General features: G+C 40.6%; 2 protein-coding genes and 1 non-coding gene across 4 annotated transcripts; all 3 read right to left on the bottom strand.

The window, feature by feature from the left end:
* Positions 1-28549: 28549 nt before the first annotated feature.
* On the bottom strand, positions 28550-28681 carry LOC116904713. The gene has a single exon (XR_004388407.1). It is a non-coding gene; the product is annotated as a small nucleolar RNA SNORA17 (small nucleolar RNA).
* Positions 28682-43830: 15149 nt separating this feature from the next.
* Magohb (mago homolog B, exon junction complex subunit) lies at positions 43831-51669 on the bottom strand. Of its 2 annotated transcripts, XM_032905555.1 has the most exons (6): positions 51498-51588; positions 48683-48836; positions 48472-48530; positions 47478-47588; positions 45072-45154; positions 43831-44177 (listed from the first exon to the last, which is right to left on the bottom strand). In XM_032905555.1, exons 3-6 carry the CDS (start codon positions 48484-48486, stop codon positions 44078-44080), a joined length of 309 nt encoding a protein of 102 aa, XP_032761446.1. In that variant the 5' UTR covers positions 48487-48530; positions 48683-48836; positions 51498-51588; the 3' UTR covers positions 43831-44077. The 2 variants fall into 2 exon arrangements, with proteins under 2 accessions (XP_032761446.1, XP_032761445.1); XM_032905554.1 differs by lacking the exon at positions 48683-48836 and having other exon boundaries at positions 51498-51669.
* A 6855-nt stretch (positions 51670-58524) lies between these two features.
* Styk1 (serine/threonine/tyrosine kinase 1) lies at positions 58525-71137 on the bottom strand. The gene is made up of 9 exons (XM_032905552.1): positions 71022-71137; positions 70548-70682; positions 69020-69286; positions 67973-68154; positions 65085-65168; positions 62610-62824; positions 60379-60419; positions 59671-59767; positions 58525-58742 (listed from the first exon to the last, which is right to left on the bottom strand). Exons 1-9 carry the CDS (start codon positions 71083-71085, stop codon positions 58538-58540), a joined length of 1290 nt encoding a protein of 429 aa, XP_032761443.1. The 5' UTR covers positions 71086-71137; the 3' UTR covers positions 58525-58537.
* Positions 71138-72089: the final 952 nt, after the last annotated feature.

The raw sequence follows: 72089 nt of genomic DNA, 5'->3' as shown, positions 1-72089 counted from the left end.
TGTTTTTAAATTATGCTTATTGTACCTGTGGGTTTTACAAATACCTTTCAAAGACATTTGCACTGTAAAACTCTTCTCTTTTATAGATAACGTTTACTGTGAATGCTGATGTCATTCCATACATAGTGGTCTTATTGCTGATATTTTTATGATACTGGCATATCAAATCTAAAGACACTGGCCACGCTCAGCAAATATTCTTCCACTGAGTCACAGACTCTGGACTTGTTTTTGTTTTGGTTAGGTTGAAGATTTTTTGGTTTTCTTTCTTCTTCTTTTCTTAGACAATTGTTACATCATGGTTACTATGTAACCCAGGATGGCCTCAAACTCACAATGTGTTTGAGTTAGCCTCTTAGGTGCTGGAATTACAGCTTTACACTACTGAAAAGGCCAAAGCAGCAGGGCAGACTCCATATTGTCCTCCAAACTCCATTTGAGCTGCTGTCCTTAGTGAGGCATGGCCTCCAACCTTGGGCTCTGGGAAAGAGACTAGAAAATGTTCCCAGCAGTTGAAAACAAACATAACATCTGTGGCCAGCTTGCAATAACAGGAACATGGTCACAACAACAGGATGACTTAAGAAAACATGAATCATTTCAAGGTCAAGATGCTGCTTTTAGATGTGTAGTTTCTCCTTGAGGCCTGAACAGATACTAGGCCAAAATCAGTTTAAAGGTAAACATTAGTTTACCCATTTACTCAATCACATAATGCCAAGGTGTGAAAGCCGCTGCTTTCAATTTTTCCCTATATAAACCCTAAGTTCATAGACTCGGGCATCACTTTCCTAACCTTTTGCATCAGGGAGGTTTCTGACCTGAGTCTGAACTTAAATATTCTCAGTGCTTACATTGGACTTGTCTTTGGTGGTCTGTTGGGAGCCTGGGGAACTGGGCATAACGCTTCAACGATTTACACGGTGCTTGTTGTTGCTGTTGTTGTTGTTGATGTTGTTGTTTTTATCTTTATTAACTTGAGTATTTATTTACATTTCGATAGTTATTCCCCTTCCTGGTTTCTGGGCCAACATCTCCCTAACCCCTCCCCCTCCCTTCTATATGGGCTTCCCCTCCCCATCCTCCTCCCATTACCACCCTCCCCCCAACCATCACGTTCACTGGGGGTTCAGTCTTGGCAGGACTAAGTGCTTCCCCTTCCACTGGTGCTCTTACTAGGCTATTCATTGCTACCTATGAGGTTGGAGCACAGGGTCAGTCCATGTATAGTCTTTGGGTAGTGGCTTAGTCCCTGGAAGCTCTGGTTGCTTGGCATTGTTGTTCATATGGGGTCTCGAGCCCCTTCAAGCTCTTCCAGTCCTTTCTCTGATTCCTTCAACGGGGTCCCTTTCTCAGTTCAGTGGATTTCTGCTGAAATTCTCCTATGTATTTGCTGTATTCTGGCTGTGTCTCTCAGGAGAGATCTACATCCGGTTCCTGTTGGCCTGCACTTCTTTGCTTCATCCATCTTATCTAGTTTGGTGGCTGTATATGTATGGGCCATATGTGGGGCAGGTTCTGAATGGGTGTTCCTTCTGCCTCTGTTTTAAACTTTGCCTCCCTATTCCCTGCCAAAAGTATTCTTGTTCCCCTTTTAAAGAAGGAGTGAAGCATCGTGATTTTGGTCATCTTTCTTTTTTTTTTTTTTACTTATTCATTTATTTATTTGTTCATTTATTTATTTAATTTTGAGACAGGAATTTCTCCTGTATAGCCTTGGCTGTCCTAGAACTTAATTTGTAGACCAGGCTGACCTTGAACTTGGAGATCCAACTGCCTCTGCCTCCATAATACTGGGATTAAAGGCATATCATACCATACCAAGCTTTTAAAAGTTTTTTCTCTCTCTTTTTTTTTTAATTCACTTGTGTATTACTTATTTACATTTCAAGTGTTATTCCCTTTCACGGTTTACGGGAAAACAACCCCCTAATCCGTCCCCCTCCCCTTCTTTATAGGTGTACCCCTCCCCATCCTCCCCCCATTCCCACCCTCCCCCCTACAATCACAATCACTGGGGGTTCAGTCTTAGCAGGACCAAGGGCTTCCCCTTCCACTGGTGATCTTACTAGAATATTCATTGCTACATATGAGGTCAGAGTCCAGGGTCAGTCCATGTATAGTCTTTAGGTAGTGGCTTAGTCCCTGGAAGCTCTGGTTGCTTGGCATTGTTGTTCATAAAGGGTCTCGAGCTCCTTCAAGCTCTTCCAGTTCTTTCTCTGATTCCTTCAACGGGGGTCCCGTTCTCAGTTCAGTGGTTTGCTGCTAGCATTCGCCTCTGTATTTGCTGTATTCTGGCAGTCTCTCAGGAGCGATCTACATCCAGCCCCTGTCAGCCTGCACTTCTTTGCTTCATCCATCTTGTCTAATTGGATGGCTGTATATGTATGGGCCACATGTGGGGCAGGCTCTGAATGGGTGTTTTTTCTGTGTCTGTTTTAATCTTTGCCTCTCTATTCCCTGCCAAGGGTATTCTTGTTCCCCATTTAAAGAAGGAGTGAAGCATCCACATTTTGATCATCCTTCTTGAGTTTCATTTGTTCTAGGCATCTAGGGTAATTCAAGCATTTCGGCTAATAGCCACTTATCAATGAGTGCATACCATGTGTGTTTTTCTGTGATTGGGTTACCTCACTCAGGATGATATTTTCCAGTTCCAACCATTTGCCTACGAATTTCATAAAGTCGTTGTTTTTGATATCTGAGTAATATTCCATTGTGTAGATGTACAACATTTTCTGTATCCATTCCTCTGTTGAAGGGCATCTGGGTTCTTTCCAGCTTCTGGGTATTATAAATAAGGCTGCTATGAACATAGTGGAGCACGTGTCTTTTTTATATGTTGGGGCATCTTGTGGGTATATGCCCAAGAGAGGTATAGCTGGATCCTCAGGCAGTTCAATGTCCAATTTTCTGAGGAACCTCCAGACTGATTTCCAGAATGGTTGTACCAGTCTGCAAGCCCACCAACAATGGAGGAGTGTTCCTCTTTCTCCGCATCCTCGCCAGCATTTGCTCTCACCTGAGTTTTTGATCTTAGCCATTCTCATTGGTGTGAGGTGAAATCTCAGGGTTGTTTTGATTTGCATTTCCCTTATGACTAAAGATGTTGAACATTTCTTTAGGTGTTTCTCAGCCATTCGGCATTCCTCAGCTGTGAATTCTTTGTTTAGCTCTGAACCCCATTTTTAATAGGGTTATTTGTCTCCCTGCGGTCTAACTTCTTGAGTTCTTTGTATATTTTGGATACAAGGCCTCTATCTGTTGTAGGATTGGTAAAGATCTTTTCCCAATCTGTCGTTTGCCGTTTTGTCCTAACCACAGTGTCCTTTGCCTTACAGAAGCTTTGCAGTTTTATGAGATCCCATTTATCGATTCTTGGTCTTAGAGCATAAGCCATTGGTGTTTTGTTCAGGAAATTTTTTTCCAGTGCCCATGTGTTCCAGATGCTTCCCTAGCTTTTCTTCTATTAGTTTGAGTGTATCTGGTTTGATGTGGAGGTCCTTGATCCACTTGGACTTAAGCTTTGTACAGGGTGATAAGCATGGATCGATCTGCATTCTTCTACATGTTGACCTCCAGTTGAACCAGCACCATTTGCTGAAAATGTTATCTTTTTTCCATTTGATGGGTTTGGCTCCTTTGTCAAAAATCAAGTGCCCATAGGTGTGTGGGTTCACTTCTAGGTCTTCAATTCTGTTCCATTGGTCTATCTGTCTGTCTCTGTACCAATACCATGCAGTTTTTATCACTATTGCTCTGTAATACAGCTTGAGTTCAGGGATAGTGATTCCCCCTGAAGTCCTTTTATTGTTGAGGATAGTTTTAGCGATCCTGGGATTTTTGTTATCCCAGATGAATTTGCAAATTGTTCTGTCTAACTCTTTGAAGAATTGGATTGGTATTTTGATGGGGATTGCATTGAATCTGTAGATCGCTTTTTGGTAAAATGGCCATTTTTACTATATTAATCCTGCCAATCCATGAGCATGGGAGATCTTTCCATCTTCTGAGGACTTCTTCAATATCTTTCTTCAGAGTCTTGAAGTTCCTATTGTACAGATCTTTTACTTGCTTGGTTAAAGTCACACCGAGGTACTTTATATTATTTGGGTCTATTATGAAGGGTGTCATTTCTCTAATTTCTTTCTCGGCTTGTTTGTCTTTTGTGTAGAGGAAGGCTACTGATTTATTTGAGTTAATTTTATACCCAGCCACTTTGCTGAAATTGTTCATCAGCTTTAGTAGTTCTCTGGTGGAACTTTTGGGATCACTTAAATATACTATCATATCATCTGCGAATAGTGATATTTTGACTTCCTCTTTTCCGATCTGTATCCCCTTGACCTCCTTTTGTTGTCTGATTGCTCTGGCTAGAACTTCAAGAACTATATTGAATAAGTAGGGAGAGAGTGGGCAGCCTTGTCTAGTCCCTGATTTTAGTGGGATGGCTTCAAGTTTCTCTCCATTTAGTTTAATGTTAGCCACTGGTTTGCTGTATATGGCTTTTACTATGTTTAGGTATGGGCCCTGAATTCCTATTCTTTCGAGGACTTTTATCATGAAGGGGTGTTGAATTTTGTCAAATGCTTTCTCAGCATCTAATGAAATGATCATGTGGTTTGGTTCTTTCAGTTTGTTTATATAATGGATCACGTTGATGGTTTTCCGTATATTAAACCATCCTTGCATGCCTGGGATGAAGCCTACTTGATCATGGTGGATGATTGTTTTGATGTGCTCTCGGATTCGGTTTGCCAGAATTTTATTGAGTATTTTTTGCGTCGATATTCATAAGGGAAATTGGTCTGAAGTTCTCTTTCTTTGTTGGGTCTTTGTGTGGTTTAGGTATAAGAGTAATTGTGGCTTCATAGAAGGAATTGGTAGTGCTCCATCTGTTTCAATTTTGTGGAATAGTTTGGATAATATTGGTATGAGGTCTTCTATGAAGGTCTGATAGAATTCTGCACTAAACCCGTCTGGACCTGCTCTCTTTTTGGTTGGGAGACCTTTAATGACTGCTTCTATTTCCTTAGGAGTTATGGGGTTGTTTAACTGGTTTATCTGTTCCTGATTTACATTCAGTACCTGGTGTCTGTATAGGAAATTGTCCATTTCCTGCAGATTTTCAAGTTTTGTTGAACATAGGCTTTGATAGTAAGATCTGATGATTTTTTGAATTTCCTCCGAATCTGTAGTTATGTCTCCCTTTTCATTTCTGATTTTGTTAATTTGGACACACTCGTTGTGTCCTCTCATTAGTCTGGCTAAGGGTTTATCTATCTTGTTGATTTTCTCAAAGAACCAACTTTTGGTTCTGTTGATTCTTTCTATGGTCCTTTTTGTTTCTACTTGGTTGATTTCAGCTCTGAGTTTGATTATTTCCTGCCTTCTACTCCTCCTGGGTGTATTTTTCTTTTTTTGTTCTAGAGCTTTTAGGTGTGCTGTCAAGCTGCTGACATATGCTCTTTCTTGTTTCTTTCTGTAGGCTCCAGCGCTATGAGTTTTCCTCTTAGCACAGCTTTCATTGTGTCCCATAAGTTTGGGTATGTTGTACCTTCATTTTCATTAAATTCTAAAAAGTCTTTAATTTCTTTCTTTATTTCTTCCTTGACCAGGTAATCATTGGGTAGAGCATTGTTCAATTTCAATGTATATGGGTGCATTCTTCCCTTATTGTTATTGAAGACCAGTTTCAGGCCGTGGTGGTCCGATAGCACGCATGGGATTATTTCTATCTTTCTGTACCTGTTGAGGCCCGTTTTTTGACCAATTATATGGTCAATTTTGGAGAAAGTACCATGAGGAGCTGAGAAGAACGTATATCCTTTTGCTTTAGGATAGAATGTTCTATAAATATCTGTTAAGTCCATTTGGCTCATGACTTCTCTTAGTCGGTCTACGTCTCTGTTTAATTTCTGTTTCCATGATCTGTCCATTGATGAGAGTGGGGTGTTGAAATCTCCTACTATTATTGTGTGAGGTGCAATGTGTGTTTTGAGCTTTAGTAAGGTTTCTTTTACGTACATAGGTGCCCTTTTATTTGGGGCATAGATATTTAGGATTGAGATTTCATCTTGGTGGATTTTTCCTTTGATGAATATGAAATGTCCTTCCTTATCTTTTTTGATGACTTTTAGTTGAAAATTGATTTTATTTGATATTAGAATGGCTACTCCAGCTTGCTTCTTCTGACCATTTGCTTGGAAAGTTGTTTTCCAGCCTTTCACTCTGAGGTAGTGTCTGTCTTTGTCTCTGAGGTGTGTTTCCTGTAGGCAGCAGAATGCAGGGTCCTCGTTGCGTATCCAGTTTGTTAATCTATGTCTTTTTATTGGGGAGTTGAGGCCATTGATGTTGAGAGATATTAAAGAATAGTGATTATTGCTTCCTGTTATATTCATATTTGGATGTGAGATTATGTTTGTGTGCTTTTCTTTTCTTTGTTTTGTTGCCAAGACGATTAGTTTCTTGCTTCTTCTAGGGTATAGCTTGCCTCCTAAGTTGGGCTTTACCATTTATTATCCTTTGTAGTGCTGGATTTGTAGAAAGATATGGTGTAAATTTGGTTTTGTCATGGAATATCTTGGTTTCTCCATCTATGTTAATTGAGAGTTTTGCAGGATACAGTAACCTGGGCTGGCATTTGTGTTCTCTTAGGTCTGTATGACATCTGTCCAGGATCTTCTGGCTTTCATAGTTTCTGGCAAAAAGTCTGGTGTGATTCTGATAGGTCTGCCTTTATATGTTACTTGACCTTTTTCCCTTACTGCGTTTAATAGTCTTTCTTTATTTTGTGTGTTTGGTGTTTTGACTATTATGTGACGGGAGGTGTTTCTTTTCTGGTCCAATCTATTTGGAGTTCTGTAGGCTTCTTGTATGCCTATGGGTATCTCTTTTTTTAGGTTAGGGAAGTTTTCTTCTATGATTTTGTTGAAGATATTTACTGGTCCTTTGAGCTGGGAGTCTTCACTCTCTTCTATACCTATTATCCTTAGGTTTGATCTTCTCATTGAGTCCTGGATTTCCTGTATGTTTTGGACCAGTAGCTTTTTCCGCTTTACATTATCTTTGACAGTTGAGTTGATGATTTCTATGGAATCTTCTGCTCCTGAGATTCTCTCTTCCATCTCTTGTATTCTGTTGGTGAAGCTCATATCTACAGCTCCTTGACTCTTCTTTTGGTTTTCTATATCCAGGGTTGTTTCCATGTGTTCTTTCTTGATTTCTTCTATTTCCATTTTTAATTCCTTCAACTGTTTGATTGTGTTTTCCTGGAATTCTTTCAGGGATTTTTGTGACTCCTCTCTATGGGCTTCTACTTGTTTATTTATGATTTCCTGGAATTCTTTCAGGGATTTTTGTGACTCCTCTCTATGGGCTTCTACTTATTTATGATTTCCTGGAATTCTTTCAGGGATTTTTGAGATTCCTCTCTGTAGGCTTCTACTTGTTCTCTAAGGGAGTTCTTCACGTCTTTCTTGAAGTCCTCCAGCATCATGATCAAATATGATTTTGAAACTAGATCTTGCTTTTCTGGTGTGTTTGGATATTCCCTGTTTGCTTTGTTGGGAGAATTGGGCTCTGATGATGCCATGTAGTCTTGGTTTCTGTTGCTTGGGTTCCTGTGCTTGCCTCTCGCCATCAGATTATCTCTAGGGTTACTTTGTTCTGCTATTTCTGACAGTCGCTAGACTGTCCTATAAGCCTGTGTGTCAGGAGTGCTGTAGACCTGTTTTCCTGTTTTCTCTCAGCCAGTTATGGGACCAGAGTGTTCTGCTTTCGGGCGTGTAGTTTTTCCTATCTACAAGTCTTCAGCTGTTCCTGTGGGCCTGTGTCTGAGTTCACCAGGCGGTCACTTGCAGCAGAAAAGTTGGTTTTACCTGTGATTCCGAGGCTCAAGTTTGCCCGTGGGGTGTTGCTTATGAGCTCTCCGCAGCGGCAGCAACCAGGAAGATCTGCGCTGCCCTTTCCGGGAGCTTCCATGCACCAGGGTTCCAGATGGCCTTTGGTGTTTTCCTCTGGAATCAGTAATGTGTGCAGAGTGTAGTCTCTTCTGGTTTCCCAGGCATGTCTGCCTCTCTGAAGGTTTAGCTCTCCCTCCCACGGGATTTGGGTGCAGAGAACTGTTTATCTGGTAGGTCTCTTCAGGTTCTGGCGGTGTCTCAGACGCAGCGGTACTGCTGCTCCTGGGTCCTCCTCTACGGGAACCCAGAGGCCATATACAGTTTCCTCTTGGGCCAGGGATGTGGGCAGGGGTGGGCAGTGTTGGTGGTCTCTTCCGCTCTGCAGTCTCAGGAGTGCCCACCTGACCAGGCGGTGAGGGCTCTCTCCCACGGGGTTTGGGAGCAGAGAGCTGCTGCAGGCAGGGATCCACCGGTTTGGGACTCCCGCTAAATACCTTGGTCATCCTTCTTGAGTGTCATGTGTTCTGTGCATCTAGGGTAATTCAAGCATTTGGGCTAATAGCCACTTATCAATGAATTCATACCATGTGTGTTTGAATCATCTTTTATAATAACTAAGAATCAATTACATATTTTATAAATAATGATCGACAGATTTTTTAAGCCACATACAGTTATTAATAACTTATATATAGCATAAATTAAGTAATCAGGAAATGTTCTACATTGAACATTTAAGTTGTTTATACTATTTTCTTGTTCATTTGAAAACTACATGGGAAATACTTTAAAACACACTTAGACATTTTATGTATGAAGTCATATGATCAAAGGAGATAAGTGTTTTTTATTAAGTTTTTAATTATTATTAGATATATTTCTTTACTTTCATTTAAAATGTTATTCCTCTTCCTGGTTTCCTGTCCTGAAGTCCCCATTCCCTCCTCTCCCCCTCCCCCATGCAGGAATTCCCCCTAAACATTCCCCTTACTGCCCCCCCCATATTCCCCTGCACTGGAAGTCCAACCTTGGAAGGACCAAGGACTTCCCCTTTCACTGGTGCCCCAACAAGTCTATTCTCTGCTACATATGCATTTGGATGCCTGGGTCAGTCCATGTATATTCTTTCGGTAGTGGTTTAGTCCCTGGACGCTCTGGTTAGTTGGCATTGTTGTTCATATGGGGTTGCAAGCTCCTTTACCTCTTTCAATACTTCCTCTTATTCCTTGCAAGGGGGTCCTATTCTCAGTTGAGTGGTTTGTTACTAGCATTGACCACTGTGATGGAAATTCTCTGGATGTGTCTCTCAGGAAAGATCTATATCCGGTTCCTGTCAGCATGCATTCGTCAATCTTATCTGGTTTTGATGGCTGCATATATATGGGCCACATGTGGGGCAGGCTCTGAATGGTCATTCCTTAAGTCGCTGCTCTAAACTTTGCTTCCATATCCCCTCTTATGGATGTTTTCCCCCTTTTAAGAAGTGGGAGCATCCACATTTCGGTCATCCTTCTTTTTGAGCTTCCTGTGGTCTGTAGATTGCATCTTGGGTAATTCAAGCTTTGTGGCTAATATCCACTTATCAATGAGTGCATACCATGTGTGTTTTCCTGTGATTGGCTTACCTCACGCAAGGTGATATTTTCTACTTCAATCCATTTGCCTATGAATTTAACGAAGTCATAGTTTTTGATAGCTGTGTAGTACTCCATTGTGTAGATGTACCACATCTTTTTTTAATCCATTCCTCTGTTGAAGGGCATCTAGGTTCTTTCCAGCTTCTGGCTATTATAAACAAGGGTACTATGAACATAGTGGAACATATGTCTTTGTTGTATGTTGGAGCATTTTTGGGGTATATGCACAAGAGAGGTAGCTGGGTCCTGAGGTAGTGGAATGTCCAATTTTCTGAGGAACCTCCAGATTGATTTCCAGAGTTGTACCAGTTTGCAATTCCACCAACAATGGAGGAGTGCTCCTCTTTCTCCACATCCTCACCAGCATCTGCTGTCACCGGAGTTTTTGGTCTTGGCCATTCGGACTGGTGTGAGGTAGAATCTCAGGGTTGGTTTGATTAGCATTTCGCTAATGACTAAGGATGTTGAACATGTCTTCAGGTGCTTTTTGGCCATTCGATAATCCTCAGCTGAGAATTTTTTTTAGCTCTGTACCCAATTTTTTAATAGGGTTCTTTGGTTCTCTGGAGTCTAACTCCTTGAGTTCTTTGTATTTTTTGGATATTAGCCCTCTATTAGATGTAGGATTGGTAAAGATCCTTTCCCAATTTGTTGGTTGCTATTTTGTCCTAATGACAGTTTCATTTGCCTTATAGAAGCTTTGCAGTTTTATGAGGTCCCATTTGTTGACTCTTGATCTTTAGCGCATAAGTCATTGGTGTTTTGTTCAGGAAATTTTCCCCAGTGCCCATGTGTTTGAGACTCTTCTCCACATTTTCTTCTTTAGTTCAAGTGTATCTGGTTTGTTTTGGAGGTCCTTGATGCACTTGTACTTAAGCTTTGTACATGGTGATAAGAGTGGATCGATTTGCATTCTTCTACATGCAGACTTCCAGTTGAGCCAGCACCATTTGTTGAAAATGCTATCTTTCTTTTATTGGGTATTTTTAGCACCTTTGGCAAAGATCAAGTGACCATACATGTGTGGGTTCATTTCTGGATCTTCAATTCTGCTCCACTGATCTTTCTGCCTGTCTCTGTAACAATACCATACAGTTTTTATGACTGATGCTCTGTAATACTGCTTGAAGTCAGGAATGGTGATTCCCTATAAGTTCTTCTACTGTGGAGTATAGCTTTCGCTCTCCTGGGTTTTTTGTTATTCCAAATGAATTTGCAAGTTGCTTTTTCTCTCACTATAAAGAATTGAGTAGGAATTTTGATGGAGATTGCATTGAACCTGTAGATTGCTTTTGGCAAAATGGCCATCTTTACTATATTAATCCTGTCAATCCATGAGCATGGAATATCTTTCCATCTTCTGAGATCTTCCTAAATTTCTTTCTTCAGAGACTTGAAATTCTTGTCATACAAATCTTTCACTTGCTTGGTTAAAGTCTCACCAAGGTATTTTATATTATTTGGGACTCTTGTGAAGGGTATCATTTCCTTAATTTCTTTCTCAGCCTGTTTTTCCTTTGAGTAGAGGAAGGCTATTCATTTGTTCAAGTTAAGTTTATACCCCACAACTTTGCTGAAGTTGTTTATCAGGATAAGTAGTTCTCTGATGGAACTTTTGGGCTCACTTAAGTACACTATCATATCATCTGCAAATAGCGATATTTTGATTTCTTCCCTTCCAATTCGTATCCCTTTGACCTCCTTTCCTTGTCTGATTGCTCAGGCTAAGACTTCAAATACTGTATTGAATAAGTAGGGAGAGAGTGGGCAGCCTTGTCTAGTCCCTGATTTTAGTGAGATTGCTTCAAATTTCTCTCCATTTAGTTTGATGTTAGCTACTGGTTTGCTGTATATTGCTTTTACTATGTTTAGATATGGGCCTTGAATTCCTGATCTTTCCAGGACTTTTATCATGAAGGATGTGGAATTTTGTCAAATGCTTTCTCAGCATCTAATGAAATGATCATGTGGCTCTTATCTTTCAGTTTGATTATATAGTGGAATACATTGATGGATTTTCGTATATTAAACCATCCCTGCATCCCTGGGATGAACACTACTTGATCATGATGGATGATCATTTTGAGGTGTTCTTAGATTCGATTTGCAAGAATTTTATTGAGTATTTTTGCATCAGTATTCATAAAGGAAATTGGTCTGAAGTTTGCCTTCATTGTTGGGTCTTTGTGTGGTTTTGGTATAAGAGTAATTGTGGCTTCATAGAAGGCATTTGGTAGCTCTCAGTCTGTTTCTATTTTGTGGAATAGTTTGGACAGCATTGGTATGAGGTGTTCTATGAAATTCTGATAGAATTCTCCACTGAACTCATCTGGACCTGGGCTCTTTTTGGTTGGGAGACTTTTAATAACTGCTTCTAATTCTTTAGGAGTTATGAGGTTGTTTAGATGGTTTATTTGTTCCTGATTTAACTTTGTTACCTGGTATCTGTCTAGAAAATTGTCCATTTCCTCCGGATTTTCCAGTTTTGTTGAATATAGGCTTTTGTAGTAGCATCTGAAGGTTTTTTAACTTTCTTCAGATTCTGTGGTTATGTCTCCCTTTTCATTTCCGATTTTGTTAATTTGGATACACTTTCTGTGACCTCTGGTTTCGTCTGCCTAAGGGTTTATCTATCTTATTGATTTTCTCAAAGAACCAGCTCCTGGTTTTGTTGATTCTTTGTATGGTCCTTTTCATTTCTACTTGGTTGATTTCAGCCCTGTGTATAATTATTTTCTACCTTCTACTCCTTTTGGTTTTTTTAAATTTCTTTTTGTTCTAGAGCTTTTAAGTGTGCTGTCAAGCTGCTGACATATGTTCTCTCCTGTTTCTTTTTGCAGGCACTCAGAGCTATGATTTCCTCTTACTACCACTTTCATTGTGTCCCATAAGTTTGCAAATGTTATATCTTCACTTTCATTAAATTCTAAGAAATCTTTAATTTCTTTATTTCTTCCTTGACCAAGTTGTCATTGAGTAGAGCATTGTTCAACTTCCATGTATATATGGGCTTTCTGTCATTATTGTTGTTATTGAAGACCAGACTTAGTGCGTGATGATCTGATAGGATGCGTGGGATTATTTCTATCTTCCTGTATCTGTTGAGGTCTGTTTTGTGACCAATTATATGGTCAATATTGGAGAAGTTTCCATGAGTTGTGAGAAGAACGTATATCCTTTTCTTTTAGGATGGTATGTTCTATAAATATCTGTTAAATCCATTTGGTTCATAACTTCTGTTAGTTTCTCTACATCTCTGTTTAATTTCTGTTTCTATGATCTGTTCAGTGATGTGGGGGTGGGTTGAAATGCCCTACTATTATCATGTGAGGTGCAATGTGGGCTTTGAGCTTTAGTAAGGTTTCTTTTATGAATGTAGGTGCCCTTGAATTTGGAGCATAGATATTTAGGATTAAGAGTTCATCTTCGTGGATTTTTCCTTTGATGAATATGAAGTGTCCTTCCTTATCTTTTTTGATGACTTTTGGTTGGAAGTCAATTTTATTTGATATTAGAATGGCAACTCCAGTTTGTTTCTTCAGACCATTTGCTTGGAAACTTGTTTTCCAGCCATTTCCTCTGAGGTAGTGTCTGTCTTTGTCTCTGTGGTGTGTTTCCTACATGCAGTAAAAATGCTGGGTCCTCTTTACATATCCAGTCTGTTAGTCTATGTCTTCTTATTGAAGAATTGAGGCCATTGATGTTGAGAGATATTAAGGAATAGTGATTGTCACTTCCTGTTATTTTTGTTGGTAGAGGTGGACTTATGTTTCTTTGTCTCTCTTTTGGTTTCATTGCAAGGAAATTATATTCTTGCTTTCTGTATGGTGTAGTTTCTCTCCTTGTGTTGGAGTTTCCTATCTATTATCTTTTGTAGGGCTGGATTTGTAGAGAGATATTGTGTAAATTTGGTTTTGTCATGGAATATCTTGGTTTCTCCATTGATGTTAATTGAAAGTTTTGCTGGATTCGGTAACGTGGGCTAGCATTTGTGTTCTTTTAGGGTCTGTATAGCATCTGTCGACGATCTTCTAGCTTTCATAGTCTCTGGTGAGAACTCTGGTGTAATTCTTATGGGTCTGCCTTTATATGTTACTTGACCTTTTTGCCCTTACTGCTTTTAATATTCTTTCTTTGTTTTGTGCATTTGGTATTTTATCTATTATGCGATGGGAGGAATTTCTCTTGTGGTCCAATCTATTTGGAGTTCTGTAGGCTTCTTGTATGCTTATGGGAATCTCTTTCTTTAGGTTAGGGAAGTTTTCTTCTAAAATTTTGTTGAATATATTTACTGGCCCTTTAAATTGGGAGTCTTCACTTTCTTCTATACCTATTATGCTTAGGTTTGATCTTCTCATTGTGTCCTGGATTTCCTGTATATTTTGGGCTAGGAGCTTTTTGTGTTTTACATTATCTTCGACAGTTGTGTCGATGTTTTCTACGGTATCTTCTTCCCCTGAGATTCTCTCTTCTATCTCTTATATTCTGTTGGTGATGCTTTTATCTACAGCTCCTTGTCTCTTCCTTTGGTTTTCTATATGCAGGGTTGTCTCCCTTTGTGCTTTCTTTATTGTTTCTATTTCCATTTTCAATTCCTTCACCTGTTTGGTTGTGTTTTCCTGTAATTCTTTCAGGAATTTTGTGTTTCCTCTCTAAGGGCTTCTACTTGTTTACTTGTGTTTTCCCACATTTCTTTAAGGGAGTTCTTTATGTCTTTCTTAAAGTCCTCCATCATTATCAAAAAATGTGATTTTAAATCTAGATCTTGCTTTTCTGGTGTGTTTGGATATCTAATATTTTCTTTGGTGGGAGAACTGGACTCTGATGATGCCAGGTAGTCTTGGTGCCTGTTGCTTAGGTTCCCGCAATTTCCTCTAGCCATTTGTTTGTCTCTGGTGTTTGCTTGTCATGCTGTTTCTGAGAGTGACTTCACCCTGCTATAGGCCTCTGTGTCAGCACTCCTGTTGAACTATTTTCCTGTTTTCTTTCAGGCTTTCCTGAGAACAGGTGTTCTGACTTCCTGTGTGTTGGTGCTCCCAGAGACTGTCTTCCAGCTCTAGGAACAGGCATGAATCAAAGGGCCCTACCCCTGATTGCTCTTGTATGTCCTTGCACCCAGTGGGCTCAGTTGGCACTGTGCAATTCCCTCTTGGGTCTGGACTATGGGCAGAGGGTATTCTCCTCTGACTTCTCAGGAGTATCCACACTTCTGAGGGTACAACTGTCTGCCCCATGGGATTTTAGGTTCAGGGAGCTGTTTGGCCAGTTCTGGGCACAGACCAGAACCATGGGTACCGGTGGCTGTCTGTTCCTATATCCCTGTGTTCAGAGGCACTGTGCAGTTTCCCCTTGGACCAGGAGTGTGGGACAAAGTGTGCAGAGGTGGCAGTTTGTCCTGTGGTCCCAGGATGTCTGCACTCCTGGGTGGTCCCCTCTCTTCCCCATGGGATTTTGGTGCAGGTAACTGTGGGATGGTATCCGTCCACTTCCAGGCAAAGCCAGACACAGGAAGTGCCCTGACTCAAAGGACTTCTGCCTGTGTGTGTCCTGAATCCACCAGGCAGGTCACTTGGTAGCAGAAAAGTGGGTCTTACCTCTCCTTTCAGTTATGGCGGTGCTTCTGGAGACTGTCTTCCAGCTCTCGGCATGGGCAGGAATCACAAGGTTCTGACCCTGTTTGCTCCTGTATGTCCTTGCACACCACGGACACAGTTGGCACTAAGCGATTCTCTCTTGGGTCAGGACTGTGGGCAGAGGGTATTTTCCTCTGACTTCTCAGGAGTATCCACACGTCTGAGGGTCCAGCTGTCTCCCCATGGGATTTGGGTGCAGGGAATTGTTTTGCCGGTTCAGTTCGGTCCTGGGTACAGACCAGAACCGCATGTACCGGTGACTGTCTGTTCCTATATCCCTGTGTTCAGAGGCACCGTGCAGTTTCCCATTGGACCAGGGATGAGAACTGAGGTGTGCAGAGGTGGCAGTCTGTCCTGTGGTTCCAGGATGTCTGCCGAGATACGTGTTTTAAAAACTCTAATATAGATTATCACATGACCTCTAGTTCATTAGTATAATAGTTGGACATGAAAATATTCACAAGTATTTTTCTTTTTAGATGTTTTCTTCTGAGTCTCACTTATGGGTTAAAGCTCAAACACATTTAATGCCAATTGATTCCATAAAAATGAACATTTCAAAATTATCTACTCTATGATGCTGCTAGATGAGTCCATATTAGTATAAAATTTATCTCTGGTCATTGTGGCACATGACTTAAGTTCCAGCACTCAGGGGCCAGAGGCAGATAAATCTCCATGATTCAAGTCCAACAGCATCTACATAGAGAAATTCAGGATAGCCAGGCTACAATAGTCTCAAAACACAACAAACAAACAAAAAGAAGAGACAGAACAATAGAAAGTAAGACAAGAAAAATTAAAAATAGGCATGATTAATATGCATAAGTTATTCAATGTGATGTTAGAAATGATCAGGCAATAAATATCTACACTTTACATTGCTTCTTCCATTAATGAGTGTTTGGAGATGGCATCCAATAAACAGGTGATATGAGTAGATTGTTAATCTCTACTCATTTCTATCACCTGTTACACATTGTTAATTGATGAAATTTTCTAAAACATTTCCCTAACTCCCTATGCAAAATGTGGCTTCCTTGTTACAGAATTCTACAAAGTGCATTAGGAACTATGTAAATGCTTGAACTAATTACAAAGTAATTCTACTGAGCTCTCTTTTAGATAACACATAGCAAAGGTCATAGCATAGTTAGAGAAAATATCTTTCTTGAATGCTGAACTCCAATTTTCACATGCAGAATTAATAGAGTTCTAATTGCCTCAATTGAGTGTGCAATCTTAGTTGTGACACTGCTGTGCATGCCATTTGTAACTGAACGCCATTTCTCTAGATTAAGTATGATCATGTGGTAGAGAAATCTGACAGGATCAATGTGGCGATTGCCTGTACCCCTGCCAGGTGGTGATGCAGGTAGAGGGAAGCAATGATGAGGGACAAGTTCTCCTTTCCAGTCTTGTATCCCTTCAGATGACCCAAATGCAACATGGAAAGAGTATCCTTTCTGAAAGATAATCCAGCTCTTAAACTTCTGCCACTTCTGCTGACCAAACTGAAAAGAGGAAATTATAGGTTCAGAGCTGATACTGATAAATAGGAAACATGAGCTATTCATTCCTGCATTTGAAATTACTCCCCACTTCATGTTCCATAGGTTCACATTTCATAATGTTTGACGACTGAAAGGATAAGGGAATATATATTTACAGAAATTGTCAATTTGTCTAGCTAGAATGTAGTCTTACAAAAATAAGCCACCAATTAGGAGAGATGAGTGATACAATTTGTGTCACACACACACACACACACACACATACACACACACACCACATGTGTGTGTGTGGTTATACAAAAGAAATATGATAAGTTTAGGTTTCAATTATTATTAGTTTTCAGGAAATTTGCCTTAATATGTAAGAGGAGATTACTTTTGCTTTTGAATTGTGTTTACTGAAAGTAAATGTACATTAGGAATGCATGTTAGAAAATCACATTTCCACTGTGATTTTCTTGGTGTGTACTGAGCTACTTTTTAAGCCACACATGTTTACAATGAAAGTTCATGTCATTCCACATTAGGTGGCTTCAGTGCAGTCATTGTGTTGATGCTGATAAATCAAACCCAAGGCCTTGTGTGTGCCCTATAAGAACTGTACCATGGGCTGCATGTTCATCCTTTGAGAGTTTTGTTAGTGATTATTTGGCTGTTTAGTTGACTGGTTATCTTGATTTGATTTTTTGGTTCTGTTTCAGATGTGATTGTGTTGTATAAATAGTAGTGGCCTAAAACTCACTACGTAGCCCAAGTCGGATTCAAGCACACTGTTCTTCCACATCATGCATCATCATCCTTGGTTCTGTGTATACAGATATACATTATTGGATCAGTTTCCACTGTGTGTGAGAGAGAGGGTGTATGATGACTGGAATATTGCTTGTCTGAACCAAACCTCAAGATCAACCAAGCATGGCAACACACTCTTGTAATCCCAGGAAGCATGGGCAGGAGAATCCTCAAAAGGTAAGATCAGCTTGGTTTACTAGATATTAAGTTCCAGTCCACCTAAAGCTATTGAAGGAGACCTTATCTATAAAACAACCCCCTATATGAAAGCAGACATCATAAGGCAAGTTTTTCCATCATGTTGCTTCTCCTACAGTTGCCTAGCTAGTTAATGCCCCTTCATTTTGTGTCACTGGCAAATCTAAGGTCTTATCCTACATGATGACACATAACCTTGCAATTTCCAACCTCGAAATGTCTGAACCCAAATAAACTTTTCATTATAAATGACTCAGCCTATTATGCTAGTATGGCAACTAAAATGAAACAACATACACAGTGAGCTAGGATATCTATCCTACAATGTCAAACTGGGAGTGACAGTGTTGTGGACTTGAATGGAACAAGTCTTGGGCACACCAATGAAGGATTATAAAGTTAGATTAGGTTCTGGTCAAGCCCGTGGGGAACTGCCTTTGCTAGATCATTTGAAAAGAGAAGATTCATCCATTGTAACTGGAACTATTTTCCTGTGCTAGGATCCTAAACTGTATAGATAGAGAGAGCAAGCTGAGAACAAGCTCTTATTAATCACTCTCTGCTTCTAACTTCTGACACAATGTGAAAGCCTCAAGCTCAAAATGTTGTAAGACCCCAAAGTGGTCTTAGCTCAGGACCCACAGAACACAATATGATGACAGACTGATGCAATGGCAAGAGGTTTATTGATCCATGCACATGGGGTTGCTCATCCACTCAGGGAGAGGCAACCCTGAACTCAAAAAGCACATGTTTTATACTTTACAGAGGGCAGACCTCAGCCACAGGGCTAGCTGGCTTACTTTGATTGGTGGAACACAGGACAAAGGATCTCTTCAAGCATTGGTTGGTTCACTCAAGGGGCTGTTTTTGGCTTAATTAGTCAATTTCCTCATCCCTTTCAGCACCTGACCTCAGAAAGTCCCTGGGAAAGGGTGGGGGGGAGCTGGGAGGTCGACGGATAAGGTCAGGCTGACACATCTGGTGGTTTTTCTTGGAATTTACTACAAGGAGGGGTAAGGGGTCTTTTTCCAAGAACAGCTTTGTTTTGGCTGGTCTCAACTTAAGCCTGGTCACTCTGACCACCAAAACCTTTTTTCTTTATTCCCAGAACCTTGTTCTTACAGCCTTGTTCCTCATATCTATGAAACTTATTTCTTCACAATGACTTCCCTATGGTGAAGGACTACCCCCTTGAACCGTGAGCTAAAATAAACCCTTCATCCCCAAAGTTGCTTTTGTCAATAATTTATCATAACAGAAAAAGAACTTAAGACACTTGGAGTGGAGGTGTTTTTTTAAGAACAGGGTAGAGACAGTAAGTGAACAGGATCTAGGAAATCTACAGCAGTGAGAAACCATTGCTTTAGAAAAAGCCACTGATAACCTAAGATCTGGAGATTAGCATCAAACTGCCCACAGAATGGTTAATGCTCTTGAGATGTTTTTCTCGTTTTCATCCTGGTAGGAGGCTCTTGTTCTCATGATGAACACTGAGCAAGTTCACAGCACATGTTCACATGTTTGTGTGTAGTTTGTGCCTTCTAACTGGAGGTCTATGAGCACTTATTCTAAATCCGTTCTTTCATCTCTGTGATGGCAGAATGGACAACAGATATGGTGCCACCAATGTGATTGACAAAAAGGAGGACAATAAACTACACAGAAACCCAATTCAAAGTGCAGACTTTTCAGCTTTAGAAAGAGGCAGAATCATATCAAAAACTGGACCTCTGAATAAATCAGCAGCTGCAAATGCAATTTTCTGTTCATTGCGTAGCCCTGAGTTTCTGAAAAGAAAAAAACAGAATTTTAAATGAAGGCAGTTACATTAGAAGATTTCATCTTTTCATATGAAGGTGACTGACACTCATACTGCAGTTCTGAGAGCAAAGTGCAACAAATGAAAGGAAAAGACTGAATTGCAGCCCCATCAACTAATAGAACAGAAAAGTGAGGAGCCTGGAAAATGTTTTTTCATTTTCTTGAATTTTTTTTTCTTCTAATCTCACTTTTATTTTTTTCATAATTCACTTTTTTCACTTTATATCTCTATTATAGTCCCTCTTCCTCCTCTCTACCTGCTCCCACAAGTCCCTCCCCCTATTACTCCATTCCCTTATCCTCAGAGAAGGGAAAGCACCTCTTGGATACCACCCCACCTACCCTGAGACATCTACTCCCAGCAGGATCAAGCACATCCTCTCTTACTTTGGACAGACAAGGCAGCCCAGTTAGGGGAACAAGATCCACAGGCAGGCAACAGTCAGAGACAGACCCTTGCTACAATTGTTAGGGGACCCTAATGAAGACCAAGCTGCACATCTGTACAAATGTGCAGAGATCCTAGGTCCAGCTCTTGCACACTCTCTGGTGGGTGGTTGTCTCTGTGAGCCCCATGGGTCCAGATCAGTTTACTCTGTATGTTTTTCTGTGGTGTCTTTGACTCCTCCAGCTCATTCAATTCTATCCCTCATTCTTCCAAAAGGTTCCCCAAGCTCCAGATAATGTTTGGCTATGGGTCTCTGCATCTGTTTCCACCCATTGCTGGATGAAGCCTCTCAGGAGACTGTTATGCTATGTTTCTATCTGCAAGAATAGCAGAGTATCATTAATAGTGTCGGGAGTTGGCTCTCTCTCATGAGCTGAGTCTCAAGTTGGGCCAGTAATTAGCTGTTCCCTCAGTCTCTGCTCCATTTTTATCCCTGCACATCATGTAAAGAAGATAAATTATGGGTTGGAGGTTATGTGGGTGAGTTGATGTCCCCCTCCTTCCACTGGAAGTCCTGCCTGACTACAGGAGGGCACCACTTCAGCCTATAATCCCCACTAATAGAAATCTCAGCTAGGGATTTCTCCTTAGTCTCTCCCATCCCAGTTCTCCAGCTAGTCTGATTTGCCTCCCACCAGATATCCATTCTCACTCCCAGTCCTCCCTCCATCCCTATGCCCTTCATGACCCTTTTTCCCACCTAGTGTTCTCTCTCTCTCTCTCTCTCTCTCTCTCTCTCTCTCTCTCTCTCTCTCTCTCTCTCTCCATATACCTCCAAAGACTATTTTGTTTCCCCATCACTTTTATGCAAAAACATCCTCTTACACACAAACATGAATACATATATATATACATATATATGTATATATATGTATATATATATATATGTTCAAGTATATATTTACATTCTAGGCTGTCTTGCTGCAAAAGCCACTTTTATTTGGGAAACCACATTGTGTGCCCACTAACTTCTGATGATGCAGTTACCCAGAAGCTGTGTACATCAGTGTAGTCACACCTTTAAACCATCTGGTCACACCCTGCCCTCAGCAGTGGCTTCATCATTTAATGGTGGCAAACTGCTCTTTGTGCCCAGGCTGAGGAGGTTATCTGGAGTGGCCAACAGCCCACAGAGAAGGTTGGTTTGAATCACATCACTGGGAGGAGCTGCCAGTCTTTAGTAGCTGCCCACTGCTTGCTATTTATCTCCTGAGGTCAAACTTTCTCAACACTAAAATTCACAGCTATTAGGCCAAGAAAACCCAAAAGCTCTATTTTGAGATTTCCTGTGCCCATTGCCACTCTGTGTGTCCCAGCATTTATAATTAGAGTTATTCTAATGGCCTGTATTACCTGCCTATGTACATAGTTCTTTTAGGGCCAGAAGCATTGGAAGTGAAGAAATGAGAAAGATGCTTCAGAAACTAAGTAAGAATAAACATTTATTAAAAGGTACCCAAAGGGGGAAGGGGAATCAGACAGTTTTCTGGGATCTCCAATACCTGTGGATAAAATCCATTTAGGGCTGAAAGAGAAAGTTAAGCACTGGTTCATAAATAAATCTTTGCCTCTACAGTCCCTGTTATCTTACTATACTGCAGTTCAAAGGAGAGACTCTAACCAGTTCTCTGTCTCATTGCATCCTCTGTGGAGTCTGCAGGCTTAGCTCACCCTTCTCAAAGCACTCTTTCTTTTCATTTTGTTTATGATGCATAGTCTGATACAGTTCAGGATGGCCCACAGATGATTATAGCTGAGAAAGTCCTTGGCTCCTGATCCTTATCCCTCCAATATGTGAGTTCTTTGATTACAGAGTGTGCCACTCAACCCAGACCTTGTATTATTCTTTTAATTTTATTTCGTATCTTTTTTCTTGTTTTGATGAGATGTTTTATCCTAGCTCATTTTCCAGTAAGTCTAGGACAATAGTTATTTTAACAATCAAACAATTTTTTGGTTCAACTTAAACCTTAATCCTGTATAATAGCTCTCACATCTTTTAAGTAAAGACGAAGATGTCTAATAATTGGATATACAAATAATCTCAGCTATCATTCATATTCCTGATGAAAATAATCACATAGTGAGCTGGAGAATTGCCTAAACAGGCCTGAGGACCTAGTTTTGAGTCCCAGCAACCATAGTGTGACTAAATTTATCTGCGCATCCAATTCCATGGTTTCTGTCTTTATTTTGTGGCTCCTAGAAGCATCAGGCCCATACCTGGTACACAGACATACATACAGAAAAAACATCCATGCATATAAAACAAGATAAACTGAAAAGAAGTGTTCACATACAGACCAGCTTGGCACTGATGAAATATTTCCCTGCACACTTCACTGTACACAGAGACACAGAACCTGGAGAGTAAAAAGAAAACATGCACAAATTAGTAGGAGATTATGGGAGAGACTTCTGAACACATCATTTTCACCAGTCTTTCTTACTGTTTTCTGTTGTGGCTCTTTCTGTGCAATGGTAAAATTCTCAAGATCGTATGGGAGATATTAACATCATAGTAGAACCTCATCCAAAACACACTCATCTGTGGGTTGAAATTCATAGATCCTTGGTGTGAACAAATGTATGGTAAGATTTGTGGCAAAGTAAAGATTTCCATTAAAACACACACACACACACACACACACACACACACACACAAAACAAGGAATACTATCCACCTCAGACTAAGTTACAAAGACAATTAATACCTCAAAATGAAGGATTATGAAAAAGAAAACTGATCAACATAGGCCAGGGAAGCAGAATGTATGTAGGCAAAGCCTCCTTGGAGCTGGATCCCAAGGAAAGGGAAAAAGAAGGGAGAGAGAGCAGAATAAGCACTTGGAATGGAAGTGTGATTATTGTGTATCAACAAGACATAGCCTTACCGGGGGAGCAAAGGACAATGCTGCTTTGCCAACCTAACTACAGAAACAAAAATCTCTACACAAAACACACAGTATAGAATACTTTTTAAAGAACATTGTCTAAGCCTGGTCCAAGTCAATAAATACCAGCTCAAACAAGAAACAAGAAAATCAGAACTGAGAATTTTAAAAAAATTACCCTAATACCTTGTGAACTGAACCACCACTGGGTCATCATCATCCCCAGTGAAAGACAACCATGATGGAATCATCCCAAGTATTGAGACATGACTTCTAACTAGTCTTCCACTCTCCCTAGGGATTCAACTGTTCTACTCTTTAACACGAGGAGACCTAATAAATGTGTGTGTGTGTGTGTGTGTGTGTGTGTGTGTGTGTGTATGTGTGTGTGTTCATTTCTTGGCTCTCTCAACTAGAGTAGCATAGTACAACCATTTTCTGTAGACATGCTCAGTAATGACTGTCTTGTTCAATAAGTCTCTGGTTGGTTGTCCTTAGTAACAGCATAGAGACCTGACTAGGAGAACCGGTTTTTCTCTTTTTGCCTTGGACTGATGGTTAAGTAAAGGGAATGCTGATGATATGTCTGATGCTTTGCATTCACCAAGGTCTGTCATTTGGAAACATATATTCATTTCCACATCAGGAACCTGAAGGTGATAAGCACTTTTTCTTGCACAATGAGAGATGAGTCAGTGGATTTTATACAGCAAAATGAGAAGAACGACCACACATTTATGAGCACCAAAAGGAACCATATAGTGTTTCATGACAAACGGGCTACAAAGCCAGGACCTACAGCTACACTGATCAAAGCCACCAGCTATCTGGCTACATAAACTAAACTACATTAAACAATAAATCATAAATACAAATATAAAGTATCAACTCTATTGATATCAATTAAGTGAAATCAGCAGCACAGAGTTATTGGTAGATAGGATGCCATTGTTCACACTTGTTAGGAGATTTAATGTTTGGACTTTCTTATTTAAAATACATACATACATACATACATACATACATACATACATACATACATACATATGGAATACCATATGTGGGTCCCAATACAAATATATGGGATCATGAAAGATTCCCTGGTTCCTGGTTGAAGAAGCTTGAAACCCCAGTGACCCTGAAAGGGACAGTAGGCATTTCATCTGACTCCCAGAAAACCAGCTGCAGTCGTCCATACATTTGCAGCCATCGATAAGGGCAACGCCCTAAGCCCCTTCACTGGTAAAGGATGTGACCATGGTCACATAGGCTCAAGACATATCTCCATTATAATGAGGTACCTAAAGGTCTAGAGGCTTAGCCAATGAATTTTTCTTCCCAGACACTCCACCCTGCAAAAGATATTTAATCCCAGACCCACCCTGAGAAGTGGGGTACAGTTTTACTCATCCACTTTCTGCCGTGACAATAAATGTCTTAAAGCCATGGACTGTCTCTGTGGGAAGCCACAGAGAAGGCCTTCACCTACAGAGCCACCTAATCTCCAGTAGAAGGCCTCCCTGCACTCCCAGCCACTGCTACCAGGAAGCCTTCAGCCTGCCACCATCAAGCCAAAGACACTCCCTGTGGGACCAGCCAGAACCCTCTAGGTAGATCCAGCCCCGAGGACTCTCCCTGTGGGACCAGCCAGAACTCCTTGCAGGCCTGGGGACCCCTAAGCCAGCTCCAGCTGTGTCCTGCTCTCAAACTGCTCTTCCCCACCCCAGGAGCAGAGTCCTGCAGCTTCTTAAAGATGGACACCGGCCCAGTGGTGTTGTGGGGCAAGCGCAGTCAACTTCCCACATCCTGCCTCCCAGAGAGGCCAAGCCCTGTGTTGGAGCAGATGTAGGGTTCTACAAGTAATGAAAAGTCATCACACAAATGGCCATGACCCCCAGTAGGTATGTACTTACACAAAACAGTGCAGTTACTGCCAAGTTAACAGTAATACTTTCCTCCTACCTGCTTAGTGCAGCTGTCAGCCTCTGACTTAAGCAGCCACTGTTGGAGTATCTGGACAGCAGACTGTAAGTCCATATAATAAATCCCACATGGAGTCTTCATTAATACAACCTGTCTCCAAAACCAAAACCAACAAATTTGGAAAAATAAATACATTTAAGCTACACGAGCCATTCAGAAAAGCTATACCACAGGCAACTCATGCACAGATATTACTTAAAATTTCCCCAAACCCTGTTGTTACTTACTACTGGAGTAGGGTCTGCCAAAGCTTTCTTCAGAGCTCCTGAATCCTGTGAATTTCTTGACCTTCCCTACTCTCTCCCCACAAGAAAAGCTAATGGGACAGCTGTCATGAGAGTCTTCTGGGGGTGATCACAAGTCCTTTGATTCAAGCTATAGCAATAGTCATGCCTAAAGCAGAAAGAACAGCTACACGTGTATCTGGCTTCTAGGGTGGAGCTTGGTTAGACACCTGTAACCTCAGTACTGAGGGAAGTCATGGAAAGAGGATCAAAACCAAATTCAAAGCCATCTTCCTCTGTACATTGAGTTTGAAACCAGGGTGGCTATGAAATCCTGACCCCAACAAAAGCAAAAACTAAAGAAACAAACCAAAAGTTGGGCTCCATAGAGTAAGAGAATAAATATTGCTTATTTTAAGCCCTCAATTTCTTGTTTTTCATTAAAACAGCCTAGAAAACTAACATAGTTAGAAAATAATAGAAACTTAACAATTTAACAAAAGGCACAAGTATATTAAAATAAAATAACATATCCAAATTAACAGACATAAGATACCTACATTGCATTAATTCTGATTAAAAATGCTATTCTGAATCACGTACAAACATAGCACAAGAATATCTGCAGACTCAGCTCATCTCATGATGATCAAACATTTTAGAAAATAAACTTTAAATCCTACAAAAAAAATAACCTTTCAAAATACAGTAATGACTTTTTGAATTCCAAACGAACCTTTAGGGCCAGTGTTTTCTCCATGTCATCAACAGTAAAGAATCTGGTGTAGTGACACACAGGTATTCCTTCCTAGTACTCAAAAGGCAAAAGCAGGGAGACCTCTGCAAATTCAGCACCACCATGGTCTAAATAGTAAGTTCTAGACAAGCCAAGGCTGCATAGAGACCTTGCTTCAAATAAACAAATAGATTAATTAATTAATAGAAAACATTTTTGAAAGAAAACTACATGGCTCACGTCCATAATTCTAACACACAAGAGGCTAGAAAAAGAACATCTGAAGAAAGTTCAAGGTTAGCCTGGGCCTTGAGTTCTAGGCCTGCAATATGAACAGTTATGACACTTTGTTTCAAAATTTTTTGAAAAGTGAAATGAGGAAAAAGGAAAAGGAGAGAACAATACAGGCCAATCTGTTACAAATTTAAGCAAGCGCTAACAGCCCTTAAAAATATGGGATTGCAAGCTGGTACAACCACTCTGGAAATCAGTCTGGCAGTTCCTCAGAAAACTGGACATAGTACTACCTGAGGACCCAGCTATAGCACTATGAGCATATACACAAAAGAAGCTTTAACATACAACAAAGACACATGCTCCACTATGTTCATAGCAGCCTTATTTATAATAGCCAGAAGTTGGAAGGAACCCTGATGTTCTTCAACAGAGGAATGGAAACAGAGGAAAATGTGGTATATTTTCACAATGGAGTACTTCTCCGCTATTAGAAACAATGACTTCATGAAATTCTTAGGCAAATGGATGGAACTAGAAAATATCATCCTGAGTGAGGTAACCCAATCTCAAAAAACCAAACATGGTATGCACTCACTGATAAGTGGATATTAGCCCAAAAGTTTGGAATACACAAGATACAATTTACAGACCACATGAAACTCAAGAAGAAGGAAGACAAAAGTGTGAATGCTTCAATCCTTCTTAGAAGGGGGAAAAAATTACTCACACCAGGAATTATACAGACAAAGTGTGGAGGAGAGACTGAAGGAGAGGTCATCCAGGATTGCCACACATGGGGATCCACCACATATACAGTCACAAAACCCAGACACTATTGTGGATGCCGAGAAGTACATGCTCACAGGAATCTGATATAGCTGTCTCCTGAAAGACTCTGCCAGAGCCTGACAAATACAGAGGCAGATGCTCGCAGCCGACCATTGGACTGAGAATGGGGTCTCCAATGGAGGAGTTAGAGAAAGAACTGAAGGAGCTGAAGGGGTTTGTAACCCCATAGGAAGAACAACAATATCAACCAACCAGAAGCCCCAGAGCTCACAGGGACTAAACCATCAATGAAAGAGTACATATAGAGTGACTCATGGCTCCAGCCACATATGTAGCAGAGGATGGTCTTGTTGGGCATCAATTGGAGGAGAGGCCTTTGGTCCTGTGAAGACTCATTTCCCCAGTGTAAGAGAATGCCAGGGCAGGGAGGCAGGAGAGAGTGGGAGGGTGGGTCAGGGATCACACGTATAGAAGCAGGGGGAGGGGACGTGGGGTAGGGGGTTTCTGGAGGGGAAACCAGGAAAGGAGATAATATTTTAAAAAACTATGACTAACATTGTAATCCAAATCAAAAGGCTATGATTAAGGATGTCACAGCCTGTACGGTAGCACCTGCTACTGTCATTTTGCTAAGTAGTCATGTGTTCAAATTGCATTCTTAATATTTTTCTTTGTTGAATGTTTCATTGGTTCTTTGTAAATTTCATACCACACACGATAGTCCCACTCATCTCCCCATGTACCTATCTTCCACCCTTGGAATCTCCTCACCAGCAGGGAGAAATAAAGAAAGATCTCATTGTGGAAGCTGTAGTGTGTCACAATATATCCCACAGTATACCCTTTTGTCCACATCTCTTTGCTTACAAATGTTCACTGCAATGACTTGTTGGTTTGCTCTGAGGCCTCTAGAGTCTACTACTCTATCAATACTGGTACCTCACTGGGACACCTCTTGCATATCCTGTTATTGCTGTTTGTCATGGAGATACTGTAGTTTTGGATCTGGCCCCTCCCTATATTCCAACAGTTCATCAATAGGGTAGATGTTAGGGTGAGATAACTCAAAGCCCTGTTTCTGGACCTGAATGGTATCTGAGTTGGTTAGTCTGCCACTTCTCCCACTCTCATGCCCTCAGGGCCAGCTCACCTACAACCTACACATTCAGGACCAGCTCTACTGTGTTGTCCAGGCAAGGTGAAGGACTTGTACTTCCTAGTGCTACAGCTGGTGAGGGGCAGGGTCAGCTCTCCTGACCTCATACCTCCAGGGCTACCTTTCCTATGAAGCTAAGGTAGGTGGTGTGGCCAGTCCTGCCCAGCCCTCAGATATCACCATGTCCTCAGGCAACAGCAGCCCAAACCAGGAAACCTTGCTTGACATTTGATGGTAATAGGTCCCTGTTGCTGCAGAGCCATAGATCCAGACATGGCCCCCAATGGAAGCATAGGTCAGGACCTCACCATGGTTTCAGGTAGCATCACCAGCTACTCACATCAGGCTGTCCCTTGCTACCCTGGAGTCTCCAGTTCTACCTTTCCTTATTATGCACACATTTTTTTCTGTTTCTCTTTCTCTTCCATTTCTCCACCACTTACTTTCTTCTCTTAGTGGCACCTGTAGTCTCTGGGTATCTGGAGTTATCAGGGACTGACAGGTTCCATACTGGTGGGTGTCTCAGGCTAGCTCCCTGGAGCTAGACTGGTAGTCCTCACAGACGTGCTTTTTCTCAGGGAATGTTAGTCTATTAATCATTCAGATGGTCGTGGGTGAGAATACTGAGTGTAGAAATAGCCTTTCTCCTCTCTGCCACATACTGATGCACATGTGACACAACATCCATACCTGCGGTACCTATAGGAGCAGGCATTCTTAATATTTAGGTTTATTTCCTAGATCTAGGATACACTTGACCTTGGAAAGACCTCGTTCTTGCAGTGGACAGAAGTCAGTATAGAACGGCGGAAATGGTCAAAGTTCTGATGGGAGGAAAACGTGCTCAGCCATAAAGGGGCCATGTTCATAAATTCCTGCCCCAAAACTGCCAGAACCAAAGCTACAGGATCTGCATGACAAACAGCAACAACAGGATATGGTGAGGTACTAGTATTGATAGAGTAGAGAAGCTAGAGGCCTCAGAGCAAACCAACAAGTCATTGCATAAAACTGCCCAGGTGTATGACTCGGCTTGGGCAGACAAAATACAGAGCTCTAGGCTACATTTCACCCTATGCCGCTATCAGGTGATGGACTTTTGGGATGCGCTGATGCATTGCTCAGAGTGGAAGAACAACTCAGCCTAAGATGGGAAACCCTACCCAGATGAGAAACAACTCAAGCTGGGGCTGAAGCAGAGGTGGTTCCCATGCTAAACCACATGGAGTCAAGAATAAAGGGAGTCCAACTGATAAGGATGAGCCCAGGGATTGGGAGAGGGGAAGAGCTAAGGGGTCTTCTAGGAGAGACTTAGGTGACACGGCTTGATAACCAAGGCTTCCCTTCCAGGTGGCTCATGATAAGAAAGACAATTCTTGCTTCTCCATATTATTTATTGGTAGGAGAAGATGGATGCATTCAGTTCCTCAGGGTGGACCAGAGATTAAATACTTTTTATAGCAAAAATGTCCAGGAAGGGAAGTTCATTGGCCCATCTAGATACCTCATTATCATGGAGAACTCTGTCTTCTGAGCTACGTGACCAGTGGTCACATTCTTTATGTGGGGAGTTGTGGTCCTGTGTTCTAGGCCAGGAATCTGGGTGGGAGAAGGTGAAATGCTTACCATGCTCAGGTAGGTGCCAGGGTTTCTGAACCCACTCAACCTTACCAAGTTCCCTGGCATGGTCCACTGACCCACAAACTCCCTGCCACAAACACTACCACCAAGACTAAGGGAATAGCAGAAAAGAAGTAGAATGCATGTGAGAATGAAAGAATGTGTGTGATTGGGCTTGAATTCAGACACAGCATGTACCTTTGCTCCCTCTGTCTGGAATAGAAGAAATGCCCTTAGTACACTTTTTTTTTTTTTATTAACTTGGTATTTCTTATATACATTTCAGTGTTATTCCCTTTCCCGGTTTCGGCAAACATCTCCTCCCTCCCTTCCTTGGGTGTTCCCCAACCCTCCCCCCATTGTTGCCCCTCTCCCCAACAGTCTAGTTCACTGGGGGTTCAGTCTTAGCAGGACCCAGGGCTTCCCCTTCCACTGGTGCTCTTACTAGGATATTCATTGCTACCTATGAGGTCAGAGCCCAGGGTCAGTCCATGTATAGTCTATAGGTAGTGGCTTAGTCCCTGGAAGCTCTGGTTGGTTGGCATTGTTGTACATATGGGGTCTCGAGCTCCTTCAAGCTCTTCCAGTTTTTTCTCTGATTCCTTCAACGGGGGTCCTGTTCTCAGTTCAGTGGTTTCCTGCTGGCATGCGCCTCTGTATTTGCTGTATTCTGGCTGTGTCTCTCAGGAGCGATCTGCATTCACATTTTGATCATCCGTCTTGAGTTTCATGTGTTCTAGGCATCTAGGGTAATTCAAGCATTTGGACTAATAGCCACTTATCAATGAGTACATACCATGTATGTCTTTCTGTGATTGGGTTAGCTCACTCAGGATGATATTTTCCAGTTCCAACCATTTGCCTACGAATTTCATAAAGTCATTGTTTTTGATAGCTGAGTAATATTCCATTGTGTAGATAGTACACACTTTTAATCCTAAGCAATGAAGGTAAATTTAGTATGTAGAAAGAAGTGGCCACATTTGAAAATGACAACTAATTGAGGAGCAGGCAAAGAGACTAGTCAGAAAAAGATTTGACAAAATGAGTCAGAGATAGGCTATGCCCAACTCTCACAAGGACAGGAAAGAGAGGCTACTTAAAGTAGCTTAGAGAGAAAACATGTCAGTTGAGTGCAGTCAGTGCTGTCAGCATACTGGAGTTGAATTTATTTGTGAGTTTGGTCACATGAATTCAGTTGAGTCAGCTGAGTTCCATTGAGCTCAGAGAGAGGTAATGTAACCTGGACAGTTTCGCAGATACAGGTGGCAGATGCGATAGACTGGGTGAGAAGAACCAGAAGATTAGAACAGATTGCAAGAGTTACTCTGAGTCCAAGAAGAGCAATTCAGTTAAAAGCAAAGAGGAGCCCATTTGAATCAGTCAGGTTGGAGAGGCCAGAACAGCTGAGTTGAACTAGCCATCCAGAGTTCAGAAAGAAATAGATATGATGAGTTTCTTTGGCAGTAAGCCTCCATGACAACAATTACATCTGGTGAATAAGAGTTACATTTACAGCATATAGAACACATAATATACAAATATCGAGCCATATTTTAGCATAGCCTGAGAACGCTTTACAATAAAGGTGTAAAGGGTTCCAAAAAGATTTAAGCTCTGAAGCCTTATAAAAATCTGTTTACGTAACCATATCCTCAATATGGAAAAATGAAAAGAAGACAATCACTACCTTTGTACTGCTCACAGAATGTTGACCTAACATTCACAATCACACGAGTTCAGACTATCACCAAATAACCAAAAGGAACGTGGCTATGAGACAGAACAAGGCAACTCCCAACAGCCTCAAAATTGACAGATTGAGTATATAAGAGGGCAGGAAACTGCAGAGTGCCAGGAAAAAATATATTAAAGTCCAGAGATTCTGGCTCACCCTCTGATTATGGGCAGGACAATGGACGAATACGTTAACTGCATAACTAGTGTCTAAAGTTATTAGTCAAACAGAAATGGGGGAGAATTTGTATACCAGTTATTCGTTGTATGTCACCAACACTGCAGCAGTTACTGCAGTGGTTTGAACATGCATGGCCCAGGGAGTGACACTATTAGGAGGTGTGGCCTTATTGGAGTGGGTGTGGCCTGGTTAGAGGAAGAATGTCATTGTGGGAGTGGGCTTTAGACCCTCCTCCGAGCTGTGTGAAAGCCAATTTTCTCCAGTTTGCCTTCGGAACAAGAAGTAGAACTCTCAGTTCCTCCAGTGCCATGGTTGCCTGCCTGGATACTGGCATCCTTCCTCCTATGATCATAACAGACTGAACCTCTGAGCCTGTAAGCCAGCCCCAAATAAACGTTGTTCTTTATAAGAGTTGTGGTCTTGGTGTCTCTTCATAGCAATGAAACCCTAATTAAATTACCAGCAGAAGTGAACAGAGGATTGCAAGGGGTGTCACAATGAACTGCCAGGGGACTGGACACTCTTAAAGAAAAAGAAAAAGAAAAGCAAGAAAATCACCATGAAAAGAACACACCTGAAAACTAATTAAAATTTTGTGTAGCATGGAAACAAGGGATATTTTGCACATGTCCATCATACAAACGGACTAAAATTGTGCTTTCGGATTTGTAGATTTCTGCTTAAAATGCACCTGGTGAAGAAATTCTTCATGTGTGAAGTTTCACAGGATGTTGAACTTCTTCAGCTTTGCCCTTGTGTTCTGAATCCTCCCAACTCAGCCAAGAAGGAGTGGGATGACAGGCATGTATTCTCATGCAGTTCTGCAGGATCAAAAGTGTATACTTCAGACAGCACTGGAAGCACAGACACAATCCAAGTACAAGCCCCCAAACTGGAGCATGCGGTCCACCAAGAGGGCATAGCTGAGCACGGAAAGGAAGCAAAGAGGGACGGATGTTCTTGAGAACTGGTAGGGAGCCATGGCTGGCCTGGAGCTGATTTGTATACATCCCCATCCTTAAAGGGCCCTACAAGTTCATAAGCTTTTCCATAGCTTCTACTTCTCTCTACACAATACTAAACATCTTTGTGTGTCAGAGGTGTTCTGAAGGGTAAAGTCAAGCTGCCAATTATCACTAAATCAAATAAGTTAAGCATCTCAGCTTGGAGCTCAGTTCTGACATTGTGTGCAGAATGAGCAGAAGAGGAAGAAATGAGATTTCTCTCACTTTCACTATTAAACATAACTCATTTACATTTTTAAAAATGCACAGTGGGTTTACCCATTCCTACCCCCACTACCCTCATCTACTCTCTTCCTCTGTGACTTTCTTCCCTGGAAGAGACTTCCTCTTCTGAATAACGACCGTTGTTGCCTTGTGGCATTAGATGTTGAGGTTATTTAAGACAATTACAATACCTCCTGCTAGAGTGACATTATTGTTTCCAGTGCTTTTTTTTTTTTCATTTTATCTTCTAGAATATTTGGTATTTCTTCAGCCTCTACCTTGTCTGTCATTTTTTAAGGTTTCAGAATTTTTTTATAACTAGACAAAAGCAAAAACACACCAAAACCCCTCTTAATGGTTTCTCAAATGTGACAGAATGCTTCTCCTCTCACTTCTCTATTCTCAGGAGCTTTTTCATCCTCCCGCATTGTTACTCTGCTCTTACAGCTTTCCTTTGTTACCAGCTGACTACTAGAAATAGGATTACTGTTTTCACTAGGAGCCAGTAGGATATTGTTTTCAAAAGTCAAAGTTTACAATGCATAAAAACAGGTGAATTTAGACACTTAAAACACCCCTGTGGCCAGTTTCTCTGGGCCCTTGGATCTCATTAAGCCTCACTGGGTTCTGCAATCCTGAAGACTTATGAAATCTCACAGTCAAGTAAGTGACCTTATAGTCACTTATTTTGGGAGTATGTGGAGTATGATTATTTTTGTTAAAACCTGGCCTGAGAGTGAGTTCTAAGACAGCTAAGGAAGACTACACACTGAAACCTTGCCTGGAGGCAGGGGGTGGGGAACACAAAAGAAAACATAGCCTTGGGTAATTTCGAAAGATAAAGTTAAAATGCACACCCCCCCCAGAGGTACCTGGATCCAATGTTTCAGAGGGTGTTGGTGGTGTTGAGTCTGCCTAACTCCTCTAATGATTCACACTCCCTAATAGGGACTGATCCTGACTTTAACTAGAAAGAACCCTTTGCAGATTTCCATTAAATTCGTTTATACTCCTAATGATCACAGCACTTATTATTAGAAAATACAGAGAGAATTTAAAACTTAATAATAAACCATGGTTGTATTGACATATAGACTCTTTGTTCAAAATATTCAACATATGGAAAAATGTTAGGCAAAATTGGTACCACCACAGATCATTAACAAAACTTTTTAACTATCAATTCAAATAACAAAAATTCAAAGATTTACAAATAAGATTTTTTGCTTTAAAATTATTTAGTCAGCTTGAGACTCATGAATATAAAAATGTTCTGTCAGTCATTTTAGTTATACATGACTATCAGTTTCCCAGAAAAAAAAACTTCAAAAGAATATTTGAAAGTTAATACTACAGGTGATCCAAGTCCCATAAATAAATATCATTTGAGTTAAAGCCCTAAACAGCTGAGATAGTGAACCTCTCCACCCAGCCACATTCTACACATTTTTCTCCAAGGTTGAGCCTGGTAAATAGATACAACTAGGAAATATTCTACTGAATAGAATATTCTAATAAACAGATGCAGAAAGACAAAGGCATCTGAGGTTCCTGGCCCCAAGTATTCAGGCATTCTACCTAACCTGGAGTAATTACAAAAACCAGGAAACTAGAGAGGGAGCTTTGCAGGGATGGCATGTGGGAGCAACAGACAGGGGCATTGCAGGTTACAACCTGAAATCTAATCCCAAAATTATCCCAGGTACATGATCATTTCACATATAATATTCTAGTATATGATGTTGCCAGAAGACCTTATATGAAAATGAACTTTGTCACTATGCACTCATTAACTAATACCCATAAAGAATATAATCAGATAACATATACCAATATGTTATCATATAGATAATATAGAAAAATGTACATGAGACTATGCCTTTCTAGTTATTTCATTTATGAAGTTTTTTTTTAAACTATTCAAAATGTCCCTTATTTGTTGAGCAAAAGGAATCTTTTTGTAAATTGGTGTATATTATTGTTACTAGGGAAGGGGCACATTTGTGTTCAAAGAATAACTTTAACTACTGAGTCCTCTCATTTCACCTTTGTGTGGGATCAAACTCGGGTATTCAGTCAGGCTTGTGTAGCAAGCACCTTTACATCTGAGCCATCTTACCATCTTACCAGGCGCTTGTTACAACTTCTTCAATATAGATAATATATAAACCTATGATTCAGTTGAAGAGTAATGAACTCCATAGATCCCTTTACCTTAATTCTTAGCACATAACGCAAGTCACAGCATACTCCCAAAGAAAAGAGCCAGTGTCAAACTCCTATTTGTTTTCTCATGCTGTCAGAGTTAATTGAATCTAATGCAACCATCAGGGCTTCCCCATCAATCCCACTCCCAAGGCACACCCCACTGTAGAAATTTTCTAGAGTATGTATAATCATGTGACAGAAAAATAATTAAAGCAGCTGTTACCTGTCTCAACAAGAAAGTTATTCTTGTGGAGGTACTTGACCCACTACTTGATAAACAAATTGGCCTTTCCTGGCCTTTATCTTCTAAGAGGCTTCAAGAGGAAAGGCAGAATTGAATGACCTCTAAGTGATACTCCAACTCATGATTTTCTGCCCCTCCTCTTGACCAAAGCAAAAAGAAGAAATTGTGTAATGAAAGCTGACTCTGACAGAAATTAAAGGAACAGTGTATCACCCCACATGCTCAGTAAGTGGTCATAATATTTGAAGACCAAGAAGATGAACACAACTGCAAAGAGAACAAAACCAGTATCCTTAGCAAAACCATTAGGAAAAAGAGGGAACTGGAGTTTCTAGGCTCCTGGCTTTGTAATAGGCTGTTGGAAATTTTCTGTGTTACTATTTGAAAAAAAAATTAAAATTACTTCTTGTTTTTTAACTACGTTTATTGCAGGTAAGTGTGTTTTAGGAAAATTAAAAATATTCATATGTCCACTGTGAAACTCTTACTGTATATCCTTCTAGATTTTCATTCATAAGTTAATATTCATTGTAACATTGATATTCCTATAAAAGCGATGGTCATACTGCTATTGTTTTATAGCATCTTAAATCTAAGAAACTGAGCATGCTTAGCAAATACTCTTACCCTGAGCTATACTTGGCAATCTTTTTGTTTTATTTTATGATTGTTGTGTTTTGTTTAAGACTGTTTTTATGTCTCAATTACAAACCATGTAGCCCAGGCTGCCCTCATACTCCCAGTGTGCTTGATTCCCTCTCTTTAGTGATGAGATTACAGCTGTATACCACCATACTAATTTGTGTCATGTTTCTGATTGATCTTTTTATAATAAGTAACAAGCATATTAAGTATATTTTATAAATATTGACCTGCAAGATTTTTAAAGCCATATATAATTATTAATCACTTGTATACAACATAAATTAAGTAATTGTGTAACCCCTACTGTTGAAAATTTAAGTTGCTGCCCCTGTTTGGTTGTTAATGGTTTAAACTGCATGGGATATATTTTAAAATATACTTACAAAGACAGTTTATGGATGAAGTCATGGAATTATAGCAGATATACATTTAAGAAACTCTGATGTAGATTATCACATAACCTCTAGTTCACTTATACTCTACCATTTTGATATAAAGATATTTACAATTTTTTTAGAGATAAGGTGAATTTTTCTTCTATGAGTTTTGCCCATGGATAAACCAGAATGAAGTTGTTTAATTAGCAGTATAGGTTGAAATTGGAATGATGTAAGACCAAGATCTAATTAATGTATCACAGGCTAGCTCTAGGTGCCTAAACAGCCAGCCCTTGCCCACCTGTGTCAGAACAAATCCTGTGCCTAATGGAAAAAAACTTCTTGAAATCTATTTACTTAGCAGACCACTAAACTGTCAACAGCCTGGAAGCTAAGAATATCCTCTAATGTTCTTGGAATATCTTCTTAGAATTGCTTCCACATTGGAACATGGAGCTAGTCACTCAAAATGGCTCCAAAATAAACTATTTCGTAGTCCTTTTAAGGGAAAAACTGCTTTTTGCATCAATAGGTCTTATTCCAAAACTCTTGCTATGAACATTGCCCATGAGGCTTCACATTCTGAAGCTGAATGCCGAAGACTAGAAACTTCATTGGGATGGGGGTATGGTTCAAAGAAGGACCTTGCTTCGATGCACATGTTTGACCCCAAGCACCACAATAAAATGACAATGATAATAATTAATAATAACAATAATAAAAGGAGGAAGGAAAATTATTTGATTTCTAGAGTGTATTGCCATGAGCCAACTCTTGCGAGAATATGCTCAATCTCTCCCTAAATTTATGTTGTTTTGATTGTAGTTTTTCCAATCTGCCGGCTTGTTTTTGGTAAAGCCAATCTAACTTGCCCTTCAAATCAAGTGGCAAAGTTACGGAAGGGGCTGGAGGACAGAAGAGGAGCTGATGATGTAGACACAGTCCTGACTTCCACTTGGCAAGGAGAGAGGTGACCCTCCTGCTTCTCTCTCTTCTTTTTAAATTTTTTATTAGATATATTTCTTTACTTACACTTCAAATGTTATTATTCCCTTTCCCGGTTTCCTGTCCATAACCCCTACTCCTTCCTCTCCCCCTCCCCCATACGGGTATCCTGCTTCTCGATTACTTGGCTAACTTCTAGCCAGCCTTTATCCATCACACTTATCCTTCATTCCTCCTACCTGCAATATTTCCTATTTTAGCTCATACTCTCACCATGCTGCCTGCATCTTTGACCCATTTTCATTTTTGTTGACTTAAAAAAGCTTTTCAAAATTTGTATTTCATTACAAATGGGATCTCATAAAACCAAAGAAGGCAAAGGACATATTTCCCATTTGGGGAAAAGATCTTTACCAATCCTACAACGAATAATAGGCCTTATATCCAAAATATACAAAAGAACTCAAAAAGTTAGACAGACTATTAAAAAATGGGGTTGTAACAAGAATTTTGCCGAATGGCTGAGAAACACCTAAAGAAATGTTCAACATCTTTAGTCATAAAAATGCAAATCAAAACAAATTTTCACCTCACACCAGTGAAGAATGGCTAAGATCAAAAACTTGACAGCAAAGCGGATGTGGAGAAGAGAACACTCCTCCATTTGTACAACCATTCTGGAAATCAGTCTGGAGGTTCACTTGAAAATTGGACATTAAACCCTGAGGATCCAGCTATACCTTCTTGGGCATATAAAAAATGCCCCAACATATAAAAAAGACCGTGCTCCACTAGTTCATACATAGCAGCCCTTTATTTATAATATAGCCAGAAGCTGGAAAACCCAGATGCCCTTCAACAGAGATGGATACAGAAAATGTGGTACATCTACACAATGGAATAACTCCCCAGATGAAAGCTCAGTTGGAACCATTAACTCAATCACAGAAAGACATACATGGTATGCACTCATTGATAAGTCTTTTAGCCCAAAGTGAATTACCCTAGATGCCTAGAACAAATGAAACTCAAGACGGATGATCAAAATGAATGCTTCACTCCTTCTTTAAAGGCAAAGATTAAAACAGAGACTGAAGGAACACCCATTCAGAGCCTGCCCTACATGTGGCCCATACATATAGAGCCACCCAATTAGACAAGATGGATGAAGCAAAGAAGTGCAGACCGACAGGAGCCGGAGGTAGATCGCTCCTGAGAGACACAGCCAAGCAAATACAGAGGCTAATGTGCACAAACCACTGAACTGAGAATACATACACACAACAATGCCAGCAACCAGAGCTTCCAGGGACTAAGCCACTACCTATAGACTATACATGGACTGACCCTGGACTCTGACCCCATAGGTAGCAATGAATATCCTAGTAAGAGCACCAGTGGAAGGGGAAGCCCTGGGTCCTGCTAATACTGAACCCCAAGTGAACTAGACTGTTGGGGGGAGGGCGGCAATGGTGGGAGGGTGGGGAGGGGAACACCCATAAGGAAGGGGAGGGAGGAGGGGGATGTTTGCCCGGAAACCGGGAAAGGGAATAACACTCGAAATGTATATAAGAAATATTCAAGTTAATAAAAAAAAAAAAATTTGTATTGGATATAATGTATGGTCCATAACCCCAGATATCTTCAAGTTACCACTCAAGTCTGTGACTGTCATGCATCCAAAGTCCCTGGAAACAGCTCAGACATTAACTCAACCATGTAAGCAAAGGTCTTTTGGTGCAGTGGATGTCAGCCTGACCCTCCGGATATTGCTCATGCTGAAGGAAAACCAACCCTTCCGTGTCTGGGCTGCAGGCAAATGCTTGCTGTCTAAGTTTTCCAAAGGAAAAGATTGAACCGGTCAGCTGATTTGCTTAGGAATAACTTAGAACTGTCTTTGGGCCTATAAATAAAGCCTAATGAATGCACAGAATATGGATGCAATGTGGACTCAGAAAGGCCTGGATTTTAGCTCACCACCAAGCATGAATCTGGGAGCTGGGGGTATGTGAATAGAAACACCAATTTGAGCTCTTATGGCTTCATGTAAATCCCATGATTCTCATGCTTTGACCACAGTAAAACAGAAGAGCCAGTTCTCTTCAGAGATGCTGTAAGGGTTAAATAAAATGCACAAATTGTCTTTTGTTTTGGTTCATTTGAGACATGGTCTCACTATGTGTCCCTAGCTGACCTGGAACTATGTAAATCTGGTCGATTGACCTCAAACTCATCTAGATCACCTGTTTCTGTCTCCCAAGTGGTTTCCCTAGCCCTCGGTCCCTTGGGATGGTCCTTGGTGGTAGAGAGTAAAAAGGAATAGAATCAACAGCACAGACTCCAAAAGTCAGATGAGAAGAAGCAGACAGTCATTTATTGCAGGATCAGGGTGTGCCTTTATATCCTCCACCCATGCCCCATTGGAACATGACCACTTGCTCCTTGCCCAGGTCATTGTGTCTTTCTGGGTCTCCATGTGCCAGGTAGATCTTAAAGTTGTAAAATGTTGATGCAGCTATTGCAAATGTGTGGGCCATGGGGACTCATTCCTCCTACACCAAGTGATGGGGTTAAAGGTACGAGCCAAGCCCAGCTTCACAGTTTTCAATCATAACCTGACAAATGGATAGTAAGTTGCAGTCACCATTTAACATTATTCGCTGTCCAAGACTCCAATCTTTCCTTAGCATATAATTTTGAGCAAAACACTGAAACTTCAAGCCTGTGTTTTCATACAGTCATCAAGAGTGTATCACCTACTTCCTAGGTTCAGAGTAATTACAATCAGAAATGTAGACAGACGCTCAAGAGAATTTCAAGAGAATTTTTTTTTGAGCATACTAGATTCCAGAAGCTTCTCTAAGATGATGAACTAGGTTTTCTGCCAAAACTTGTCAGAGTGCAGGTGTTTGGAAGAACAGGGCAGGCAGAGTATCTAAGTAACAGTGAGGAACTGAGAGACCTGCTGTTAATCCCAGATGGCAAAAATAAGACCACTACCACAATTGTTAGGCCAAATTTGAAGCAAACTTTATTCAAGGACTGGTAAGGATATTTGATGGCCACCATAGGAAGGATTCCCAGAAAATGGCCACAAACCACATTAGTCAGGTCCTTATAAAGGCAAAACCCACAAGGCTAACTACTTCCCGGTTTTGTCCAATAGGGGCAATCATATATCTCAAAGTCCTTCTTATCTAAATACCTCATCTCAACGTCCTTCCTATCTAAATGCCGCCTGCCTGCATGACATCAAGCACACCCTGTGCAGTTGAGGCAAAGGACCTTTGTTTACAGATGTGAAAATGAAGTGTGGCTCGTTATCTTACTTAAGCAATTGCTCAGAAAATTCCACAAAGTTCTCCATTCTCGGGTAAGTGGGGTTGAAAAGTTACAGCCATTTTTGCTTTACGGATCTCTTAACTTTAGCCCTCACACTATAGTAGTGAGCCACTGCTGCTCTAGAAAATACACATTCCCGGGATTTATGTCACAGTGCCCGCAGAAATATTAATGATGCTGAGACCTTTCCACATCCTTATCTCTGCTGAGAGGGTGTCATGCTTACCTCGGAGGCTCAGCACACGCACGGGGCACACTTGGTTGTACTTTCTGCATACTGTTTGCCTCCTCTAACATCATGAGAAGACTGTGGCAAAGAACCCAAGAGTTGTTTGTTCATTACTGTGACCATAGTATGAACAGGAGATGGGGCGCCTACCAGTGCACTTGATGAAGATGGAGGGTAGTTAGCAGAAACTGAACACAGGACGGGCAACGTTTTTGGTTCTGTACAAAGACAGGAGGATGCCTGTAACTTTAAAGCCAAAGAGCAGCAGCTTCCTCTGAGCCACGTACAACTAAGCTCTGAGCTTCTAGAGAAATATAAACTGTTGAGAACAGTCGTCGCTGACTAATATTCCTATCGGGGTTTTTTTGTTTGTTTGTTTGTTTTTTTGGCCAAAGTGCAGCACAAAACAGGAAGTATTAAACTTAAATAAAAGACTTGAAGATTTTGTTTTCCTGAAGTTTTTCTTCTAAATTTATTTTTGTGGGGGAAAAAAAAAAACCTGCACATATACACACAATACATATTCATTTCCCAGGCTGCTTTGCTGTAAAAGCCTTTAGTTGTGAAACCACAACTGTCCACACCTTTATGGTGAGACAGACGCAATCCTAGTCCCACGTTCAAACCTTCCAGTCAGACACTCAGACCTCAGTGCCAGCGTGGCACAGCTGCAGGCTTCTCTTCCTGTCCCAGGCTGAGGTGAGGGACACCTGGAGTAGCCACCAGCTTGAGGAAAGGATGGCTGATCACTTGCTTCACTGTGAGGACTGGCTGGTCCTGGCCAAAGTCCCATCTCTTGGTGCTTCTGTCTTAAGGTGGACCTTCCACAACACTGAATTACAGTAAAGTTCACAGCTCTTGAGAAAACCATGAAGAGCTCTATTTTGAGATTTCCTGTGCCCAAAACCACCCCATGTGTCCCCAAATTTATAATCACAGCTGTTCTAACATTCTGTGTTACTGCCCTACCCATGTAATCCATGCTGAACCTAAAACACTGAGACTGAGGAAATTAGAAAGATGCTTCAGGAACTCAGTAAGACTAATGGGGCCTTAAGGTACCCTTAAGAAGGGTTTCAGGTATATGTAGGCTTTGTGTCACTCGGGGATAAAATCCACTTACAGGTTATAAAATAAACAAGGGCTAGAGAGATGGACAGGTGGTTAAGAGTACTGGCTGCTCTTCTAGGGGACCTGAGTTTGGATCCCAGCACCCACATGAGAACAATTCTAGTCCTAAGAGATACAACGCATCCATGCAAGCTGAACACCTTACAAGCAAAATGAACCAACAAAAAACTGAAGAGAGGAAAACAGTTAAATACTGATTCATGTCTAAGTTTTACTTCTTCAGTCCATGTTCTCTCCACATCATAGTTCGGAGAACTGAGGCCATGCGCACACTGAAGACTTTGATGAGCCCCTCAACTCCATTGCTCATCATGGGGGAGGGAGGAGGATCTGAGGTTCAGCTCATCTCTCCTACAGCATTCTGAACTGGGAGACAGGGTTCCATGTAGCTTAAGGTAGTCTTAGAGCTGACTTTGTTGACAAGCATTGAATCCCTGATCCTTCAGCATCTTCTTCCTGGCCCTGGGATTAAGCTGGGTGACCATGCCAGCTCTCAAGTCAGTCCTTCACCTTAGTTATTTTCCTTATCTTGAAGGGATATTTTAATCTCGTTCATTATCTATTAATGATATGCTTATTAAAACAATCTCAGGGATTAGAGATGAATTTCAAGATGAATAGTCCTCCCAGTTCCCAGTTCTCACACATTTAAAGCAATGACAGGGAGTCGGTCTAATAACAGGATACTGAAATAATTCAGTAATAATAATTTCAGCAGTCCTTCATATTCCTATTGGAAATGTTCACAGAGACACAGCTTGGCTCTAATTACTCTCTTGCCTGCACTCTTATCTGCAAGTAGAGAGGCAGGACCCTGCAAAGTAAAAATGAAACATGTTGCAATTAGTAAGGAATGGGGAGGGTTGGCTCCCACAAATCCACAATCTCCACCAGTTCTCTTTACTATGCCATGTACTGCTTTGACTATACACTTAAAATGTGTATATTTATATATAAAATTATCAATGGAAAATTTAATCAATTTTTAAAAATGCAACCCCCAACAAATGAAATAAATGTTAACACACTGTAGAAGAGTCTGCTAGATGCACTCGTAGAATGAGCACTTGGAAGGGGTGATTGTTGTATAGCAAGAATCATCTTTATTCTATGGTAAGGTAAAGGGGATCATGTGCCTGAGGACAAAGTCCAGAAAAAGCATCTCCTTATGCAAAACTACCACCATGCAATACTTGTCCAATGAGTAGTCTATTGGCAGCTTAAAATCAGTAAGAGGCAACTCAAACAAAGTGAGAGAGAAGGAGCAGAGAGCTGGGCATGGTGGTATACACCTTTAGTGGTAACCGGGGGAGGCAGAGACAGGCAGATCTCTGTAAGTTTGAGACCAGCCTGGTCTACGAAGAGCTCAAAGAACTCAAGAAAAGAGGAAGAGGAAGAAGAGGAGGAGGAAGAACAGGTAGAGGAAGAGAATTATACCAGCAGCAGTGTTAGCAGAGTTACAGGACATGAATGGTAGAAATTTCACAGGATCTGGGAAACACGAATGACCTGTCTAATTAGTCTAAAACTAGGCATGCACACTACAGACAGCTAAGACAAAATTCCAGGATTTTGTAAAGCTTAACTCGGCTCCTACACTTATGTGTACACACACGCGTGAGAATAAGATAGGCCAAATGTGGACCACTGTGTTCTTCCAACAACTTAGGAAAATATTTAAATGTAAAGTATCCCAAAAGGGCTTGTAATAATGTTAAAACAAAACAAAACTCAAACCTCTTTTAGAAAAACAAACAACAAAAGCAAAAACACCCTTGGTAGTGTCACAAAGGTAAGTTCTATGAAGTGTGGAAGCAGAGGAGTGAGAGTGACTCTGTGGCACCTTCCACAGCTAGGAGTTGGCTGTGTATTTCCAGATGAGAGGCCTCTGCTCTAAGCTCTACCAAGCAGAGCACTTACTGTCCTTGACGCAAGTCACTGATTCAGTTGCAAAAGCAAACAACCACTCTACATCTAGGCTTTGGTACTTTTTATTAGAGCGAATTTTCAACAAAAAGTGGCTTTTCTTTACAGAATCAATTATATATAAGAACTGTCCATTCCACGTGGAGGCAAGAAATAAAAACCATTTAACCTGTTGTTTTTTTTTTCATATATTGAGTTTATATACAAAAGTTTCACATTCATAAAAATCCCGAAATTATTAATAAAAAACCCTTCTTTTAATTAAATATATAAATAACCTCAAGAACATCCCATTCAAATCGGCTTAATCTTGAAGTGTAGACCAATGAGGCTGAACACTAAACATTTCAGGTCTTGCACCAAATAGTAAAATACACGGAGGCCTTCGGGATCTCTAAAATTTAAAAAAAAGTCAATGTTATTTTTTGCTCCCTATGAAACGATCTTACAAATTCCTGAAACAAAACGAAACCCTTGTACTGATTAACCAATTGACTTAAGGAAAAAGGAATACTCTTGCTGACAGCTACAGTAAACAGGCTGAGTAACCAACACTTCCCTCTTCCTGTAAGGAAGAATGCAATTAGGAGCACTCACTGCTCTCCGAAGAGAAGTGCAGCCACTTAGAAACCCAGCAGAGTACGGAGGATGCTGTGTATATACAGAGGAACTGTGAGAATACATTTATAGGTTGAAACGTTGGCTGTTCTTTGTAATTGTCATGCATCCATTCCTTTGCCCTTCTTTATTACTTATTTGAGGCACATACTATGTCCCGGGCACTATGATTACTCTGAAGACAGCCCAGTTCCCATGCAGTGTATACTTAAGCAAGTTCTGATTTAGGGCAACAAGGAGTAATGGAAGCGTTATGGGGACATTTTGAGGGAAAGGAGCATGAAGAAGCGACTCAGTGATTCGGTCCAGCAAAGCTTCAGTAGTGCTGCAAAGAAGCTAAGAACACAAAGGAGGCTCACACATGCCTACGTTCTTTTCAGTGCGATGTAGCATGGGCCCAATGGAGCTGACGAATCCAAACAGTTCCCTTCTGTTTTCTGACATTAGACCAAGGCTTTTTAATACAAAACGACCAACGAAAGTGAGGATTACTATGCACACTGCTGAACTAAGGACTTTAGACAGTGAAATACTCTGCTAACTTCTCTGACAGACAAGAAAACAAGTGTTTAATGACTTAAAAGTCTGAACACTAAACTGCCGTGGCCAACAGCCAGCAGCTCTGACATGAGCTTCAGTAATGAGATCAGCTAAACTGCAATATACTTACTTTGACTGATTTACATCAATGAGAGAACCTATTTTTGATGTGGTAAAAGAAATGTGTTCATCCCCGATTACGATTTCAAGTTCCTGGAAACAAAACAGTAGAGAAATGGCATCAATATTAAAAAAAAAAAAAAAAAAAATCCACCCCAAAGACATCTGTATTCATGCTACAAGAAGTACAAACTTTCCAGAACTTAATGACAGGGAAAGAAATTTAGTCTTAGGCAAGCCTGGTGACACATGTTTATAACCCCAGCACTCCAGAAGCAAGGCAAGAGAACTGCTCAAGTCTAAAGCCAGCCTGCTTTACAGAGAAAGTTCCAGACTGGTCAGGGCTACACAGAGAGACTCTATCGAAAAACCAAAAGAAATTTACTTTGCTAACAGAATTCTCTTAATGTAAACTCACTGACTGTTCATGACCAATAGACTTAGTTTCAGGACCAACCCAGAACTGCTTTCCAGAGCAGTCATAAAAAAAGGGGCTCAAACAAAACAACACAAAAATGTTTCTTGTGATGCTGGTGAACATGAGAGCTGGCACATTAAAGCACAGTTTAGAAATGATTATTAATACAAATCCATTTAAAATATCACAAATGTATTTTCTCTTTATGTAAGTTTCTGCAGATATACGACGCTAACAGAAGCTAAAGCTTTAGAGTCTGCCATGCATCGGGCCTGACTGCTAGGAGATTACGAGTATTCTCTGCAGTGCCTAACACCTTTACAACGTTATAGTCTTTACTAGCCTTCTATCAATGTTCAATCCTAAACTCACAAAGCACAGAACACACAATGATATCAATAACCACGAGTAACACTGGCTCTCCATAGAGTAATGTGGCTACTTAGAGCCTAATCCCCTCTGAAACAGAATGAAAACTAGAACTTACATAACAATGCAACATAATCAATATAATCTAGTTACTCCAGGATGATTATTATCATACAAATTTTATCTGTACTACTTATCCAGAAATCTAAAGCTAGTGAAGGAGCTGCATATTAGTGCATTTTTACACTAAATTATCAAGCAGATGCTATTAAAGACAGTCCCAGCTATTTAATCAAAAGGCCTAACTGTGCACTTCATGAGACACAGCCACCTGAGGATTAGCTAAGATTCTCTGCTAATCACAGCAGGCTTGGTTTAACTGTCCGGCAGCAGCGTCTGGAGCACGCAGACTACTCCCTCACGGAGAACACAAAGCTACTACACAGGAATGAGCACTGGCTTTCCCCAGATGAAAACATTTTTATACATACTCGACGTCCTCTGTCTCTGAATTTATTTTTCTAAAATTGATGTTCAGAAATGTTACTAAGGCAGAGATAAATGAAAAATAGCAACATTTTCTGATGTATATTATAAATCTACCCTCTGAAAGAGTATATCGCCTTATTAACACAGACAAATCTGCATATCACATCCTCCCTGTAGAAACAAGTTTAATAGCTTTAAAATGCCCTGCTGTTCTCTGTGGACACAATGCCCAGTTACTCCTATGCAGTGGCCCTGTAACTCGGGTTCCCGCAGGACACAGACCCCCGCCTCTGCTTCCTGATACGAAGCTCTGCACGGAGTTCCTGCCACAGAACAGTTCCACCCCTGCTCCTTTCAGCATGTGCCAGGCTTCTCTACAGATCTTTCTTCTCGTCAAAAAGAGTGCCCGCCATACGTATAATCCTCAGAACACAGGAAAGTGAGATTAGATGCTTAGTTCTTTCGACCTTGTATCTCATTTCTCTAAGAGTTGAAAAGTCCCAATTTAGAAACCAAACTGTCTATACAGAGTGAAATTGGGCCTGCCGAGTTCTTTGGGAGCACTTTGGAAACATCGATTATTCTGAGGGGGGTCTAAGAAGCAAACACAATGGTCCACTTGAGCAAAGAAATCCATCAGGTCTCTCTCTGGAGCTCTCAGATATATGAATGTTAAGACAAGAAATTGGAGAAAGTGAACTACTACATTCAATGAGAATAACCATAACTCTCAAATTTAGCTAGCAATGATGGTGTATACATACTTATAGCAGAAATAACTAATAATAATAGCTAATTTATAATAAATAACTCATAAGTGTCAAAATGTCCAAGCTTGAGCTGTACAAGTTAGAGAAAAGATGTTACTGCCTAACTTTAGAGCTATGTGCTAATACCTTTAGTAAGTGGAGCTAGCAAAGAAAATGGAGCCAAGTAAGGGCTGGGAGGTGTAACTCGGACGTATTTGCTTGCCTGGAATGTATAAACCTTGACTTCAATCTCCAATACCAAAATTAAAAAGTTTACAAAGAAAATGAAGTTATATAATCAAAGTTTCAATTTAAAAAAAACATCCTAAAAACACACTGAGTATATTACCAACTTTGACTCTATCCAATTAAAAACTCACAAGGCACAGACCTGCCGGCCAACCCTGTCAGGAGGCGGCCACAGAGCGTCGTCCTCCTTTGTAATTTCACTGTCGTCAATGATCCTTTTCAGTTCTTCCATTACACTCTTGTGGACATAAGCCTGAAAATCAGTTCAATAAAATCTGTGAATGCCCATCTGTTTGAATGTCCCACAGTTCAGCATGACAAAATAAAAGCAAGTCCTAACTAAAGGTCCAAACACAATAGGCGTGAACAACTGAATTTGATCCCAAATCGTCCGTCTCACTACTGCTACTTTTTCTACACCGTGCTCTTTACAACACACTGTGCCGTCTTCCCACTCTAGCTTCTTTGAGGCTCCATATTCTTCTGGGGAAGCAGGGGGCAGGGGCACCCAGGCAGCTTACAGTTACTGGGCCAGTATTAGGGCCATAGAGTAAGGGCACAATGCTCTCACACGTGAGCTGGCACTCAAAGGCCAGCCTGACTTCCACGCCTTTCATTTAAAATTTACACTTCATAAAATGAATTAAATGATATGGGGATATAAGTATTAAGGTTGATTCTTTTGTTAAAAAAAAACACTAAAATGAAAACCACCAAGATGACGTAGTGGGTAAAGGCAGCTGAGGAAAAAGTCCTGTGTTCTAGCACTAGAACCCATATAGTAAGAGAAAACCAATTTCTACCAGCTGCATACGATGCTACATGTGTACCTCCATACAAACACAATAAAAAATTTTTTTAAAAATGCTATAATCATATGTAATTAAAATAAAAACATTTCAATCTATAAATTGGTTTCTTGAAACAGACCTCTGAAATAACTTCAGGATAAATGAACAAGATATAAAAAAATAAATATGTAAAAAGAAGTTAGCCAGAGGCAGGTGGATCTCTGAGTTCAAAGCCAGTCTAGTTGGCTTACACTGTGAGTTCCCCGACAGCCAGGGCTACAAAGTGAGACGCTGTCTCAAGAGAGAGAGAGAGAGAGAGAGAGAGAGAGAGAGAATAGAACTTGCCTCTTTTCTGATCATCACATCATTTTTATAATTGCTGTTGTTGGCATATCTAAGCTTCCCTGTGTGGAGAGAAAGAGAACATCATGAGTAATTTTAAAGGTAAAGATAATTCCATAATCCCACTTTTATTAGTATATCTACTTTCCTCATGCAAGATCAATGCTAAATACTCAATTAAAAGCAGGCTAGTAATTTTTAAAATAATCCATACCTTCAACATAAAATGGGTCAGGTTTGTTAAGGTCTGTTTGCTTTCCTTCCTTCCTTCCTTCTTTCCTTCCTTCCTTTCTTTGAGACAAGATCTCAATGTGTAACGAGGTTGGCAGCCTTGAACAAACAGGGATCTATCCGTCTGCCTCTGTTGCCTATGTTCGGGGATTAAAGTTGTGCACAGTAAACAGTTTATTTTCTTAACCTAGCCCTGAGCACAAAGTGTCTGTGTCTAACTACTAAGTATTCTCTTTAGTGTGATGTGAGTACCTAGTCTGTTCTCACAATATTTCACCTGGTCTCTAAAGGAATTCTAAGAATGGGTTTCACTTTCTCACCTCTTCACAGGAGATAAAATCAAGGCAAGCAACTTACGCAGCATCACACAGTCTCAAAAGGTCTGTTTTTGATCAACTCTTTCTCTATAGTTCCAAAAATGTTCTCTCAATTCTTTCCCTTCATATTAGTGTATATGGATAAGATAATGATTTTTTTTAACTAGGAAGCATGCAAACGACATGAACTGCCAAGCTTGTTCGCTGACTTATTTCAACCCATTCCTCACAAGCTCTGAAGCCCCTGGTGTGTGCTTCCCTGTCAGTCAGGTGCCCTGATACAGCTGCAATGTCTTTCTCCTCTGCCAAACTGACAGATTCTGTGGTTCACGATTTTCCACGTGAGTGGAGCAATGCGGTGGCAGAGATGCATGAGGACCGATCTTTACATAAGATTCCCCTGATACCGTGGGGTTCTTAATTCATGTGACTCAGGGCGATAAGGACAAGCTGGTGTTGTTCACAGGCAAGAGGAACAAGAACTGAATTACAAGAGGAATAAGTAAAAAAGAGCAGAGAAAATAAAAGAGTAAAAGACCACCGCCACGACATCAAAATTTGGAAAACAAGGGTGAAGTTATTAAGTTTCAAAATAACGGCAGGACACTGACTGCTATGCTGACTTCTTCCTAAACGCTCCAAACCTTTGGAATACATGATCCTTTCCTTACGTTTCAAAGAACCTTGTGCAAAACTTGCACAAAGCACTTAAATAAAATCCATACTATCCTATCGTAGGTTAAATGTTTATCTCCCAACTACCTTCGGCTTTGACATTTATATACTGCCCACTACACAATGAACATTCACAAATAAAAATTCTTGGTACAGGTAAGAATTGCCTTACACTACACAGGGGCTTCAACAAATCCCTGCTAATTCTGTTCTCTTCTGGGTTTTCTCTCATCCAGAAACCAAGAAGGTTCATTGTTTTTATCTCAATCAAGTATCTCATCTTCTAGAGGAAGGTTCTTTTTTGTAGGGGGAATCTTTGTTCGGGGGACAGGGTTTCTCTGTGTAGCTCTGGCTTTTCTGAAACTCCATCTGCCTGACTCTGCCTCCAGAATGCTAGGATTAAAGACCCAGGCAAAGCCTTTTTTGTTGTTGTTGTTTGTTTGTTTGTTTTGTTGTTGTTGGGTTTTTTTGTTTGTTTGTTTTTCAAGGTCTGATCATTTATTTCTTACTCTTAAACACTTATTGTTTACTGGACTAATACTCCCATTGAGGACAGCCTACGTCTCTTAGAAATCTGTTCCCAGTATTTCTCTCTAGCTTCATTCTCCAGGCCAAAAGTTTAGCTCATTCTGTAGCTACTTTATTTTTCTTAGTGCATTGTTTCTTCAGAACAATACACTGGAGTTGGTGGTGTTCCAGGACATATGAAGTAACTAGATGTTTGGGTCTTTCGTGCTTTCTTCCTGGATTTCTTGCAGTCTTTGTTCAAGGGCTTTTCAATGGTGCATGAGCAGACATCATCTTCTTTAGAGATACTGAAACACTTTAGGATTCTGCTAGCTCTTTGGGACCCAAGTACAGAGGGACAGGGGCTCAGTTCAGCAATATCATTTTTGTTTTTTAACAATAACTGGTGCACTCTGCACTAGGCCAAGAAGCCTTGCTTTGTGGTAAAACCATTTGTCATTCTCAGTCCTTTTTGTGATTGGGACCACACAACCCATCCATCCACTCTTCACCCAGAGCATCAGTAGCTACCTCTGTGGCCATTTGCTTCTCGGAGAAAGTACAAAGTTTGTGTTCACTGTCTACCTGAAAGTGTTCTGACAGCTGGTGGCTAGGAAGGAGATATTCAGACTCATCTACACAGAGCTGACCGACTATCTAGAAGGCGGCACAAAAAGAGCTTCTGGGAGCATTCACTGACTCCCTTACCTTTGTCCATCATCCACTGGTGAAGAATTGTCTTTCAAACCTGACACATATCACACTCCCGTGTTCAGATACGGGGTTCCTCCCCTACAAAGCAGTCTTAACACAGATAGTGAATGAATGAGTAGGCCAAAAAGGCCACCTAAAGATTACAAGCATCCGCTAGAGTATGTGTCTCTTGATAATTCTGTTAACACTCCCGAAACACAGGTTCTCTGCTCTTAAGTTTCCGATTCCTGTGTGTTCAATTTTTCTGACAGTGGCAGGATCCGCTTTTCTGAATTACTTTACAGCATTTTTTTTTCTCTTACAAGCACTGCGCAGGCGTGCTACACAAGCAAACTCTTCCAATATTGGTATGAAACCCTCCAAACCGGTTCTTCTGGAGTCTGGAGCGTTGTAACATGCCTGCCATCCCACTATCCCGAAGGCTGAAGCAAGAGAATCGTGAGTTCGAGGTCAGCCTGCACTACACAAGACCCTGACTCAAAACTAACAAGTAAATTGAAATAAGAAAGGGAAAAAAAAAAAAAAAAACACAGAAACCCATTGCCTGGGCGGCTCGCCCTCCCTCGCAGCCTCTCCGCCGCTCACCATCCGGCCGAAACTCGAACTCCAGAAACTCGTGCCCAAACTTGCCCTTGTGCCCGACGTAGTAGCGCAGGTAGAAATCACTAGCTAAAGCCATTTTTGCCCTCGGTAAAGCCCGGTATACCGCCGGTCCAACGTGCCGCCGGCGCGGAGTAGTGACGTCACAGGCGCCGGCAAAGAGCGTCAACGAGGGCGCGCTTACTCCGGTAGGGAACGAAAGCCGGGAGAAGTGAAGACAAAGCGAGAGACCCTCAGTTCTGAAGGTTTGCACTGGAGCCGCTTCACCACAACCTCAAGCGCTTTGCTTTCTTTTTTTTTTTTTAAGATTTTATATGCTTCGATATTTATTTTTTAACTCTGACGATTTTATACACGTATATGATGAATTTTAGTCGCCCCCACCACGTTACCTTCCACCATCCCTTCTGCAGAACCGCTTTTACCAATAAGCCCTCCTGTGTTTTGACATATTGTGTATGTCTGTGTTGAGGGGAGAATCACCGAGTTTTATAAGGATTGCTTGCATGAGCGCGATGGTGGGTACAAAGTCGCAGATTTCATTGTGGCATTGTATATTGTTTTGATTGAACCTCACTCCATCCACCTCTCCCTCATATACTGTCTCCAATTCTTCTGCCCCAGGTATTCCCGCTGCACTTTCTTGTTAAGTGTATCCTGTTACCCTTCCCACTCCATTTCATTAACCAACCCGCAGTATCCTCTCAGGTTTAATAACCTATACTCACAAGCACATAAATACACGCATACAAAGGCTAAGATCCCTATACAAGATTTGCATTAATACTTCACGGTTACCTCACTTAACTATAATAATTGACAGATTTGTCCATTTTCCTGCATATTTCACAGTATCTTAGAAAAGAACAAATAGCTTGGGGTTTTCTTTGTTTGCTTCTAGTTATTTAAATGGGCTTGGGAGGAACATATGCAAACCATTTTTACTTTCTGGTTGCCCTATGGTATGGGTGTGTATTTTTCTGAGTTTTGAACTAAGGTTTACAAGCTGTACTTAGGGTGGGTATCTCTGATCTCGAGGCACATTGTAAAGTGGGGTGTGGCTCCACTTCCTGTAACTGGTGAAGTGAGTAAAGATACATTTCAGTGGCAACTGGATCACAATCTACCAGAGTCTCTTTGGATAATGCTTCACAGTATCCAGTGGCTAACAGCCTTGACTAAGACACAAAGTAAAATGTATCTCTCTGGTGGGGGGGTTGATGTTCAAATAGCACATGAAACTGAAAAGTCCAGACAGTTATCATAGAAGAGTTTTTCATAGTGTAATACAACTTGTGAATCGGTAAGGATTAATAGTTTGTACCTTAGGTATTTGCAGGGATAGTTTAAGTTGGAAAAGTACGGAACATTCCAGTGTGGGATGGTCTTGAAGAGCACAAAAATGACAGTGAACTTGCACCCAGTGTCCACTCTTAAAGTCCTGGTTACCTTTCTGTTAGCACCACTGAGTAATCCTATCGGTGACTGATGGCCTTCTGTACTAATCCTAAGAAAAGGAGTTCAGTCTCAGTACTGTTCCCACCAAACCTTGGACAAGTCATTATCTCTGAACCTGTTTGATCATTAACTAACTAGACACACAGCGACCAACCGCCAAACACAGAGCTCAGAAGATCAAATAGCATGTCTGTGATATGCTTTGAAATCTATGTGACGTGGGTTTTAACGAGCCTTTCCTATGTGCCAGAGCAGATGGAAATTAGTAATAAAGCAATCATGACATTTACACCTTCGGAATAAAAGGAAAGCAAACATGTGAGGCAAAGGCCAGCAAAGGGAAGCAATCAGTAAAAAGAATATATGCAATGGCCCAGCTCTGTATGAAAAGGGCAAGTAGTTTTACTGGGGGTGGAGTTAGAAGATTATAAGCAAGGGGGGGATTAAAGAGGACATAAAAATTGCTATTTGAGTTGACTTTTTTGATAAGTGCATTCTGTGACTGTCCAGCAGTATAGACAAGCATTTCAGACAAAGGATGCCACAAAGGAAAGCAGAGTGGTATGAATGTTTGTATTTGGAGAAAGCAAAAATAAAAATTAAAAAAAAAAAAAAAACCTCACAATATCTGCACCTGAAATCAATAATTATACAGGGTTTGGGAAAGTGGAGTAACTGTCAAGGCAAGTTGGAGCAGGTTCTCTTTGGCCTTTATGTAATTGTTAAATTTACTCCTGTAGTAGGGTGATAGGCTGCTACTTAGGAAAACACATTAGAAACCTAAATCACGACAACATACCAGAAAGATATTCAACCCTTCCAATTTGCCCAGGTTTGAGGAGTTTTTTCGGATGGGAAACTTCCAGTTTTAAAACCTAGAAGCCCCTGATTTATTACAAGAATAATTCACAGAAACTTAAGCAAAGTGTTGTATAGCATCTGTGAAAATATCAGCTAAAATCCCTTTCACCGAATTATACAAAAAGGAGTGTTCCGTGGCCTTTGGTTCTCTGTGCACTTCCTTCAAATTTTTCACACATGTACCGAGTTCATCCTCCTATCTACCTAAATAGAACTATAGACGTCAGGATTTAAGTGTACTTACATGCAGTGTGGAATACACACAATATTAAGACTTTCCTAAGTTGGCCCATTATGTTCTTGGTCCTCTACCATGACCTATGAGTTCAGACGTGTCCTCTGGAACTTATGTTTTTCTTTTTAAATAAAATAGAGAACTGTATTTACCTAAACTTTCATATTATAGTCAAGATTGTACCAAAATTGGACCTTTTGAGATGGTAGACACCAGAGATGTGGGCAAGTGTTTTGTTTATTAAGCTCTTAAATGTAGCTAATAATGTAGTGGGACTAAATGTAGCGGGACTGGGGAAACTTAATTTTGGGGAATTCTTAATTTTTGTTAATTTAAGTAAACATTTAAATATCACATGTGGCTAGTGTTTCTCATGTTGGTAAGCACAGCTGTATAAGAGTTTCAGCTCCCTGTAATCAAAGCGAAGTAGTGAAAATATACTGTGCACATTTTCCTTTTTCCATTACTATAGTTGCCAAATTAGGGTGCAATTGGTCAGAGTTTACCTTTGAAAATAAATGTTTTTATATTACTCATGTGAAACCAAAGGACTGTTTCTGCTTTTGCCCACACTGTGGTCAACTTCACAGCACCTTGTGAAATTATTTTGACGTAAGTAGGAAACAAACCTTCCCGACTGTGATGGAAATTGAGACTTGATGGTTTAATGCGCAATATTCGTTGATAATTTTTCCACACAAGTGTTTTATTTTTCCAGTTGTATGGTAATGCGTCAGTTTCTTTCATTTCCGGTTGTGTTTTGCTTTCTCTTGTAGCCAAGCTGGCCTTAAATCCACGACCTTCTTGCGCTCACATCGAACGTGCTGGCACTACAACTGTGCACCACCACACTCCCCTTCTTAGATGTGGTTCTTCCTTAGAGTCATTAATATTTTAATTGCTCTGCTGGGTTTTTTCCCTAGTTATAGGATTCTCTCCTTTTGAATTCTTCTTATCTGTCCTCTGTCCATCTACATCTTTTTGTCTATTTAAAGTGATCAAATCATTCCCTCTTCCAATATTCAGAAATGCTCTCTAACCATGTCCTAGTAAACACAACAGGTAATAAACTTATATATTCATTTTCTGTCCGTAATTTTTGTTGGTTTTATATACTTACAGAGTAAAATGTCAGAAATGTCTCTTTTAGTGAAATGAATCTATGTAGCAATACTAGTATGTAGTCTAATAGACCGTCCTAACATTGGCACATTTTAAGAAGGAAAAGCCAAAGTGTAGTGATCTATTCCCATCCATTTCCATCTGCTTGCCTTTCCTTTTTATTCCCTCTTAGATTCCTTTATGGATTTCAGCCATGTCTTTGCCACTTTATTTGAAAAGCATGTTAATGCTTTTCTGATAAATTCCCATGGTGCATAAACAGCAAACTCCCTTACACCACTGGTTATCAGGCAGGATCAGAGATTACCATGATGAAATAGAGTTAATTGTATTATTTACATCTAGAACTCTTAGAGTATGTTAGAGTATCCTATGATTTAAATACTACAGCATAACTTGTAACTTACATAGAAACAAACAAACATAATCTATAAATTAAAGACTATAGGCTATCCACTGGTATTCTACACGGTTTATTGGGTATGATAAAGCGTTTTCTAAATTGTTATAATAAGTTTGAGAAAGTTCCCTTAATGTACACTAATAATTTGATCAACCTATTTTAATCTTCATTTAAAATAAAGAAAATGGAGCTGGAAAGATTGCTCAGTGGTTAGGGCTACATGAAGAGGACCTGAGTTTGGTCCTCAGCACCTATGTCAGACAACTCACAAACAAGAGGAACTCCAGGGAATGCAACGCCACCTTCTGGCCTTCCCGGTACCTGTCTCCACATGCACATACCCAAGTAAGGAAAGGCAAACCACCCTCTCTTTCATCATGTGTCTCCTTCTCTTTAACACACATGCTGCAACCCGGTAGACCGCCGTTCAGTTCCCCGTCTCTATACTGTCTTTTCTAGTTATTATGGTTTTGTTTATATATGCATGTTTTAGTATGTATGTGTTCAGTGCATGGCAAATCTGTTAAGTGTGTACCATATGGAGATCATAGGATAACTTTAGGCATTCATCCTTGCCGTCCATCTTGTTTGGCCTGGGTCTTCTGTTGTTGACTATTGATGCCAGGTAGACAGATTGAAATCTCCTGAGGATTCCTGTGTCCACTTCCCATCTTATGAAAGATATGCTGGTGTTACAGATGTGTGCTGACACATCTTTTACATGGATTCTAGAAATACAAATTCCACTCTGCAAACTTGGAGGCATGCACTTTATCGACTGAACTATCTTACCAACCCCACACTGACTTCTTCTTACCTCACAATTGTCATAAATTCCCAGAGAGAGTCCCATTCCTGGACAGTTCTTTGTATTCTTCCTGTCATTACATGACCCTTCCTTGGGGTCTCAGGTTAAAAGCCATTTATTCAGAGAGTTTTCACTCCACACTCCCTTCTACTGTCCCATATGTTTCATTTATAACATTTAACTTAAGGTTTAATTAGCAGGTAGCCACACATAAATAAATCCTGCCTAACAGTGTTCAAAGATTCCAACACATATCCCACTGTCTGACACAGCAAGCTTTGACACTCACCATTTTTAAATATTCAAATAAGGAATACTTTGTAAAAGTGGCTCAAATTAACAGCTGGTGGAAAACAATAGGATCCCATGCTTCTTCCTTCCTTCTCCTGCCCACTTAAATCCTGACTACTCCTTGCGGTATCCCTACAGCAACAAGAAAACATTCCTCCTTTAGCTGACTCATTGTGACTACGTCAGTCAGTTGATGCCCTGGTGTCAGTTTCCAGCTGCCAATCATCCTTTCCACAATAGCTCTCCTTGTCCTTCCCAAGGTACCAGGGTGTTCTTGCAAAGACTGACCAGCTTGTTAAATAGAATTGCCCTCACTGTGATACTTAACATTATTATGGAATCATAGATTATTGTCATTAGCCAAAACCCAACATAAATATATTAGATCAAGGCCTGTGTGTGTTAAGACCCTGGGTTCAGTTCTCAGTGTTAGAAATAAACAAAATATGGTGACAGTTTAATCATGTGGTGCTCATGCCATACCACCGTCTTTTGGCACATTCTGTCCTATACTAGCACAGGCTAGTGCTCTCTATGTGTTTTGTTTTTAAAAAGAAAAAAAGAGAAATAAATGTTCTGAGTTAGAAAGGGGATAATAGAAAAACTAGTATTTATTGAGAACGTATTATATTCCACATATTACACAAATACATATTCTCATTGGCCCTCATACCAACCCTCTGAGGTAGATAGTCATCTCATTTTGTATATAATGAATCTCCTTTTGGAAAACGTAGGTTCTTTAGACTTTCTAGTAAAATTGCTTCCACTTATTTTCCTTTACCCTCCTTATTGTATAAATTTTGGCAGCTATACACCTGAAAAGTCTACTTTTGGTCAATAAATACTAATTTAATGAGTTGTTTCGCAGTATTTCAATGGATGATTAAAAAGTAAAAGCTACCATGTATTCCTATCAGATTATTCTTCTCTGTACCTCTTAATGAACACCTGGGTTACTAAGTCTTTCTTGCTGGCTTCCATGCTTATTTGTTACACACACACACACACACACACACACACACACACACACACACACACACACACCACACACACACATACATTTCATCATCCCTGGTTCTAACTTTGGTTCTTTAGGTTGAGTCTCCTTAGTCTTACAGGAACAGGCAAGCAAATGTGATGAACAATGTTCTTAATCATCAAGTGATGCCTCTTGTTTCTAATTAAACTTAGAATCATACGTGGTTCCACCTGTCTCGGAGTTCAACAAAAGGACACTCTTCTATCTACAGTCAAGGAAAAACTCAGTATTATTTCTTACAGTTCTTCTTCAGCTATTCATGAAGGGACTAGAACTTTTATGTTCCTTCAACATAGAGGAGACAAAACCTTTCCCTGAAGGATATACTGATCTACCTTATACTTATCAACAAAAAGAACCTTGCATTTTCTTTCTCATGAATTCTTATATTTAAAAATTAGGAGCTATTCATTCATACCCCTCTGCTTTATTTGTACTCTGCAATAGTTTAGATTTAAAAAATAGTTTCAGTGGTAAAACAGCCTAGAGTGAGTGGGACCAGCCCTTTTGCCCTATTCCTAACAATCATTGCAGCTTTTTAAGACCTCCTTTGGAAGGACACTGGCCACCTCTGTCCTTGGGACTGGGAAGCAAACTGTGATTGATGACGATTACTAGCTCAAGAGTACACAATGTGTAGAGGCAGAGACTCATCCAGCAACATTCCATATTTCTAGAAAAATGTTTAGGGAAAGATGCAGGATCCATGCTCCTTTTTCCCCTTTGTGGCTCATAGAAAGTTCCTTCCCTCTCTTCTTGAAGGAACTCATTCCATGCACATACAGACACTTGTCTGGAACCAGCTTCAAAGGACACTGTAGCTATTGGAAAGGCTCTCTGTACTGATGCCAGCCACATCTGCATACAGATCAGGCACCACTAACTCTGGCACTTGCAACACAGCCTTGTCATTGGCGGTTCTAGAGGCAGCTTCCAGGCGCAGGCGCAGCTCACCAGGTAAGGGACGGCTGTCCTCACTCCAGCGCCAACAGTACTTCATGATGTTGTACCTGTGAGAGGAAAGGAACACAGCTTCTCTTCAACAAAATAATACCCTCAGTTCTTTGATCTTTCTGTTCTGTATATATATGTATGTATGTATATATTCTAGAAACTGGTACTCTATCATTCTCTTTACATCAACTCTCAACGTCCTATCAATGTGATTTCTTTTTATAATAGAATACTAGAAACTTTTCAAACTACAAAATATCAGAAGAGCTCTGCCTTTTCCACCACACAGTATAATTGAGTAACAAAGCTAGGAGTAAACTGTCTGTTCCATTTTATGGAATGAGGGGTAGGGCTTTTAATCAATGTTTGAACTATCTACTCATCAGAATGTTAGGTTCTTTAAGGTTAAGAACTTTGTCCAAAGACTTCTTCTGGAAGCAAAAAATAGGGTCCCAATAGAGTCCTCAAGATTGTATATGTGGATGTATGCATGCTTATGTATGAATATGTGATAATTAAACATATTTGACACACTTATAGCTTGAGTCCCCCACAAGCCCATGTTTTAAGTACTTGTTGCACTAGGGGAAAGCTTTTATAAGTTATAGCCATCCTAATTCCAGCCTTTGTTTGATACCTCCTGTTTCACACACATGTGAACAAACTGTCTACGTGCTCCTGCAGCCACAGACTAAGCCCCTCTGCTCTGACTTCCCCACCACAAAGGAACTATGAGACAAAGTCAACCTTTCTTCCCTGAAGCAGTGTCTGTTGGGAAGTTTGTCACAGCGATTAGAAAAGTGACCAATGCGGTTGTTGAGCAGAAGCGTTTTTGTTTTACCTCATGCTTCATTTATGCCTGGGCATAAATTAGCACATAAGGACAACTAAACATACATTGAGGCACATTAAAAAGGGTGTGGTTAGTAGGGAGCAATACATGACGTGGAATTACAGAAACTCAAGCCTTTAAGAGCCTCTTACATGGCATGTGTGCAGCTGCTGGGTCTCTTCATGATTTTCTTTCTCTGAAGATACTGTAGGATGCTGGTGGGAGGGACTTCAGGGTATGGAGGTGCCCCTGTCAATATGGAAAACAGGAGAGCAGCAAGAGAGCTTCTAAATATGAAATGAAAATAACACCAATCTCCAGTGACCTGAGAAACATCCTTTAAAAGACAACCATGGAGAAACTATGTACAGTAGAGATACTCCTGCAGATTGTGTGAACAAGCAGAAAAGGTGTTTTGAGGAAGAAAGGTAATGTGAGGAGATCCTGAGTTTTAAGCAAAATAATAAAATGAGGCAATCCAGGAAATAAAACCCGCCTTCCACTGTTCATAATACAAAAGGAGCCGCAGTTTACAAATTGCAGAAAACATTTTCACATTTCAAACATTTACATGATATTGCTATGAGAATTGTCCTCTGGGTTGGAAAACATCCTATAGAATTGGAATGGCTTATGGGAAAGTAAAGAAAAGGAGAGCTAAAGAAGGTTAAGGACGTCTGGGAGAGGGAGACCGAAGGAAAGGAATCATCATGTTAGTAGACTTCAGAGGAATGAGGCTCAGAATCTATGTCAATCCAGTGCAGGCGCCCATCCTGTCCTCAGAACAGTTTCCTAAGGGCCACAAAAGCACCCACCTTCCAAAAAGCAAGCTTGCCTGTTCACAAGAAGGTTATCCTTACCTAGAGTCACCATCTCATAAAGCAGGATCCCAAAGGACCAACTGTAAAAGAAGCAGAGTAGCCCACTTAATTTCGACCATTATCTTTTCTCAAGAGAGCTTACTTTCACATCAGAGAGGAGACAAAGGCTCCAAGGAGAGGTGAATTGTTTAACAGTTATGAGAGGACATTTCTGTCTACACCCTTCGAACTCTAATCCCTTCAAGACCCGTGTCTATGTCCCTTCTTCATGACATATGTTTGCTCTCGTTATTAGCATATGCGAGTGTGCACTCACTCAAACAGAATGCCCTTCTTTATCTTTTTCATCTTTTCCATCCCTTTGTGCCCAAACTCTAGCCTTTACTCAACACAAACCAAACACAGATTCTTAATTCAACCACAGCTTCCTCAGGTGATCTGTTTACTCAAACCTAGGGAAAATATTAATAAAATAAACTTCAAATATTTGAACAGGGAATTTAGCTAATCAGTACGACTTGAGAGGTGCACACTTCACTCCTAATACCTTCATTAAATAAGTGACCTTTTGTAAGAGAAATTTCCCACAGTCTGTTGAAAAGTGGGTATCAGTGACACATCAGCTTAAGCATCGTAATTGACTCCCAATATTGAGGTTTAAATACCTGATGCCTCCTGTGATACCGACACTGAATCCGGTATTCTGCATGAATGTGTGTGTGTCTTCAAACAGCTGAGGTATACGATTTCTAAAGGTCAATTTCAGTTCTCTACAATCTGGGTTATTCTAATTGTATATGTGATTATTGTTATGTTGTGTGATCGCTAAATGCTATAGATGCTACTTAAATGTTTGCATAAGATGTATCTTTAAAAATACATTAAATGTTTTAAACCTAGTCTATAAGAGTATGTTGCCAAAAAGAAAATGTGATGGAATCGTACTACACCCCTGTAACAGGAATACTTGAGAGGCTGATGAAGGGGGTCACCAACTTAAATACAGTCCGGCTACACAGGGAGACTCTGTCTTTCACAAAAAGATTGAGCTCAATGTGGTAGGGCACACTGTTAATTGCAGCACATGGGATGCAGAGGCAGAGAAAATCCTGTGAGCTCAAATTTAGAGTTTTCTACACAGCAAGTTCCAGGATAGCCAGGGCTGTATAGAAAGACCCTGCCTCAACTAAACCCCCATCCAAAATAAATTTAAAAATTAAGCAAATAAAGTATTATTGTATTGATGAATCAACTGTAGAAAGTGAGGGGGGTGAGCCAGGCAGTGATGGTGAACACCTTTCATCCCCGAATTCAGGAGGCAGAGGCAGGCGAATCTCTGTGAGTTCAAGACTAACCTAGTTTACAGAGATAGTTTTAGGACAGGCAAGGCTGCACAAAGAAGTCCTGTCTTGAAGAACAAAAACGAAACAAAGCAAAATGTAGGAGGAAATAATAAAAGTCTCGAATTTTTCACAAATATTTTCAGGTCTCTCATTGCACTAAGAACCATCTCCAAGGGGCACCCAGCCATCTGTCATTCACTAAAGCTGCTATTCAGACAAGAAATATGATTTATATCTGGATACGGTGGCAAACACAGGCATTTGGGAGGCGAAGGCAGAAGGACCATGGTTTATGTGCTATACTTGCATGATCAAGACCCATCATAAAATATAGATTTTTTCCCTTCAAAGTCTGATAAATAAATATTTATGCAAAAGTTTTCACTAAATGTGAGCTGGGAGTAGAGAAATAGCTCAGTGGTCAAGTGCACTTACTGTTCCTGTAGAGGACATGGATTCAGTTGTTAGCACATAAATATTGGCTTACAACCTCCTGTAGCTCTAGTCAAGAGGCTTTGACACTTTCTTCTGACCAAGCACGAGCTCTTGTACACCACATGCAGGCACATGCACATAATAAGTAAATATTTTTAAGAGGGTGACTTAAAACATGTGTAAACATTTCATTTCAAAGTCCTGGCTCTTAAGTAAGCCCATGCCCTAAAGGTTAAAGAAAGGCTAGTAAGTCCTCTGACATGGATTGGAACAATACTTTCACGTTTTTCTTTCCTGATGAAAGCTGTTAATCTAATTCACAAGAACTACCTGGAAAAGCATATTTTAAAAAAGGGGGTTGAAGGAGATGACAAATATTTTTGCCTAAGAGTATGTCTGACTCTTTTGCAGAAATAATTGATTGTAAGCTGACGCCTTTTCAGGGGAGAAGCCCAGCCGCAGAGAGGAAACAAAAGAGTAGAAATAGCATACACATCTCCCCTGATGCTTGCAGGTCTCAGGAGAAGCCGTTCTGGAGCGAGCCACTTGAGAGGGATGGTGCTGGAGCGAGCAGAGGAGATGGCCCCGTGGGTATGAACTTCATATGCCAAGCCCAGATGACAAAGTTTGGGAGTCAGGTCACTCTGGATCAGGATATTCCTGGCGGCCACATCCCCATGAAATAGATGTTTCTCCTGCAGGAATTCCTATTAAAATACCATCAAAGGTAATCAGTCTTCCGAAGGTCAGAGTTCACAGATAAGACAGTGCTAGGTGGCCTTCAAAAGACAAAGGTCTTCTCTGCTTCCAGCACTCTCATTAATCAGTGAGGTCATTTCCAAACCAGCATAGGGATTGGAGCTTTTCACCTATGTTTAGGAGTACCAGACTCCATGAATAATCCAAACGGCACTAACTCGTGGATTTCACTCCAGTGCTAAGGATGGATCCCGGCTCTTTATGCATGCTAGGTGAGCACTCTGTTCTATGTTACACTCGAGCCCTAACACTGGAGTCTGAAAACATAAACACATGTGCTGTGGTCAGCCCTACTCCCTACCCACCCCTTGATTGCACGCTCCCTTCAGATGGTACTCAGTAGATTCCGTAGATTGGGGAACAGAGAGCAGGATGTGCAGTAAAACTGAATGCCACGTCATAAACATATACAAATGTTCACACCATCTCACTTTGTCCTTACAACCAGATGAAGCCTCTGTAAGGCAAATGCAGAGGAACACAGAAGGCCATGCACTCACCAGGTGATTGTGCCTGGATCTGGTCCCTTAACTCTGAAAGTAGTGCAGACCCCACCAATCCACTCATAATCCTGAAGCCAGGCTCCAGATCAAAATTCCCTGAGGACTTACAAAGATAGATTTTAAGATTTTTTTTAGCACAGATTTACAAAGCCACGGTCTAGGGAGAGAGAGGTGGTGACTGACATTATAAAGGATCAAAGGATTCAGGTGTGGTTAAAAAAAAAAAATTCAGGTGAAAATCGAGGTGGTGGGTGACAGGTGCTGCAACACGTCCTCTGGCACGAAGCCACTCGAGCTGTGGGGAAAGGGGTGGGAGTGACCTGTGTATGACTGAAGAGCCAGAGATCTGGGGCTCCGACTAACAAACACAGAACAAGGAAAATTAGAAAGTTAAAGTGACAGTTTCCCATCACTGGTGAAGGAGACCAGGACTAGCAGTTTTCTGTCTCTTGGCAATTTTTTAGAACAAAGAAACTAAATATTGTAAGCAGAATTAAGGTGCACATAGGAAATTATACTAGAGTGAGAAGAATTGAAGAATGTACTAAGATCACTGAGGGAAGCAACCAAAAAGCCCAGCCTTGCCTTGTGACAGGTGACGCAGTGCCAGATGGGTACATCTGCTTGACGAAACGTCACAGTAGGACACCTCTGCACTTATGATTCTAGAGGTAAGGTAGGCTGGAGATCATGCTTCGCCAATGCTAGGACTACACCCTCTAAGAGCCACAGATAACTGCTGTGTGAGATGTGTTCTCTCCTCAGCCCACGGGAGCTCCAACAGAACCATCACTTCCTTTTTACTCAGTGTTTTCCTATTTCCATTTAGAACCCTGATAGGCCGGGCATGCAGCCCTTGACTAGCAAGAGGCCATGTGTTCTATTCCCAGTACAACCACTACACACACAAAAAAGAGTCCCTTTGGACCCTGGAATATTTCACAAGTTGTGGTAGCAAAATGCAATAAAGTCTGACATCATAATTTCACAGAGCCTTGATCTTTCTATTTTAAAAAAAAATCCCTTAGAAATATGTTCAAATAATTTCACAGGAATAGATATATAAACGTCCTGAGTAATTTTGATAAAGGTAATTTTTTTTCTGAAACCCTGAATTCTTAAAACCTCTTTAAGTTGGTTTAAAAATAAAAGATCAGTTGGCATTTTCCTGTTTTATTTCTCTTACCCTTGCTCCTTATTTTTCAAAATTTATAAATACATATATTTTATATCACAGCAAATTTCCCATCCCACACAATCTCAGCTGGTTTGTCTTGTTCTTTGGGTATAAGTCTGCATCTCTGTCTTTCCTATACCTACTATTATTAACCTATTTATTTCCTCCCTTTAAATCTCCTCCATCTTGTTTCCCATGTTCCCTGCTTTACATCTATCTAGGTTTAAATAACAAATTTTCTTTTGAAATTTAATCTAAGTAAACTTTCACAATCCTTCTAGCTCATTGTACCAATCCTAAATTAGTAGCCTTCTGCTTGGAATTCCTTATAGTGTGCATGGTATTACCTAAATAATTTTATAAATAAGGGGCTGAGAAACAAACTGTTGGTCAATAGTCTTCCCCTAGCTTTGTCTAAGTCTCTTTAAAATAGATCTTCCATTTAGAACAGTCAATGTGAGAAATATAGCATAACTACTAGGCTGGTCAGAAACTACCACCATCAGCTTCTATTGATGCTGATCTTACCAGGGCCAAAAGGACCTGCTTTCCAATGTGATATATTTGTTTTTCTGTGAGATCGTAGAGCAGGCCATCCATGGTCATCACGTCCTAAAGAGGAAAGAAAAATATGTAAAAATGACTTAATCATACTTTTTTTTTAAATTGTGGTAGAAAAACTCTGAAATGCAGATATCAAAGCTAAGGACAACATAAAAAATACAGGGATTAAGAGTCAAGGAGACCTGCCTGGAGGGTTGGCTCACAGGGTCAGGATGATCATCACCAAGCCAGCCCAGAATCCACATGGTAGAGGCACAGAAGTGACTCCCCACAAGTTTTCCTCTGACTTCCATGCGCCTCTGTTTCTGTCTCTGTCTCTGTCTCTCTCCCTCTCACCTCCTCACCCCCCCCACACACACACGTGTGTGCGTGCAAAAACTTAAGATGTATTTATGTTTCTTTTATGAGTGTGAATGTTTGCCTACATATATGTATGTGCACCTCATGCATTTCTTGTGTCATTGGAGGCCAAGAAATGGCATCTCATTGCCTAGAACTAGAGTTAAAGATCACTGTGAGCCTTCATGTGGGTGTTAGGAACTGAACCCTGGTCCTCTACAAGAACAGGAGGCACTCTTAGTTGCTGAGCCATCTTTCTCTACCCTGAAAAGTATTTAAGTTGTAGACAAGCATTAGATATGTTCAGATATGCAGAGGCATAGTCTCCCTGAACTGCAGAAATGCTAAAGAAAGCAGTTGAACAGCAGGCAAGGAAAACAAGCAAGAATGATGCTCTCCACTAATCACACAAGCAGTTTACTTGGGGCTGCGTGTACAGACATGCATATGATTAATATAGCCATAGGGAATGCCTACATATGCCAGTTTCCCTGTTAAGAACTTGGTATTCAAAAACGAAGGAAATATAATTTTTTAAAAAGAAAAATTTCAAATAACAAAACAAACAAAAACTGGGGAAAGTCTCTATGTACAGTTTCTCATCTGAGTCTGATAGCTGCCGCCATTGAAACGTACTAAGTGCCAGCCGTGTGACCCAGGATCAGGAAACTGTAAATAAATAAGTGGCTACATACGGTAACTGCTACAAAGGAAAGGTGCAGCACCTATCAGACCACGTGATTCGAGGAGGAAGAAGAGAGCCACCTCAAAGGTAGGGGAAGATGGGACGAAGGACATAAGCTCAATGAAGAGAAGCCATGTTTGGTAGGAAAAGCATCCGCAAATGATCTGAAATAGAGAAGGTAGCGGCTCTGAAGAGTGGGAAGTTGTTTGTTGGCGAGAGCACAGAACGACTGGCAGATGGATAATCCCTCAGAAAGTTTAAACTGGCGGGCGGGGTGTGCACTCCCTTATTTACAGCACAGGGCAAAGACTTCAGTGAGCAGGCACCTTTTCACCCACCTCCAGTTGTGTGAGGATCAGCCTATCTTAGGATCCAATTAAGCTAGCGCTGGCCCCCAAGCAAGTGAGAAACCAGGGGTACTGGTTTCTTCAGATCTTCAGGGAAGAACATGAAGAAAACTGAGGATATTGTTATCAGTATTTTGTTGTTTTAATAACCTTTTGCTTTTGAGATTATCATGTAATTATATCACTGGTCCCTTCCCTTACCTCCCTCTAACCTTTCCAAGTTTATTTCCCCCCTTGCTCTCACCTCTTCTCTCTAATTAATGTTACGTGTATGCATGCATATTCATAACTATATAAATTCAACCCGTTCGATCTATATGTGACTCGGATGTGTATATTTTCAAGAGCTGAGCATTTGGTATTGGATAACCAACTGATACATTTTCCCTTATTAAATTTTTTTTTAAAAAGGAAGTCTATGAGAATCTAGAAACTTCTGATCATTTTCTTTTTTTTAAGATTTTGACACACAAACTTGTATAGCTGACTCTTTTCCTTGTCACCCCTGCCACAGTAGGGTGCTCTTACATAGTGGAAAATATACTTAGTAAGAATAGAATAATAACCATTATTACTGAGAATAGTATAACGTTATGTGATTATCATATTAACAGCTGCCATCTTCATTGCTTATTAAGTACCAATTGCTGTTACCTTTTACATATCGAATGTCTCTGACACTTTATTATAATGTATTTATAAAATTTGGGATCAGAAGTCATTTCCCAGGCCAGGCATGATGGCACATGTCTTTAATCCCAGCATTTGGGAGGCAGAGAGTCAGATATCTGTGAGTTCAATGCCTATCTGGTTTACATAGCTACTTCCAGGACAGCCAAGGCTTCATAGAAGAACCCTGTCTCAAATAATAGCAAAAAAACAAAAACAAAACTTGCCAAAGTCACAAAGTTAGGTGGTGGATGCAAGAACGAGTCTTTAAACATAAACTGCCTAACAATATAGTGACCAGCCACACAGGTCTCTTTCAACTCAGTGTGCAAAATCGCACAAAACAATACGTTCATCTTCTGTTTCTCCTCCCACTAGTCAGGTATTTAAGAGTCACATGTGACTCAGAGCCTATGGTGCACAGAACCGATACAGAGTTTTTATTTTCTAGCCTGGGTCTCGTGGAGCTGAGGCTAGCTTCAAAATGGATGTACACTGAGAATGACCTTGAACTCGGGATCCTCCACAGTGCTGGAATTGCAGGTATATGTCACCACTCACAGTTTTATCCTGTGCTGGGGACCAGACTCAGGCTTCACGCTAGACCAGCATTTGCCCAACTGAGTGAGGCATATCCATAGCCTCCAGCTCTGAGATAATTTTTTCGCACTTACATTGCTGTAGTACCATTTAAAAGTGATAAATTGGTTCACCCTCATCACGGCTGCATATTTTGACATTTGTGGTGTCAATCGATGTGTGAAACAGGAATCAAAGCTTTTCCTTACTAGTGTAGCATCCCTCTTACTCACCCTGCGACAGGTCCAAAGAAAGCTGAGCAGATCCCCTGGGACCACATCCTCCAGCATCATGTAGAGTGGCAGCCTTTCTGTACAGCAGCCTTCCAGCTGTACCAGGTTCTTATGTTTCCCCAGGTACTGATAGAATTGGATTCGCCCTATAAAATCCTGGACCTCCTGGAGTCCAACTGGGCCTGTGAAAAACAGAAGAGCTATCAAGTACACCTGATAACAGGAGGCAAGGAATAAAGGACACAGGCAGACGGTGCCATTCAACAGTGGAAGAAGTGCAGTCACAAAGGGGACATGAGAGGGGACTATCTAGAACAGCGTGATGCTCAGTCACCCGTCCTTTAACAGGGATAACAGAGCCAGGGTCTTAGAACTGGACAGGTTATCACCTCCTTGAGCAAACAATACTATGTTCTTATTACAACACCACCATCTGGGAGTTTTGATAGACATTTCTTGATTATGTTAAGCCCTTCCTTGTTTTATATTCTATGTACCCAATGCCAGTTGAGAGAGAAAAAAGAAAGGGAGGGAAAGAGACACAATATCAAGAAAGGGTATAAGTGCCAAAAGACCATGAGAGCAGGTGACTGGTAACATGCAAGCCTGATAGCTTTTTAGTCACAATGGAAAAAGAATCAACACCTGAAAGTTCATCTCTAACCTCATGCTTGTACAGCACACACCTGCACTCACACATATATCCCATGTATACATACAATAGTAATTAATTAATTAATTTTAAAAGGATATTTTATTTGCTAATAAATATTTATTTAATAATAAAAATAAAATAGTAAGGGAAAATTAGGAAATAATCTTATAATCCTAGGCCAAGTAGCATCTACTATGGAAATGTCTACTTTTTGGGCTTCAGTAGGCAAGAGTGAGCCACAGATACAAAGACCCAAAGAACAACCCTATATCAAGCTTCCCTTATGCATAATTATAAGCATAAGTGCTAACAGGCATCTTAATGCTTCCAGTCTCAGTTAATATTTACAGCAAAGAAGTGAAAGGGGGAGAAAAATAGATTCCCTACTTTACCTTCCAGAGCCTTGAGGACAACGCTTTTTTGATTAGGGTGCTCCATGGTGGTCATTTTTGCATGATAGAGGGTTCCACAACTACCACTGTGGATCTGCTCCAGGACCTCCAAGAGTTGTTCCCTGGGCACCTGTAGCTTAGCCAGGGAAGGTGTAACTGCTCGTAGAAAGCTCTCCACTGACGTTTCCTTAAGAGGCACGAACACCTTTTCTCCATGTCCCACTGCTTCCTGGCTCCGGCCCCTAGATGCAGGTACAGAGGTGGTGCCTAGAATAAAGAGATAATGTCCATCAACTGCCCCCTGCTTTGGGGACACCAGAAAAGCAGACTGAATAAACTGGCCAGGAAATTTTCTCTATGGCTAACACAAGAACATCTTCTGATGCTTATCAGTGAATGAGTAACAACACTGAGCTTCTAAAATGGTCATAATAATTTCACTCCTTGTAGAAAACTAAAGACGAAGCCCTTGACAGTGGTTGTGTTTCTTTTCTATAATCCTCTGGATTACTTTCCGTGTTCTCTATGAGTATAGCACCCAGACGGTAGAGTTCTAAAAGGAAATCCACACCACAGGTACCAAAACATGGCAGTTACTACCAGCAGGGATAGGCTTTACGTCAGTCATATGACTTCCAGAATTAAAGGCAGAATATAAATAGATATACAGCCATAAGTTGTTCTCTCTTCAGGTTGCCCTCAAATGTGGATCATTTTATATTCCATGAACCTTTATCAAAAGGTCTTCTGAGACTATCTCCCACCCACAGCTACTGTTACAATTGGCTAAAAAAGTTTCCTTCTGAGATTTCTAATAACTTGTTAATCAATCTGTTCAGTAAATATCACCACACACATATGCATTGTCTGAGTTGAGGATAGACTGAGTTCAGATCTGACTAAGATTAGTTTTCAATCATTGAGCATATGACATTAAGAATGAATAAGGCAGTGTGTTCGGAGGGGAAATAGCAAAAGGAGATACTATTTTATCTATAGACGCCAATTAATAGGACTTTCAGATAGGACACCATTTAATAAGGGTCTAGAAGCAATTACAGAGCAAAACATGATGACATTGTAGCACATGGAACAAGATGTATGAGGTGCCAAGGATATACTTAGGATGTTTAAGACGCAGTAAGGAAGGCAGTGCAGATGGAGCCAAGAAGAATGACTGGATAGATGTGGGTGACAGAGCCAGAAAGGCCGGGTCACAGACAATGGGAAGGACCTTACTATTTTCTCTTCTGTGGAACACAATGAGCTAATGGAGGGTTTTAAACTATATGAGCTGAAAGACCAAGAAAGACCTTCATGAATTATTTTGGGCTGTCAAAAGAGAACTAGGTCACTACAGAGTTAGGATCAGGTATAGAGAAAATCATGAGGTGTGAGATAGTGAGCAGCTTGGGTTTATAATTTGTAAGATCTGATTATGGGTTCCGGCTATTGAAAACCTGGCTTATCATTTTCTTAAAATCAATCTTCCTTGAGACCAGGGCTAGCCCGAGACTTTGAGCCTTACCTCGGGGTCCAGGGTGCTGCCTTTGGGATCTCTGTCCTCTGATAAAAAGCCACAGGATGATTGCAAGAAGGATGAGGAAGCTGCCAACCAGGAGAGCCGGAACAATGATTACTTCATACTGCTTCTCTTGAACAACTGTGTAGGCCATAAACAGGAATAGAAAAAACCTGACACAGTTTCCCCTACCCAGCATGCCTCAGTGCTCCTGGTTTCCCTTCATTCCCTTTAATGGAGTCCCACGGAGGTCAACCTTAACCAGAAACTAAACCTGTGGTTTAGACCCTCAAGGATTATTTTTTGTTTATCTCTGATTGGCATGTATCCCTCACTCTGTAAAAATGATACCTTCTAGTCCCTTTTCCTTTCCACTAGAAAGAAAACAGCCCTCCTCCTCCTCCTCTAGAACCATCCAGAACTCAGTCTCCATTGTTCTGGCATCACTATATTACAGGCAGATGGGGTGTCTGCATTTACCACACAGCTTGTCACTGAGACTGCATTCCAACAGCACCCGGCTCAGGCGACCCTTCTCTCCCATAGCCACAAGGCTAGACTCCTCTGTTGGGCCCACAGAGGCTGCAAGGAGTATGGCCACAAAAGTGAAATATTTTAAAGGACTTCGTGTGTTATTCTAAAAAAAAAAAAAAAGCACAGGTAGAAAATTTAAATATACTATGACTTTCAAGATACTGAGCACACAATGTCTTTTCTGAGCCACCTACTCCTCTCTGCTCTTTTGCCTAAAATTCAGTCTGAACAATGTTCATTTTCCCTCTGATACATTTTACTTTCTCTCTTGTGCAACTTTCTAGCTTTAGTCCTTTTTTTCATTGTTACTGAAAGTATGGTAAAGGCTAGACTTCTGTGAGCATGCTGAAGTACGGCCCCACAGCACCATTCTGACCTCTGATAAGATATCTACCCTCCATACAATCTTGAAGCTTGTTAAAAAGCTTTCAGCTACATGTCACATTTTTGTACATGTAACATTTCATTCCACCTTTATCCGAACTATTGTCTGAGTAAATAAGTATATGACAAAGGTCAAGAAATGATTTATGCTTTTGCTTGCCTATCATGATATACCTGCACCCTCTAAAGAATTGAGTAAACATCATTTAATAAAAGCTATTTGGTCCTTCAGCTCTGAAAGCTTACGTGGACCTCCTCTATACCTATCAGATGTAGTTCAACAATCCCACATTCTAACCAGGTCCTAGACTATAGAAAGTGTCACTATAGAAAGAGCCACCTTTTATTTCTCCTTTAAATAAAAAGGAAATACATCTATATGAAAATGTGTTTCAAACAAACATAGGGCTGGCGATGTGATTCAATATGTAAAGTGCTAGCTGTGACTGCCAGAGAACTGGAGTTTGGATCCCTGGAATGTGTGTATCCCAGCCCTCCTAGATGAGAGGCAGAGAAAGGAGTGCTTTTAAAGCTCACATGCCTGCTAGCCTGCTGCACAGTGCAGGAAAAACAACAGAGTCTGGAAACGAGAGGCCTGACACCAGATGATGTCCTCCAAACTAATGTAAA

Source organism: Rattus rattus, chromosome 6 (genome assembly GCF_011064425.1).
Source record: "Rattus rattus isolate New Zealand chromosome 6, Rrattus_CSIRO_v1, whole genome shotgun sequence".
Lineage (NCBI taxonomy): Eukaryota > Metazoa > Chordata > Mammalia > Rodentia > Muridae > Rattus > Rattus rattus.
This window is presented reverse-complemented; position numbering and strand designations above follow the sequence as displayed.

What these genes read in the sequence shown, in the direction of transcription:
- Magohb (XM_032905554.1), bottom strand. Translation starts at nt 51,591, where the DNA reads ATGGCTTTAGCTAGTGATTTCTACCTGCGCTACTACGTCGGGCACAAG. An exon ending in GTTCGAGTTTCGGCCGGATG is followed by an intron (nt 48,531 to 51,497) that starts GTGAGCGGCGGA and finishes CTCTCCACACAG; the next exon opens with GGAAGCTTAGATATGCCAAC. An exon ending in ATTGATGTAAATCAGTCAAA is followed by an intron (nt 44,178 to 45,071) that starts GTAAGTATATTG and finishes TTTAAATTTTAG; the next exon opens with AGATCCCGAAGGCCTCCGTG.
- Styk1 (XM_032905552.1), bottom strand. Translation starts at nt 71,085, where the DNA reads ATGGGAGAGAAGGGTCGCCTGAGCCGGGTGCTGTTGGAATGCAGTCTC. An exon ending in TCTCAGTGACAAGCTGTGTG is followed by an intron (nt 70,683 to 71,021) that starts GTAAATGCAGAC and finishes TGGCCTACACAG; the next exon opens with TTGTTCAAGAGAAGCAGTAT. An exon ending in TGTCCTCAAGGCTCTGGAAG is followed by an intron (nt 68,155 to 69,019) that starts GTAAAGTAGGGA and finishes TGTTTTTCACAG; the next exon opens with GCCCAGTTGGACTCCAGGAG.